Below are 72,089 nucleotides of genomic sequence, written 5' to 3' on the forward strand. Positions count from 1 at the left end.
CAGTCAGCTAGATCTTTCTTCGTCAAAGCAAAAAGATTTTATCTTTAAATACAAGAACTTTTGGTGGTTTTGTTGGTTTTCAGCAAATGAACAGATTTCAGCGAGCTGGAAGTTTTTTCCTTAATAGAGTAAGATTTTATCTTAAAATACAAGAACTTTTCGTGGTTCTTGTCAATTTTTGTTGGTTTTCATCTGATGAACTGATTTCAGTCAGCTGGATCTTTCTTCTTCAAAGCAAAAAGATTTTATCTTCAAATACAAGAACTTTTCGTGGTTTTGATGGTTTTCAGCAACTGAACATATTTCAGCGAGCTGGAAGTTTTTTCTTCAATAGCCTAAGATTTTATCTTAAAATACAAGAACTTTTCGTGGTTCTTGTCAATTTTTGTTGGTTTTCATCTAATGAACTTATTTCAGTCAGCTAGATCTTTCTTCTTCAAAGCAAAAAGATTTTATCTTCAAATACAAGAACTTTTCGTGGTTTTGATGGTTTTCAGCAAATGAACATATTACAGCGAGCTGGAAGTTTTTTCCTTAATAGAGTAAGATTTTATCTTAAAATACAAGAAGTTTTCGTGGTTCTTGTCAATTTTTGTTGGTTTTCATCGAATGAACTTATTTCAGTCAGCTGGATCTTTCTTCTTCAAAGCAAAAAGATTTTATCTTCAAATACAAGAACTTTTCGTGATTTTGTTGGTTTTCAGCAAATGAACATATTTCAGCGAGCCAGAAGTTTTTTCTTTAATAGCGTAAGATATTATCTTAAAATACAAGAAGTTTTCGTGGTTCTTGTCAATTTTTGTTGGTTTTCATCTAATGAACTTACTTCAGTCAGCTAGATCTTTCTTCTTCAAAGCAAAAAGATTTTGTCTTCAAATACAAGAACTTTTCGTGGTTTTGATGGTTTTCAGCAAATCAACATATTTCAGCGAGCTGGAAGTTTTTTCCTTAATAGAGTAAGATTTTATCTTAAAATACCAGAGATTTTCGTGGTTCTTGTCAATTTTTGTTGGTTTTCATCTAATGAACTTATTTCAGTCAGCTAGATCTTTCTTCTTCAAAGCAAAAAGATTTTATCTTCAAATACAAGAACTTTTCGTAGTTTTGTTGGTTTTCAGCAAATGAATATATTTCAGCGAGCTGGGAGTTTTTTCTTTAATAGCGTAAGATTTTATCTTAAAATACAAGAACTTTTCGTGGTTCTTGTCAATTTTTGTTGGTTTTCATCTCATGAACTTATTTCAGTCAGCGAGATCTTTCTTCTTCAAAGCAAAAAGATTTTATCTTCAAATACAAGAACTTTTCGTGGTTTTGATGGTTTTCAGCAAATGAACATATTTCAGCGAGATGGAAGTTTTTTCCTTAATAGAGTAAGATTTTATCTTAAAATACCAGAAATTTTCGTGGTTCTTGTCAATTTTTGTTGGTTTTCATCTAATGAACTTATTTCAGTCAGCTAGATCTTTCTTCTTCAAAGCAAAAAGATTTTATCTTCAAATACAAGAACTTTTCGTGGTTTTGATGGTTTTCAGCAAATGAACATATTTCAGCGAGCTGGAAGTTTTTTCCTTAATAGTGTAAGATTTTATCTTAAAATACAAGAACTTTTCGTGGTTCTTGTCAATTTTTGTTGGTTTTCATCTAATGAACTTATTTCAGTCAGCGAGATCTTTCTTCTTCAAAGCAAAAAGATTTTATCTTCAAACACAAGAACTTTTCGTGGTTTTGATGGTTTTCAGCAAATGAACATATTTCAGCGAGCTGGAAGTTTTTCTTCAATAGCCTAAGATTTTATCTTAAAATACAAGAACTTTTCGTGGTTCTTGTCAATTTTTGTTGGTTTTCATCTAATGAACTTATTTCAGTCAGCTAGATCTTTCTTCTTCAAAGCAAAAAGATTTTATCTTCAAATACAAGAACTTTTCGTGGTTTTGATGGTTTTCAGCAAATGAACATATTTCAGCGAGCTGGAAGTTTTTTCCTTAATAGAGTAAGATTTTATCTTAAAATACAAGAACTTTTCGTGGTTCTTGTCAATTTTTGTTGGTTTTCATCGAATGAACTTATTTCAGTCAGCTAGATCTTTCTTCTTCAAAGAAAAAAGATTTTATCTTCAAATACAAGAACTTTTCGTGGTTTTGTTGGTTTTGAGCAAATGAACATATTTCAGCAAGCTGGGAGTTTTTTCTTTAATAGCGTAAGATTTTATCTTAAAATACAAGAACTTTTCGTGGTTTTGATGGTTTTCAGCAAATGAACAGATTTCAGCGAGCTGGAAGTTTTTTCTTTAATAGCCTAAGATTTTATCTTAAAATACAAGAACTTTTCGTGGTTCTTGTCAATTTTTGTTGGTTTTCATCTAATGAACTTATTTCAGTCAGCTAGATCTTTCTTCGTCAAAGCAAAAAGATTTTATCTTTAAATACAAGAACTTTTGGTGGTTTTGTTGGTTTTCAGCAAATGAACAGATTTCAGCGAGCTGGAAGTTTTTTCCTTAATAGAGTAAGATTTTATCTTAAAATACAAGAACTTTTCGTGGTTCTTGTCAATTTTTGTTGGTTTTCATCTGATGAACTGATTTCAGTCAGCTGGATCTTTCTTCTTCAAAGCAAAAAGATTTTATCTTCAAATACAAGAACTTTTCGTGGTTTTGATGGTTTTCAGCAACTGAACATATTTCAGCGAGCTGGAAGTTTTTTCTTTAATAGCCTAAGATTTTATCTTAAAATACAAGAACTTTTCGTGGTTCTTGTCAATTTTTGTTGGTTTTCATCTAATGAACTTATTTCAGTCAGCTAGATCTTTCTTCTTCAAAGCAAAAAGATTTTATCTTCAAATACAAGAACTTTTCGTGGTTTTGATGGTTTTCAGCAAATGAACATATTACAGCGAGCTGGAAGTTTTTTCCTTAATAGAGTAAGATTTTATCTTAAAATACAAGAAGTTTTCGTGGTTCTTGTCAATTTTTGTTGGTTTTCATCGAATGAACTTATTTCAGTCAGCTGGATCTTTCTTCTTCAAAGCAAAAAGATTTTATCTTCAAATACAAGAACTTTTCGTGATTTTGTTGGTTTTCAGCAAATGAACATATTTCAGCGAGCCAGAAGTTTTTTCTTTAATAGCGTAAGATATTATCTTAAAATACAAGAAGTTTTCGTGGTTCTTGTCAATTTTTGTTGGTTTTCATCTAATGAACTTACTTCAGTCAGCTAGATCTTTCTTCTTCAAAGCAAAAAGATTTTGTCTTCAAATACAAGAACTTTTCGTGGTTTTGATGGTTTTCAGCAAATCAACATATTTCAGCGAGCTGGAAGTTTTTTCCTTAATAGAGTAAGATTTTATCTTAAAATACCAGAGATTTTCGTGGTTCTTGTCAATTTTTGTTGGTTTTCATCTAATGAACTTATTTCAGTCAGCTAGATCTTTCTTCTTCAAAGCAAAAAGATTTTATCTTCAAATACAAGAACTTTTCGTAGTTTTGTTGGTTTTCAGCAAATGAATATATTTCAGCGAGCTGGGAGTTTTTTCTTTAATAGCGTAAGATTTTATCTTAAAATACAAGAACTTTTCGTGGTTCTTGTCAATTTTTGTTGGTTTTCATCTCATGAACTTATTTCAGTCAGCGAGATCTTTCTTCTTCAAAGCAAAAAGATTTTATCTTCAAATACAAGAACTTTTCGTGGTTTTGATGGTTTTCAGCAAATGAACATATTTCAGCGAGATGGAAGTTTTTTCCTTAATAGAGTAAGATTTTATCTTAAAATACCAGAAATTTTCGTGGTTCTTGTCAATTTTTGTTGGTTTTCATCTAATGAACTTATTTCAGTCAGCTAGATCTTTCTTCTTCAAAGCAAAAAGATTTTATCTTCAAATACAAGAACTTTTCGTGGTTTTGATGGTTTTCAGCAAATGAACATATTTCAGCGAGCTGGAAGTTTTTTCCTTAATAGTGTAAGATTTTATCTTAAAATACAAGAACTTTTCGTGGTTCTTGTCAATTTTTGTTGGTTTTCATCTAATGAACTTATTTCAGTCAGCGAGATCTTTCTTCTTCAAAGCAAAAAGATTTTATCTTCAAATACAAGAACTTTTCGTGGTTTTGTTGGTTTTCAGCAAATGAACATATTTCAGCGAGCCAGAAGTTTTTTCTTTAATAGCGTAAGATTTTATCTTAAAATACAAGAACTTTTCGTGGTTCTTGTCAATTTTTGTTGGTTTTCATCAAATGAACTTATTTCAGTCAGCTGGATCTTTCTTCTTCAAAGCAAAAAGATTTTATCTTCAAATACAAGAACTTTTCGTGGTTTTGATGGTTTTCAGCAAATGAACATATTTCAGCGAGCTGGGAGTTTTTTCTTTAATAGCGTAAGATTTTATCTTAAAATACAAGAACTTTTCGTGGTTCTTGTCAATTTTTGTTGGTTTTCATCTCATGAACTTATTTCAGTCAGCGAGATCTTTCTTCTTCAAAGCAAAAAGATTTTATCTTCAAATGCAAGAACTTTTTGTGGTTTTGATGGTTTTCAGCAAATGAACATATTTCAGCGAGATGGAAGTTTTTTCCTTAATAGAGTAAGATTTTATCTTAAAATACCAGAAATTTTCGTGGTTCTTGTCAATTTTTGTTGGTTTTCATCTAATGAACTTATTTCAGTCAGCCAGATCTTTCTTCTTCAAAGAAAAAGGATTTTATCTTCAAATACAAGAACTTTTCGTGGTTTTGATGGTTTTCAGCAAATCAATATATTTCAGCGAGCTGGAAGTTTTTTCCTTAATAGAGTAAGATTTTATCTTAAAATACCAGAAATTTTCGTGGTTCTTGTCAATTTTTGTTGGTTTTCATCTAATGAACTTATTTCAGTCAGCTAGATCTTTCTTCTTCAAAGCAAAAAGATTTTATCTTCAAATACAAGAACTTTTCGTGGTTTTGTTGGTTATCAGCAAATGAACATATTTCAGCGACCTGGGAGTTTTTTCTTTAATAGCGTAAGATTTTATCTTAAAATACAAGAACTTTTCGTGGTTCTTGTCAATTTTTGTTGGTTTTCATCAAATGAACTTATTTCAGTCAGCTGGATCTTTCTTCTTCAAAGCAAAAAGAATTTATCTTCAAATACAAGAACTTTTCGTGGTTTTGATGGTTTTCAGCAAATGAACATATTACAGCGATCTGGAAGTTTTTTCCTTAATAGAGTAAGATTTTATCTTAAAATACAAGAACTTTTCGTGGTTCTTGTCAATTTTGGTTGGATTTCATCTAATGAACTTATTTCAGTCAGCTAGATCTTTCTTCTTCAAAGGAAAAAGATGTTATCTTCAAATACAAGAACTTTTCGTGGTTTTGTTGGTTATCAGCAAATGAACATATTTCAGCGAGCTGGGAGTTTTTTCTTTAATAGCGTAAGATTTTATCTGAAAATACAAGAACTTTTCGTGGTTCTTGTCAATTTTTGTTGGTTTTCATCTAATGAACTTATTTCAGTCAGCGAGATCTTTCTTCTTCAAAGCAAAAAGATTTTATCTTCAAATACAAGAACTTTTCGTGGTTTTGTTGGTTTTCAGCAAATGAACATATTTCAGCGAGCCAGAAGTTTTTTCTTTAATAGCGTAAGATTTTATCTTAAAATACAAGAACTTTTCGTGGTTCTTGTCAATTTTTGTTGGTTTTCATCAAATGAACTTATTTCAGTCAGCTGGATCTTTCTTCTTCAAAGCAAAAAGATTTTATCTTCAAAGACAAGAACTTTTCGTGGTTTTGATGGTTTTCAGCAAATGAACATATTTCAGCGCGCTGGAAGTTTTTTCCTTAATAGAGTAAGATTTTATCTTAAAATACAAGAACTTTTCGTGGTTCTTGTCAATTTTTGTTGGATTTCATCTAATGAACTTATTTCAGTCAGCTAGATCTTTCTTCTTATAAGCTAAAAGATTTTATCTTCAAACACAAGAACTTTTCGTGGTTTTGTTGGTTTTCAGCAAATGAACATATTTCAGCGAGCCAGAAGTTTTTTCTTTTATAGCGTAAGATATTATCTTAAAATACAAGAAGTTTTCGTGGTTCTTGTCAATTTTTGTTGGTTTTCATCTAATGAACTTACTTCAGTCAGCTAGATCTTTCTTCTTCAAAGCAAAAAGATTTTATCTTCAAATACAAGAACTTTTCGTGGTTTTGATGGTTTTCAGCAAATCAACATATTTCAGCGAGCTGGAAGTTTTTTCCTTAATAGAGTAAGATTTTATCTTAAAATACCAGAAATTTTCGTGGTTCTTGTCAATTTTTGTTGGTTTTCATCTAATGAACTTACTTCAGTCAGCTAGATCTTTCTTCTTCAAAGCAAAAAGATTTTATCTTCAAATACAAGAACTTTTCGTGGTTTTGATGGTTTTCAGCAAATGAACATATTTCAGCGAGATGGAAGTTTTTTCCTTAATAGAGTAAGATTTTATCTTAAAATACCAGAAATGTTCGTGGTTCTTGTCAATTTTGGTTGATTTTCATCTAATGAACTTATTTCAGTCAGCCAGATCTTTCTTCTTCAAAGAAAAAGGATTTTGTCTTCAAATACAAGAACTTTTCTTGGTTTTGATGGTTTTCAGCAAATCAACATATTTCAGCGAGCTGGAAGTTTTTTCCTTAATAGAGTAAGATTTTATCTTAAAATACCAGAAATTTTCGTGGTTCTTGTCAATTTTTGTTGGTTTTCATCTAATGAACTTACTTCAGTCAGCTAGATCTTTCTTCTTCAAAGCAAAAAGATTTTATCTTCAAATACAAGAACTTTTCGTAGTTTTGTTGGTTTTCAGCAAATGAACATATTTCAGCGAGCTGGGAGTTTTTTCTTTAATAGCGTAATATTTTATCTTAAAATACAAGAACTTTTCGTGGTTCTTGTCAATTTTTGTTGGTTTTCATCTCATGAACTTATTTCAGTCAGCGAGATCTTTCTTCTTCAAAGCAAAAAGATTTTATCTTCAAATACAAGAACTTTTCGTGGTTTTGATGGTTTTCAGCAAATGAACATATTTCAGCGAGATGGAAGTTTTTTCCTTAATAGAGTAAGATTTTATCTTAAAATACCAGAAATGTTCGTGGTTCTTGTCAATTTTGGTTGGTTTTCATCTAATGAACTTATTTCAGTCAGCGAGATCTTTCTTCTTCAAAGCAAAAAGATTTTATCTTCAAATACAAGAACTTTTCGTGGTTTTGTTGGTTATCAGCAAATGAACATATTTCAGCGAGCTGGGAGTTTTTTCTTTAATAGCGTAAGATTTTATCTTAAAATACAAGAACTTTTCGTGGTTCTTGTCAATTTTTGTTGGTTTTCATCTAATGAACTTATTTCAGTCAGCGAGATCTTTCTTCTTCAAAGCAAAAAGATTTTATCTTCAAATACAATAACTTTTCGTGGTTTTGTTGGTTTTCAGCAAATGAACATATTTCAGTGAGCCAGAAGTTTTTTCTTTAATAGCGTAAGATTTTATCTTAAAATACAAGAACTTTTCGTGGTTCTTGTCAATTTTTGTTGGTTTTCATCAAATGAACTTATTTCAGGCAGCTGGATCTTTCTTCTTCAAAGCAAAAAGATTTTATCTTCAAATACAAGAACTTTTCGTGGTTTTGATGGTTTTCAGCAAATGAACATATTTCAGCGAGCTGGGAGTTTTTTCTTTAATAGCGTAAGATTTTATCTTAAAATACAAGAACTTTTCGTGGTTCTTGTCAATTTTTGTTGGTTTTCATCTCATGAACTTATTTCAGTCAGCGAGATCTTTCTTCTTCAAAGCAAAAAGATTTTATCTTCAAATGCAAGAACTTTTTGTGGTTTTGATGGTTTTCAGCAAATGAACATATTTCAGCGAGATGGAAGTTTTTTCCTTAATAGAGTAAGATTTTATCTTAAAATACCAGAAATTTTCGTGGTTCTTGTCAATTTTTGTTGGTTTTCATCTAATGAACTTATTTCAGTCAGCCAGATCTTTCTTCTTCAAAGAAAAAGGATTTTATCTTCAAATACAAGAACTTTTCGTGGTTTTGATGGTTTTCAGCAAATCAATATATTTCAGCGAGCTGGAAGTTTTTTCCTTAATAGAGTAAGATTTTATCTTAAAATACCAGAAATTTTCGTGGTTCTTGTCAATTTTTGTTGGTTTTCATCTAATGAACTTATTTCAGTCAGCTAGATCTTTCTTCTTCAAAGCAAAAAGATTTTATCTTCAAATACAAGAACTTTTCGTGGTTTTGTTGGTTATCAGCAAATGAACATATTTCAGCGACCTGGGAGTTTTTTCTTTAATAGCGTAAGATTTTATCTTAAAATACAAGAACTTTTCGTGGTTCTTGTCAATTTTTGTTGGTTTTCATCAAATGAACTTATTTCAGTCAGCTGGATCTTTCTTCTTCAAAGCAAAAAGAATTTATCTTCAAATACAAGAACTTTTCGTGGTTTTGATGGTTTTCAGCAAATGAACATATTACAGCGATCTGGAAGTTTTTTCCTTAATAGAGTAAGATTTTATCTTAAAATACAAGAACTTTTCGTGGTTCTTGTCAATTTTGGTTGGATTTCATCTAATGAACTTATTTCAGTCAGCTAGATCTTTCTTCTTCAAAGGAAAAAGATGTTATCTTCAAATACAAGAACTTTTCGTGGTTTTGTTGGTTATCAGCAAATGAACATATTTCAGCGAGCTGGGAGTTTTTTCTTTAATAGCGTAAGATTTTATCTGAAAATACAAGAACTTTTCGTGGTTCTTGTCAATTTTTGTTGGTTTTCATCTAATGAACTTATTTCAGTCAGCGAGATCTTTCTTCTTCAAAGCAAAAAGATTTTATCTTCAAATACAAGAACTTTTCGTGGTTTTGTTGGTTTTCAGCAAATGAACATATTTCAGCGAGCCAGAAGTTTTTTCTTTAATAGCGTAAGATTTTATCTTAAAATACAAGAACTTTTCGTGGTTCTTGTCAATTTTTGTTGGTTTTCATCAAATGAACTTATTTCAGTCAGCTGGATCTTTCTTCTTCAAAGCAAAAAGATTTTATCTTCAAAGACAAGAACTTTTCGTGGTTTTGATGGTTTTCAGCAAATGAACATATTTCAGCGCGCTGGAAGTTTTTTCCTTAATAGAGTAAGATTTTATCTTAAAATACAAGAACTTTTCGTGGTTCTTGTCAATTTTTGTTGGATTTCATCTAATGAACTTATTTCAGTCAGCTAGATCTTTCTTCTTATAAGCTAAAAGATTTTATCTTCAAACACAAGAACTTTTCGTGGTTTTGTTGGTTTTCAGCAAATGAACATATTTCAGCGAGCCAGAAGTTTTTTCTTTTATAGCGTAAGATATTATCTTAAAATACAAGAAGTTTTCGTGGTTCTTGTCAATTTTTGTTGGTTTTCATCTAATGAACTTACTTCAGTCAGCTAGATCTTTCTTCTTCAAAGCAAAAAGATTTTATCTTCAAATACAAGAACTTTTCGTGGTTTTGATGGTTTTCAGCAAATCAACATATTTCAGCGAGCTGGAAGTTTTTTCCTTAATAGAGTAAGATTTTATCTTAAAATACCAGAAATTTTCGTGGTTCTTGTCAATTTTTGTTGGTTTTCATCTAATGAACTTACTTCAGTCAGCTAGATCTTTCTTCTTCAAAGCAAAAAGATTTTATCTTCAAATACAAGAACTTTTCGTGGTTTTGATGGTTTTCAGCAAATGAACATATTTCAGCGAGATGGAAGTTTTTTCCTTAATAGAGTAAGATTTTATCTTAAAATACCAGAAATGTTCGTGGTTCTTGTCAATTTTGGTTGATTTTCATCTAATGAACTTATTTCAGTCAGCCAGATCTTTCTTCTTCAAAGAAAAAGGATTTTGTCTTCAAATACAAGAACTTTTCTTGGTTTTGATGGTTTTCAGCAAATCAACATATTTCAGCGAGCTGGAAGTTTTTTCCTTAATAGAGTAAGATTTTATCTTAAAATACCAGAAATTTTCGTGGTTCTTGTCAATTTTTGTTGGTTTTCATCTAATGAACTTACTTCAGTCAGCTAGATCTTTCTTCTTCAAAGCAAAAAGATTTTATCTTCAAATACAAGAACTTTTCGTAGTTTTGTTGGTTTTCAGCAAATGAACATATTTCAGCGAGCTGGGAGTTTTTTCTTTAATAGCGTAATATTTTATCTTAAAATACAAGAACTTTTCGTGGTTCTTGTCAATTTTTGTTGGTTTTCATCTCATGAACTTATTTCAGTCAGCGAGATCTTTCTTCTTCAAAGCAAAAAGATTTTATCTTCAAATACAAGAACTTTTCGTGGTTTTGATGGTTTTCAGCAAATGAACATATTTCAGCGAGATGGAAGTTTTTTCCTTAATAGAGTAAGATTTTATCTTAAAATACCAGAAATGTTCGTGGTTCTTGTCAATTTTGGTTGGTTTTCATCTAATGAACTTATTTCAGTCAGCGAGATCTTTCTTCTTCAAAGCAAAAAGATTTTATCTTCAAATACAAGAACTTTTCGTGGTTTTGTTGGTTATCAGCAAATGAACATATTTCAGCGAGCTGGGAGTTTTTTCTTTAATAGCGTAAGATTTTATCTTAAAATACAAGAACTTTTCGTGGTTCTTGTCAATTTTTGTTGGTTTTCATCTAATGAACTTATTTCAGTCAGCGAGATCTTTCTTCTTCAAAGCAAAAAGATTTTATCTTCAAATACAATAACTTTTCGTGGTTTTGTTGGTTTTCAGCAAATGAACATATTTCAGTGAGCCAGAAGTTTTTTCTTTAATAGCGTAAGATTTTATCTTAAAATACAAGAACTTTTCGTGGTTCTTGTCAATTTTTGTTGGTTTTCATCAAATGAACTTATTTCAGGCAGCTGGATCTTTCTTCTTCAAAGCAAAAAGATTTTATCTTCAAATACAAGAACTTTTCGTGGTTTTGATGGTTTTCAGCAAATGAACATATTTCAGCGATCTGGAAGTTTTTTCCTTAATAGCGTAAGATTTTATCTTAAAATACAAGAACTTTTCGTGGTTCGTGTCAATTTTTGTTGGTTTTCATCAAATGAACTTATTTCAGTCAGCTGGATCTTTCTTCTTCAAAGCAAAAAGATTTTATCTTCAAATACAAGAACTTTTCGTGGTTTTGATGGTTTTCAGCAAATGAACATATTTCAGCGATCTGGAAGTTTTTTCCTTAATAGAGTAAGATTTTATCTTAAAATACAAGAACTTTTCGTGGTTCTTGTCAATTTTTGTTGGATTTCATCTCATGAACTTATTTCAGTCAGCTAGATCTTTCTTCTTCAAAGCAAAAAGATTTTCTCTTCAAATACAAGAACTTTTCGTGGTTTTGATGGTTTTCAGCAAATTAACATATTTCACAGAGATGGAAGTTTTTTCCTTAATAGAGAAAGATTTTATCTTAAAATACCAGAAATTTTCGTGGTTCTTGTCAATTTTTGTTGGTTTTCATCTAATGAACTTATTTCAGTCAGCCAGATCTTTCTTCTTCAAAGAAAAAGGATTTCATCTTCAAATACAAGAACTTTTCGTGGTTTTGATGGTTTTCAGCAAATCAACATATTTCAGCGAGCTGGAAGTTTTTTCCTTAATAGAGTAAGATTTTATCTTAAAATACCAGAAATTTTCGTGGTTCTTGTCAATTTTTGTTGGTTTTCATCTAATGAACTTATTTCAGTCAGCTAGATCTTTCTTCTTCAAAGCAAAAAGATTTTATCTTCAAATACAGGAACTTTTCGTGGTTTTGTTGGTTATCAGCAAATGAACATATTTCAGCGATCTGGAAGTTTTTTCCTTAATAGAGTAAGATTTTATCTTAAAATACAAGAACTTTTCGTGGTTCTTGTCAATTTTTGTTGGTTTTCATCAAATGAACTTATTTCAGTCAGCTGGATCTTTCTTCTTCAAAGCAAAAAGATTTTATCTTCAAATACAAGAACTTTTCGTGGTTTTGATGGTTTTCAGCAAATGAACATATTTCAGCGCGCTGGAAGTTTTTTCCTTAATAGAGTAAGATTTTATCTTAAAATACAAGAACTTTTCGTGGTTCTTGTCAATTTTTGTTGGATTTCATCTAATGAACTTATTTCAGTCAGCTAGATCTTTCTTCTTATAAGCTAAAAGATTTTATCTTCAAACACAAGAACTTTTCGTGGTTTTGTTGGTTTTCAGCAAATGAACATATTTCAGCGAGCCAGAAGTTTTTTCTTTTATAGCGTAAGATATTATCTTAAAATACAAGAAGTTTTCGTGGTTCTTGTCAATTTTTGTTGGTTTTCATCTAATGAACTTATTTCAGTCAGCCAGATCTTTCTTCTTCAAAGAAAAAGGATTTTGTCTTCAAATACAAGAACTTTTCGTGGTTTTGATGGTTTTCAGCAAATCAACATATTTCAGCGAGCTGGAAGTTTTTTCCTTAATAGAGTAAGATTTTATCTTAAAATACCAGAAATTTTCGTGGTTCTTGTCAATTTTTGTTGGTTTTCATCGAATGAACTTACTTCAGTCAGCTAGATCTTTCTTCTTCAAAGCAAAAAGATTTTATCTTCAAATACAAGAACTTTTCGTGGTTTTGATGGTTTTCAGCAAATGAACATATTTCAGCGAGATGGAAGTTTTTTCCTTAATAGAGTAAGATTTTATCTTAAAATACCAGAAATGTTCGTGGTTCTTGTCAATTTTGGTTGGTTTTCATCTAATGAACTTATTTCAGTCAGCCAGATCTTTCTTCTTCAAAGAAAAAGGATTTTGTCTTCAAATACAAGAACTTTTCTTGGTTTTGATGGTTTTCAGCAAATCAACATATTTCAGCGAGCTGGAAGTTTTTTCCTTAATAGAGTAAGATTTTATCTTAAAATAACAGAAATTTTCGTGGTTCTTGTCAATTTTTGTTGGTTTTCATCTAATGAACTTACTTCAGTCAGCTAGATCTTTCTTCTTCAAAGCAAAAAGATTTTATCTTCAAATACAAGAACTTTTCGTAGTTTTGTTGGTTTTCAGCAAATGAACATATTTCAGCGAGCTGGGAGTTTTTTCTTTAATAGCGTAATATTTTATCTTGAAATACAAGAACTTTTCGTGGTTCTTGTCAATTTTTGTTGGTTTTCATCTCATGAACTTATTTCAGTCAGCGAGATCTTTCTTCTTCAAAGCAAAAAGATTTTATCTTCAAATACAAGAACTTTTCGTGGTTTTGATGGTTTTCAGCAAATGAACATATTTCAGCGAGATGGAAGTTTTTTCCTTAATAGAGTAAGATTTTATCTTAAAATACCAGAAATGTTCGTGGTTGTTGTCAATTTTGATTGGTTTTCATCTAATGAACTTATTTCAGTCAGCGAGATCTTTCTTCTTCAAAGCAAAAAGATTTTATCTTCAAATACAAGAACTTTTCGTGGTTTTGTTGGTTATCAGCAAATGAACATATTTCAGCGAGCTGGGAGTTTTTTCTTTAATAGCGTAAGATTTTATCTTAAAATACAAGAACTTTTCGTGGTTCTTGTCAATTTTTGTTGGTTTTCATCTAATGAACTTATTTCAGTCAGCGAGATCTTTCTTTTTCAAAGCAAAAAGATTTTATCTTCAAATACAATGACTTTTCGTGGTTTTGTTGGTTTTCAGCAAATGAACATATTTCAGTGAGCCAGAAGTTTTTTCTTTAATAGCGTAAGATTTTATCTTAAAATGCAAGAACTTTTCGTGGTTCTTGTCAATTTTTGTTGGTTTTCATCAAATGAACTTATTTCAGGCAGCTGGATCTTTCTTCTTCAAAGCAAAAAGATTTTATCTTCAAATACAAGAACTTTTCGTGGTTTTGATGGTTTTCAGCAAATGAACATATTTCAGCGATCTGGAAGTTTTTTCCTTAATAGAGTAAGATTTTATCTTAAAATACAAGAACGTTTCGTGGTTCTTGTCAATTTTTGTTGGATTTCATCTCATGAACTTATTTCAGTCAGCTAGATCTTTCTTCTTCAAAGCAAAAAGATTTTATCTTCAAATACAAGAACTTTTCGTGGTTTTGATGGTTTTCAGCAAATGAACATATTTCAGCGATCTGGAAGTTTTTTCCTTAATAGAGTAAGATTTTATCTTAAAATACAAGAACTTTTCGTGGTTCTTGTCAATTTTGGTTGGTTTTCATCTAATGAACTTATTTCAGTCAGCTAGATCTTTCTTCTTCAAAGCAAAAAGATTTTATCTTCAAATACAGGAACTTTTCGTGGTTTTGTTGGTTATCAGCAAATGAACATATTTCAGCGAGCTGGGAGTTTTTTCTTTAATAGCGTAAGATTTTATCTTAAAATACAAGAACTTTTCGTGGTTCTTGTCAATTTTTGTTGGTTTTCATCTAATGAACTTATTTCAGTCAGCGAGATCTTTCTTCTTCAAAGCAAAAAGATTTTATCTTCAAATACAAGAACTTTTCGTGGTTTTGATGGTTTTCAGCAAATGAACATATTTCAGCGATCTGGAAGTTTTTTCCTTAATAGAGTAAGATTTTATCTTAAAATACAAGAACTTTTCGTGGTTCTTGTCAATTTTTGTTGGATTTCATCTAATGAACTTATTTCAGTCAGCTAGATCTTTCTTCTTATAAGCTAAAAGATTTTATCTTCAAACACAAGAACTTTTCGTGGTTTTGTTGGTTTTCAGCAAATGAACATATTTCAGCGAGCCAGAAGTTTTTTCTTTTATAGCGTAAGATATTATCTTAAAATACAAGAAGTTTTCGTGGTTCTTGTCAATTTTTGTTGGTTTTCATCTAATGAACTTATTTCAGTCAGCCAGATCTTTCTTCTTCAAAGAAAAAGGATTTTGTCTTCAAATACAAGAACTTTTCGTGGTTTTGATGGTTTTCAGCAAATCAACATATTTCAGCGATCTGGAAGTTTTTTCCTTAATAGAGTAAGATTTTATCTTAAAATACCAGAGATTTTCGTGGTTCTTGTCAATTTTTGTTGGTTTTCATCTAATGAACTTATTTCAGTCAGCTAGATCTTTCTTCTTCAAAGCAAAAAGATTTTATCTTCAAATACAAGAACTTTTCGTAGTTTTGTTGGTTTTCAGCAAATGAACATATTTCAGCGAGCTGGGAGTTTTTTCTTTAATAGCGTAAGATTTTATCTTAAAATACAAGAACTTTTCGTGGTTCTTGTCAATTTTTGTTGGTTTTCATCTCATGAACTTATTTCAGTCAGCGAGATCTTTCTTCTTCAAAGCAAAAAGATTTTATCTTCAAATACAAGAACTTTTCGTGGTTTTGATGGTTTTCAGCAAATGAACATATTTCAGCGAGATGGAAGTTTTTTCCTTAATAGAGTAAGATTTTATCTTAAAATACCAGAAATTTTCGTGGTTCTTGTCAGTTTTTGTTGGTTTTCATCTAATGAACTTATTTCAGTCAGCTGGATCTTTCTTCTTCAAAGCAAAAAGATTTTATCTTCAAATACAAGAACTTTTCGTGGTTTTGATGGTTTTCAGCAAATGAACATATTTCAGCGAGCTGGAAGTTTTTTCCTTAATAGTGTAAGATTTCATCTTAAAATACAAGAACTTTTCGTGGTTCTTGTCAATTTTTGTTGGTTTTCATCTCATGAACTTATTTCAGTCAGCGAGATCTTTCTTCTTCAAAGCAAAAAGATTTTATCTTCAAATACAAGAACTTTTCGTGGTTTTGATGGTTTTCAGCAAATGAACATATTTCAGCGATCTGGAAGTTTTTTCCTTAATAGAGTAAGATTTTATCTTAAAATACAAGAACTTTTCGTGGTTCTTGTCAATTTTTGTTGGATTTCATCTCATGAACTTATTTCAGTCAGCTAGATCTTTCTTCTTCAAAGCAAAAAGATTTTATCTTCAAATACAAGAACTTTTCGTGGTTTTGATGGTTTTCAGCAAATGAACATATTTCAGCGAGATGGAAGTTTTTTCCTTAATAGAGTTAGATTTTATCTTAAAATACCAGAAATTTTCGTGGTTCTTGTCAATTTTTGTTGGTTTTCATCTGATGAACTTATTTCAGTCAGCTAGATCTTTCTTCTTCAAAGCAAAAGGATTTTATCTTCAAATACAAGAACTTTTCGTGGTTTTGATGGTTTTCAGCAAATCAACATATTTCAGCGATCTGGAAGTTTTTTCCTTAATAGAGTAAGATTTTATCTTAAAATACCAGAAATTTTCGTGGTTCTTGTCAATTTTTGTTGGATTTCATCTAATGAACTTATTTCAGTCAGCTAGATCTTTCTTCTTATAAGCTAAAAGATTTTATCTTCAAACACAAGAACTTTTCGTGGTTTTGTTGGTTTTCAGCAAATGAACATATTTCAGCGAGCCAGAAGTTTTTTCTTTTATAGCGTAAGATATTATCTTAAAATACAAGAAGTTTTCGTGGTTCTTGTCAATTTTTGTTGGTTTTCATCTAATGAACTTATTTCAGTCAGCCAGATCTTTCTTCTTCAAAGAAAAAGGATTTTGTCTTCAAATACAAGAACTTTTCGTGGTTTTGATGGTTTTCAGCAAATCAACATATTTCAGCGAGCTGGAAGTTTTTTCCTTAATAGAGTAAGATTTTATCTTAAAATACCAGAGATTTTCGTGGTTCTTGTCAATTTTTGTTGGTTTTCATCTAATGAACTTATTTCAGTCAGCTAGATCTTTCTTCTTCAAAGCAAAAAGATTTTATCTTCAAATACAAGAACTTTTCGTAGTTTTGTTGGTTTTCAGCAAATGAACATATTTCAGCGAGCTGGGAGTTTTTTCTTTAATAGCGTAAGATTTTATCTTAAAATACAAGAACTTTTCGTGGTTCTTGTCAATTTTTGTTGGTTTTCATCTCATGAACTTATTTCAGTCAGCGAGATCTTTCTTCTTCAAAGCAAAAAGATTTTATCTTCAAATACAAGAACTTTTCGTGGTTTTGATGGTTTTCAGCAAATGAACATATTTCAGCGAGATGGAAGTTTTTTCCTTAATAGAGTAAGATTTTATCTTAAAATACCAGAAATTTTCGTGGTTCTTGTCAATTTTTGTTGGTTTTCATCTAATGAACTTATTTCAGTCAGCTAGATCTTTCTTCTTCAAAGCAAAAAGATTTTATCTTCAAATACAAGAACTTTTCGTGGTTTTGATGGTTTTCAGCAAATGAACATATTTCAGCGAGCTGGAAGTTTTTTCCTTAATAGTGTAAGATTTTATCTTAAAATACAAGAACTTTTCGTGGTTCTTGTCAATTTTTGTTGGTTTTCATCTCATGAACTTATTTCAGTCAGCGAGATCTTTCTTCTTCAAAGCAAAAAGATTTTATCTTCAAATACAAGAACTTTTCGTGGTTTTGATGGTTTTCAGCAAATGAACATATTTCAGCGAGATGGAAGTTTTTTCCTTAATAGAGTAAGATTTTATCTTAAAATACCAGAAATTTTCGTGGTTCTTGTCAATTTTTGTTGGTTTTCATCTAATGAACTTATTTCAGTCAGCCAGATCTTTCTTCTTCAAAGAAAAAGGATTTTATCTTCAAATACAAGAACTTTTCGTGGTTTTGATGGTTTTCAGCAAATCAACATATTTCAGCGAGCTGGAAGTTTTTTCCTTAATAGAGTAAGATTTTATCTTAAAATACCAGAAATTTTCGTGGTTCTTGTCAATTTTTGTTGGTTTTCATCAAATGAACTTATTTCAGTCAGCTGGATCTTTCTTCTTCAAAGCAAAAAGATTTTATCTTCAAATACAAGAACTTTTCGTGGTTTTGATGGTTTTCAGCAAATGAACATATTTCAGCGAGCTGGGAGTTTTTTCGTTAATAGCGTAAGATTTTATCTTAAAATACAAGAACTTTTCGTGGTTCTTGTCAATTTTTATTGGTTTTCATCAAATGAACTTATTTCAGTCAGCTGGATCTTTCTTCTTCAAAGCAAAAAGATTTTATCTTCAAATACAAGAACTTTTCGTGGTTTTGATGGTTTTCAGCAAATGAACATATTTCAGCGATCTGGAAGTTTTTTCCTTAATAGAGTAAGATTTTATCTTAAAATACAAGAACTTTTCGTGGTTCTTGTCAATTTTGGTTGGATTTCATCTAATGAACTTATTTCAGTCAGCTAGAGCTTTCTTCTTCAAAGCAAAAAGATGTTATCTTCAAATACAAGAACTTTTCGTGGTTTTGTTGGTTATCAGCAAATGAACATATTTCAGCGAGCTGGGAGTTTTTTCTTTAATAGCGTAAGATTTTATCTGAAAATACAAGAACTTTTCGTGGTTCTTGTCAATTTTTGTTGGTTTTCATCTAATGAACTTATTTCAGTCAGCGAGATCTTTCTTCTTCAAAGCAAAAAGATTTTATCTTCAAATACAAGAACTTTTCGTGGTTTTGTTGGTTTTCAGCAAATGAACATATTTCAGCGAGCCAGAAGTTTTTTCTTTAATAGCGTAAGATTTTATCTTAAAATACAAGAACTTTTCGTGGTTCTTGTCAATTTTTGTTGGTTTTCATCTAATGAACTTATTTCAGTCAGCGAGATCTTTCTTCTTCAAAGCAAAAAGATTTTATCTTCAAATACAAGAACTTTTCGTGGTTTTGATGGTTTTCAGCAAATGAACATATTTCAGCGATCTGGAAGTTTTTTCCTTAATAGAGTAAGATTTTATCTTAAAATACAAGAACTTTTCGTGGTTCTTGTCAATTTTTGTTGGATTTCATCTAATGAACTTATTTCAGTCAGCTAGATCTTTCTTCTTATAAGCTAAAAGATTTTATCTTCAAACACAAGAACTTTTCGTGGTTTTGTTGGTTTTCAGCAAATGAACATATTTCAGCGAGCCAGAAGTTTTTTCTTTTATAGCGTAAGATATTATCTTAAAATGCAAGAAGTTTTCGTGGTTCTTGTCAATTTTTGTTGGTTTTCATCTAATGAACTTATTTCAGTCAGCCAGATCTTTCTTCTTCAAAGAAAAAGGATTTTGTCTTCAAATACAAGAACTTTTCGTGGTTTTGATGGTTTTCAGCAAATCAACATATTTCAGCGAGCTGGAAGTTTTTTCCTTAATAGAGTAAGATTTTATCTTAAAATACCAGAGATTTTCGTGGTTCTTGTCAATTTTTGTTGGTTTTCATCTAATGAACTTATTTCAGTGAGCTAGATCTTTCTTCTTCAAAGCAAAAAGATTTTATCTTCAAATACAAGAACTTTTCGTAGTTTTGTTGGTTTTCAGCAAATGAACATATTTCAGCGAGCTGGGAGTTTTTTCTTTAATAGCGTAAGATTTTATCTTAAAATACAAGAACTTTTCGTGGTTCTTGTCAATTTTTGTTGGTTTTCATCTCATGAACTTATTTCAGTCAGCTCGATCTTTCTTCTTCAAAGCAAAAAGATTTTATCTTCAAATACAAGAACTTTTCGTGGTTTTGATGGTTTTCAGCAAATGAACATATTTCAGCGAGATGGAAGTTTTTTCCTTAATAGAGTAAGATTTTATCTTAAAATACCAGAAATTTTCGTGGTTCTTGTCAGTTTTTGTTGGTTTTCATCTAATGAACTTATTTCAGTCAGCTAGATCTTTCTTCTTCAAAGCAAAAAGATTTTATCTTCAAATACAAGAACTTTTCGTGGTTTTGATGGTTTTCAGCAAATGAACATATTTCAGCGAGCTGGAAGTTTTTTCCTTAATAGTGTAAGATTTTATCTTAAAATACAAGAACTTTTCGTGGTTCTTGTCAATTTTTGTTGGTTTTCATCTCATGAACTTATTTCAGTCAGCGAGATCTTTCTTCTTCAAAGCAAAAAGATTTTATCTTCAAATACAAGAACTTTTCGTGGTTTTGATGGTTTTCAGCAAATGAACATATTTCAGCGAGATGGAAGTTTTTTCCTTAATAGAGTAAGATTTTATCTTAAAATACCAGAAATTTTCGTGGTTCTTGTCAGTTTTTGTTGGTTTTCATCTAATGAACTTATTTCAGTCAGCTAGATCTTTCTTCTTCAAAGCAAAAAGATTTTATCTTCAAATACAAGAACTTTTCGTGGTTTTGATGGTTTTCAGCAAATGAACATATTTCAGCGAGCTGGAAGTTTTTTCCTTAATAGTGTAAGATTTTATCTTAAAATACAAGAACTTTTCGTGGTTCTTGTCAATTTTTGTTGGTTTTCATCTCATGAACTTATTTCAGTCAGCGAGATCTTTCTTCTTCAAAGCAAAAAGATTTTATCTTCAAATACAAGAACTTTTCGTGGTTTTGATGGTTTTCAGCAAATGAACATATTTCAGCGAGATGGAAGTTTTTTCCTTAATAGAGTTAGATTTTATCTTAAAATACCAGAAATATTCGTGGTTCTTGTCAATTTTTGTTGGTTTTCATCTGATGAACTTATTTCAGTCAGCTAGATCTTTCTTCTTCAAAGCAAAAGGATTTTATCTTCAAATACAAGAACTTTTCGTGGTTTTGATGGTTTTCAGCAAATCAACATATTTCAGCGATCTGGAAGTTTTTTCCTTAATAGAGTAAGATTTTATCTTAAAATACCAGAAATTTTCGTGGTTCTTGTCAATTTTTGTTGGTTTTCATCTAATGAACTTATTTCAGTCAGCTAGATCTTTCTTCTTCAAAGCAAAAAGATTTTATCTTCAAATACAAGAACTTTTCGTGGTTTTGTTGGTTATCAGCAAATGAACATCTTTCAGCGAGCTGGGAGTTTTTTCTTTAATAGCGTAAGATTTTATCTTAAAATACAAGAACTTTTCGTGGTTCTTGTCAATTTTTGTTGGTTTTCATCTAATGAACTTATTTCAGTCAGCGAGATCTTTCTTCTTCAAAGCAAAAAGATTTTATCTTCAAATACAAGAACTTTTCGTGGTTTTGATGGTTTTCAGCAAATGAACATATTTCAGCGATCTGGAAGTTTTTTCCTTAATAGAGTAAGATTTTATCTTAAAATACAAGAACTTTTCGTGGTTCTTGTCAATTTTTGTTGGATTTCATCTAATGAACTTATTTCAGTCAGCTAGATCTTTCTTCTTATAAGCTAAAAGATTTTATCTTCAAACACAAGAACAATTCGTGGTTTTGTTGGTTTTCAGCAAATGAACATATTTCAGCGAGCCAGAAGTTTTTTCTTTTATAGCGTAAGATATTATCTTAAAATACAAGAAGTTTTCGTGGTTCTTGTCAATTTTTGTTGGTTTTCATCTAATGAACTTATTTCAGTCAGCCAGATCTTTCTTCTTCAAAGAAAAAGGATTTTGTCTTCAAATACAAGAACTTTTCGTGGTTTTGATGGTTTTCAGCAAATCAACATATTTCAGCGAGCTGGAAGTTTTTTCCTTAATAGAGTAAGATTTTATCTTAAAATACCAGAGATTTTCGTGGTTCTTGTCAATTTTTGTTGGTTTTCATCTAATGAACTTATTTCAGTCAGCTAGATCTTTCTTCTTCAAAGCAAAAAGATTTTATCTTCAAATACAAGAACTTTTCGTAGTTTTGTTGGTTTTCAGCAAATGAACATATTTCAGCGAGCTGGGAGTTTTTTCTTTAATAGCGTAAGATTTTATCTTAAAATACAAGAACTTTTCGTGGTTCTTGTCAATTTTTGTTGGTTTTCATCTCATGAACTTATTTCAGTCAGCGAGATCTTTCTTCTTCAAAGCAAAAAGATTTTATCTTCAAATACAAGAACTTTTCGTGGTTTTGATGGTTTTCAGCAAATGAACATATTTCAGCGAGATGGAAGTTTTTTCCTTAATAGAGTAAGATTTTATCTTAAAATACCAGAAATTTTCGTGGTTCTTGTCAATTTTTGTTGGTTTTCATCTAATGAACTTATTTCAGTCAGCTAGATCTTTCTTCTTCAAAGCAAAAAGATTTTATCTTCAAATACAAGAACTTTTCGTGGTTTTGATGGTTTTCAGCAAATGAACATATTTCAGCGAGCTGGAAGTTTTTTCCTTAATAGTGTAAGATTTTATCTTAAAATACAAGAACTTTTCGTGGTTCTTGTCAATTTTTGTTGGTTTTCATCTCATGAACTTATTTCAGTCAGCGAGATCTTTCTTCTTCAAAGCAAAAAGATTTTATCTTCAAATACAAGAACTTTTCGTGGTTTTGATGGTTTTCAGCAAATGAACATATTTCAGCGAGATGGAAGTTTTTTCCTTAATAGAGTAAGATTTTATCTTAAAATACCAGAAATTTTCGTGGTTCTTGTCAATTTTTGTTGGTTTTCATCTAATGAACTTATTTCAGTCAGCCAGATCTTTCTTCTTCAAAGAAAAAGGATTTTATCTTCAAATACAAGAACTTTTCGTGGTTTTGATGGTTTTCAGCAAATCAACATATTTCAGCGAGCTGGAAGTTTTTTCCTTAATAGAGTAAGATTTTATCTTAAAATACCAGAAATTTTCGTGGTTCTTGTCAATTTTTGTTGGTTTTCATCTAATGAACTTATTTCAGTCAGCTAGATCTTTCTTCTTCAAAGCAAAAAGATTTTATCTTCAAATACAAGAACTTTTCGTGGTTTTGTTGGTTATCAGCAAATGAACATATTTCAGCGAGCTGGGAGTTTTTTCTTTAATAGCGTAAGATTTTATCTTAAAATACAAGAACTTTTCGTGGTTCTTGTCAATTTTTGTTGGTTTTCATCAAATGAACTTATTTCAGTCAGCTGGATCTTTCTTCTTCAAAGCAAAAAGATTTTATCTTCAAATACAAGAACTTTTCGTGGTTTTGATGGTTTTCAGCAAATGAACATATTTCAGCGAGCTGGGAGTTTTTTCGTTAATAGCGTAAGATTTTATCTTAAAATACAAGAACTTTTCGTGGTTCTTGTCAATTTTTGTTGGTTTTCATCAAATGAACTTATTTCAGTCAGCTGGATCTTTCTTCTTCAAAGCAAAAAGATTTTATCTTCAAATACAAGAACTTTTCGTGGTTTTGATGGTTTTCAGCAAATGAACATATTTCAGCGATCTGGAAGTTTTTTCCTTAATAGAGTAAGATTTTATCTTAAAATACAAGAACTTTTCGTGGTTCTTGTCAATTTTGGTTGGATTTCATCTAATGAACTTATTTCAGTCAGCTAGAGCTTTCTTCTTCAAAGCAAAAAGATGTTATCTTCAAATACAAGAACTTTTCGTGGTTTTGTTGGTTATCAGCAAATGAACATATTTCAGCGAGCTGGGAGTTTTTTCTTTAATAGCGTAAGATTTTATCTGAAAATACAAGAACTTTTCGTGGTTCTTGTCAATTTTTGTTGGTTTTCATCTAATGAACTTATTTCAGTCAGCGAGATCTTTCTTCTTCAAAGCAAAAAGATTTTATCTTCAAATACAAGAACTTTTCGTGGTTTTGTTGGTTTTCAGCAAATGAACATATTTCAGCGAGCCAGAAGTTTTTTCTTTAATAGCGTAAGATTTTATCTTAAAATACAAGAACTTTTCGTGGTTCTTGTCAATTTTTGTTGGTTTTCATCAAATGAACTTATTTCAGTCAGCTGGATCTTTCTTCTTCAAAGCAAAAAGATTTTATCTTCAAATACAAGAACTTTTCGTGGTTTTGATGGTTTTCAGCAAATGAACATATTTCAGCGCGCTGGAAGTTTTTTCCTTAATAGAGTAAGATTTTATCTTAAAATACAAGAACTTTTCGTGGTTCTTGTCAATTTTTGTTGGATTTCATCTAATGAACTTATTTCAGTCAGCCAGATCTTTCTTCTTCAAAGAAAAAGGATTTTGTCTTCAAATACAAGAACTTTTCGTGGTTTTGATGGTTTTCAGCAAATCAACATATTTCAGCGAGCTGGAAGTTTTTTCCTTAATAGAGTAAGATTTTATCTTAAAATACCAGAGATTTTCGTGGTTCTTGTCAATTTTTGTTGGTTTTCATCTAATGAACTTATTTCAGTCAGCTAGATCTTTCTTCTTCAAAGCAAAAAGATTTTATCTTCAAATACAAGAACTTTTCGTCGTTTTGTTGGTTTTCAGCAAATGAATATATTTCAGCGAGCTGGGAGTTTTTTCTTTAATAGCGTAAGATTTTATCTTAAAATACAAGAACTTTTCGTGGTTCTTGTCAATTTTTGTTGGTTTTCATCTCATGAACTTATTTCAGTCAGCGAGATCTTTCTTCTTCAAAGCAAAAAGATTTTATCTTCAAATACAAGAACTTTTCGTGGTTTTGATGGTTTTCAGCAAATGAACATATTTCAGCGAGATGGAAGTTTTTTCCTTAATAGAGTAAGATTTTATCTTAAAATACCAGAAATTTTCGTGGTTCTTGTCAATTTTTGTTGGTTTTCATCTAATGAACTTATTTCAGTCAGCTAGATCTTTCTTCTTCAAAGCAAAAAGATTTTATCTTCAAATACAAGAACTTTTCGTGGTTTTGATGGTTTTCAGCAAATGAACATATTTCAGCGAGCTGGTAGTTTTTTCCTTAATAGTGTAAGATTTTATCTTAAAATACAAGAACTTTTCGTGGTTCTTGTCAATTTTTGTTGGTTTTCATCTAATGAACTTATTTCAGTCAGCTAGATCTTTCTTCTTCAAAGCAAAAAGATTTGATCTTCAAATACAAGAACTTTTCGTGGTTTTGTTGGTTATCAGCAAATGAACATATTTCAGCGAGCTGGGAGTTTTTTCTTTAATAGCGTAAGATTTTATCTTAAAATACAAGAACTTTTCGTGGTTCTTGTCAATTTTTGTTGGTTTTCATCAAATGAACTTATTTCAGTCAGCTGGATCTTTCTTCTTCAAAGCAAAAAGATTTTATCTTCAAATACAAGAACTTTTCGTGGTTTTGATGGTTTTCAGCAAATGAACATATTTCAGCGAGCTGGGAGTTTTTTCGTTAATAGCGTAAGATTTTATCTTAAAATACAAGAACTTTTCGTGGTTCTTGTCAATTTTTGTTGGTTTTCATCAAATGAACTTATTTCAGTCAGCTGGATCTTTCTTCTTCAAAGCAAAAAGATTTTATCTTCAAATACAAGAACTTTTCGTGGTTTTGATGGTTTTCAGCAAATGAACATATTTCAGCGATCTGGAAGTTCTTTCCTGAATAGAGTAAGATTTTATCTTAAAATACAAGAACTTTTCGTGGTTCTTGTCAATTTTGGTTGGATTTCATCTCATGAACTTATTTCAGTCAGCTAGATCTTTCTTCTTCAAAGCAAAAAGATGTTATCTTCAAATACAAGAACTTTTCGTGGTTTTGTTGGTTATCAGCAAATGAACATATTTCAGCGAGCTGGGAGTTTTTTCTTTAATAGCGTAAGATTTTATCTGAAAATACAAGAACTTTTCGTGGTTCTTGTCAATTTTTGTTGGTTTTCATCAAATGAACTTATTTCAGTCAGCTGGATCTTTCTTCTTCAAAGCAAAAAGATTTTATCTTCAAATACAAGAACTTTTCGTGGTTTTGATGGTTTTCAGCAAATGAACATATTTCAGCGCGCTGGAAGTTTTTTCCTTAATAGAGTAAGATTTTATCTTAAAATACAAGAACTTTTCGTGGTTCTTGTCAATTTTTGTTGGATTTCATCTAATGAACTTATTTCAGTCAGCCAGATCTTTCTTCTTATAAGCTAAAAGATTTTATCTTCAAACACAAGAACTTTTCGTGGTTTTGTTGGTTTTCAGCAAATGAACATATTTCAGCGAGCCAGAAGTTTTTTCTTTTATAGCGTAAGATATTATCTTAAAATACAAGAAGTTTTCGTGGTTCTTGTCAATTTTTGTTGGTTTTCATCTAATGAACTTATTTCAGTCAGCCAGATCTTTCTTCTTCAAAGAAAAAGGATTTTGTCTTCAAATACAAGAACTTTTCGTGGTTTTGATGGTTTTCAGCAAATCAACATATTTCAGCGAGCTGGAAGTTTTTTCCTTAATAGAGTAAGATTTTATCTTAAAATACCAGAGATTTTCGTGGGTCTTGTCAATTTTTGTTGGTTTTCATCTAATGAACTTATTTCAGTCAGCTAGATCTTTCTTCTTCAAAGCAAAAAGATTTTATCTTCAAATACAAGAACTTTTCGTAGTTTTGTTGGTTTTCAGCAAATGAACATATTTCAGCGAGCTGGGAGTTTTTTCTTTAATAGCGTAAGATTTTATCTTAAAATACAAGAACTTTTCGTGGTTCTTGTCAATTTTTGTTGGTTTTCATCTCATGAACTTATTTCAGTCAGCGAGATCTTTCTTCTTCAAAGCAAAAAGATTTTATCTTCAAATACAAGAACTTTTCGTGGTTTTGATGGTTTTCAGCAAATGAACATATTTCAGCGAGATGGAAGTTTTTTCCTTAATAGAGTAAGATTTTATCTTAAAATACCAGAAATTTTCGTGGTTCTGGTCAATTTTTGTTGGTTTTCATCTAATGAACTTATTTCAGTCAGCTAGATCTTTCTTCTTCAAAGCAAAAAGATTTTATCTTCAAATACAAGAACTTTTCGTGGTTTTGATGGTTTTCAGCAAATGAACATATTTCAGCGAGCTGGAAGTTTTTTCCTTAATAGTGTAAGATTTTATCTTAAAATACAAGAACTTTTCGTGGTTCTTGTCAATTTTTGTTGGTTTTCATCTCATGAACTTATTTCAGTCAGCGAGATCTTTCTTCTTCAAAGCAAAAAGATTTTATCTTCAAATACAAGAACTTTTCGTGGTTTTGATGGTTTTCAGCAAATGAACATATTTCAGCGAGATGGAAGTTTTTTCCTTAATAGAGTAAGATTTTATCTTAAAATACCAGAAATTTGCGTGGTTCTTGTCAATTTTTGTTGGTTTTCATCTAATGAACTTATTTCAGTCAGCCAGATCTTTCTTCTTCAAAGAAAAAGGATTTTATCTTCAAATACAAGAACTTTTCGTGGTTTTGATGGTTTTCAGCAAATCAACATATTTCAGCGAGCTGGAAGTTTTTTCCTTAATAGAGTAAGATTTTATCTTAAAATACCAGAAATTTTCGTGGTTCTTGTCAATTTTTGTTGGTTTTCATCTAATGAACTTATTTCAGTCAGCCAGATCTTTCTTCTTCAAAGAAAAAGGATTTTATCTTCAAATACAAGAACTTTTCGTGGTTTTGATGGTTTTCAGCAAATCAACATATTTCAGCGAGCTGGAAGTTTTTTCCTTAATGGAGTAAGATTTTATCTTAAAATACCAGAAATTTTCGTGGTTCTTGTCAATTTTTGTTGGTTTTCATCTAATGAACTTATTTCAGTCAGCTAGATCTTTCTTCTTCAAAGCAAAAAGATTTTATCTTCAAATACAAGAACTTTTCGTGGTTTTGTTGGTTATCAGCAAATGAACATATTTCAGCGAGCTGGGAGTTTTTTCTTTAATAGCGTAAGATTTTATCTTAAAATACAAGAACTTTTCGTGGTTCTTGTCAATTTTTGTTGGTTTTCATCTCATGAACTTATTTCAGTCAGCGAGATCTTTCTTCTTCAAAGCAAAAAGATTTTATCTTCAAATACAAGAACTTTTCGTGGTTTTGATGGTTTTCAGCAAATGAACATATTTCAGCGAGATGGAAGTTTTTTCCTTAATAGAGTAAGATTTTATCTTAAAATACCAGAAATTTTCGTGGTTCTTGTCAATTTTTGTTGGTTTTCATCTAATGAACTTATTTCAGTCAGCCAGATCTTTCTTCTTCAAAGAAAAAGGATTTTATCTTCAAATACAAGAACTTTTCGTGGTTTTGATGGTTTTCAGCAAATCAACATATTTCAGCGAGCTGGAAGTTTTTTCCTTAATAGAGTAAGATTTTATCTTAAAAAACCAGAAATTTTCGTGGTTCTTGTCAATTTTTGTTGGTTTTCATCTAATGAACTTATTTCAGTCAGCTAGATCTTTCTTCTTCAAAGCAAAAAGATTTTATCTTCAAATACAAGAACTTTTCGTGGTTTTGTTGGTTATCAGCAAATGAACATATTTCAGCGAGCTGGGAGTTTTTTCTTTAATAGCGTAAGATTTTATCTTAAAATACAAGAACTTTTCGTGGTTCTTGTCAATTTTTGTTGGTTTTCATCAAATGAACTTATTTCAGTCAGCTGGATCTTTCTTCTTCAAAGCAAAAAGATTTTATCTTCAAATACAAGAACTTTTCGTGGTTTTGATGGTTTTCAGCAAATGAACATATTTCAGCGAGCTGGGAGTTTTTTCTTTAATAGCGTAAGATTTTATCTTAAAATACAAGAACTTTTCGTGGTTCTTGTCAATTTTTGTTGGTTTTCATCAAATGAACTTATTTCAGTCAGCTGGATCTTTCTTCTTCAAAGCAAAAAGATTTTATCTTCAAATACAAGAACTTTTCGTGGTTTTGATGGTTTTCAGCAAATGAACATATTTCAGCGATCTGGAAGTTTTTTCCTTAATAGAGTAAGATTTTATCTTAAAATACAAGAACTTTTCGTGGTTCTTGTCAATTTTGGTTGGATTTCATCTAATGAACTTATTTCAGTCAGCTGGATCTTTCTTCTTCAAAGCAAAAAGATGTTATCTTCAAATACAAGAACTTTTCGTGGTTTTGTTGGTTATCAGCAAATGAACATATTTCAGCGAGCTGGGAGTTTTTTCTTTAATAGCGTAAGATTTTATCTGAAAATACAAGAACTTTTCGTGGTTCTTGTCAATTTTTGTTGGTTTTCATCTAATGAACTTATTTCAGTCAGCGAGATCTTTCTTCTTCAAAGCAAAAAGATTTTATCTTCAAATACAAGAACTTTTCGTGGTTTTGTTGGTTTTCAGCAAATGAACATATTTCAGCGAGCCAGAAGTTTTTTCTTTAATAGCGTAAGATTTTATCTTAAAATACAAGAACTTTTCGTGGTTCTTGTCAATTTTTGTTGGTTTTCATCAAATGAACTTATTTCAGTCAGCTGGATCTTTCTTCTTCAAAGCAAAAAGATTTTATCTTCAAATACAAGAACTTTTCGTGGTTTTGATGGTTTTCAGCAAATGAACATATTTCAGCGCGCTGGAAGTTTTTTCCTTAATAGAGTAAGATTTTATCTTAAAATACAAGAACTTTTCGTGGTTCTTGTCAATTTTTGTTGGATTTCATCTGATGAACTTATTTCAGTCAGCTAGATCTTTCTTCTTATAAGCTAAAAGATTTTATCTTCAAACACAAGAACTTTTCGTGGTTTTGTTGGTTTTCAGCAAATGAACATATTTCAGCGAGCCAGAAGTTTTTTTCTTTTATAGCGTAAGATATTATCTTAAAATACATGAAGTTTTCGTGGTTCTTGTCAATTTTTGTTGGTTTTCATCTAATGAACTTATTTCAGTCAGCCAGATCTTTCTTCTTCAAAGAAAAAGGATTTTGTCTTCAAATACAAGAACTTTTCGTGGTTTTGATGGTTTTCAGCAAATCAACATATTTCAGCGAGCTGGAAGTTTTTTCCTTAATAGAGTAAGATTTTATCTTAAAATACCAGAAATTTTCGTGGTTCTTGTCAATTTTTGTTGGTTTTCATCTAATGAACTTACTTCAGTCAGCTAGATCTTTCTTCTTCAAAGCAAAAAGATTTTATCTTCAAATACAAGAACTTTTCGTGGTTTTGATGGTTTTCAGCAAATGAACATATTTCAGCGAGATGGAAGTTTTTTCCTTAATAGAGTAAGATTTTATCTTAAAATACCAGAAATGTTCGTGGTTCTTGTCAATTTTGGTTGGTTTTCATCTAATGAACTTATTTCAGTCAGCCAGATCTTTCTTCTTCAAAGAAAAAGGATTTTGTCTTCAAATACAAGAACTTTTCTTGGTTTTGATAGTTTTCAGCAAATCAACATATTTCAGCGAGCTGGAAGTTTTTTCCTTAATAGAGTAAGATTTTATCTTAAAATACCAGAAATTTTCGTGGTTCTTGTCAATTTTTGTTGGTTTTCATCTAATGAACTTACTTCAGTCAGCTAGATCTTTCTTCTTCAAAGCAAAAAGATTTTATCTTCAAATACAAGAACTTTTCGTAGTTTAGTTGGTTTTCAGCAAATGAACATATTTCAGCGAGCTGGGAGTTTTTTCTTTAATAGCGTAATATTTTATCTTAAAATACAAGAACTTTTCGTGGTTCTTGTCAATTTTTGTTGGTTTTCATCTCATGAACTTATTTCAGTCAGCGAGATCTTTCTTCTTCAAAGCAAAAAGATTTTATCTTCAAATACAAGAACTTTTCGTGGTTTTGATGGTTTTCAGCAAATGAACATATTTCAGCGAGATGGAAGTTTTTTCCTTAATAGAGTAAGATTTTATCTTAAAATACCAGAAATGTTCGTGGTTCTTGTCAATTTTGGTTGGTTTTCATCTAATGAACTTATTTCAGTCAGCCAGATCTTTCTTCTTCAAAGAAAAAGGATTTTATCTTCAAATACAAGAACTTTTCGTGGTTTTGATGGTTTTCAGCAAATCAACATATTTCAGCGAGCTGGAAGTTTTTTCCTTAATAGAGTAAGATTTTATCTTAAAATACCAGAAATTTTCGTGGTTCTTGTCAATTTTTGTTGGTTTTCATCTAATGAACTTATTTCAGTCAGCGAGATCTTTCTTCTTCAAAGCAAAAAGATTTTATCTTCAAATACAAGAACTTTTCGTGGTTTTGTTGGTTATCAGCAAATGAACATATTTCAGCGAGCTGGGAGTTTTTTCTTTAATAGCGTAAGATTTTATCTTAAAATACAAGAACTTTTCGTGGTTCTTGTCAATTTTTGTTGGTTTTCATCTAATGAACTTATTTCAGTCAGCGAGATCTTTCTTCTTCAAAGCAAAAAGATTTTATCTTCAAATACAAGATCTTTTCGTGGTTTTGTTGGTTTTCAGCAAATGAACATATTTCAGCGAGCCAGAAGTTTTTTCTTTAATAGCGTAAGATTTTATCTTAAAATACAAGAACTTTTCGTGGTTCTTGTCAATTTTTGTTGGTTTTCATCAAATGAACTTATTTCAGGCAGCTGGATCTTTCTTCTTCAAAGCAAAAAGATTTTATCTTCAAATACAAGAACTTTTCGTGGATTTGATGGTTTTCAGCAAATGAACATATTTCAGCGATCTGGAAGTTTTTTCCTTAATAGCGTAAGATTTTATCTTAAAATACAAGAACTTTTCGTGGTTCTTGTCAATTTTTGTTGGTTTTCATCAAATGAACTTATTTCAGTCAGCCAGATCTTTCTTCTTCAAAGAAAAAGGATTTTGTCTTCAAATACAAGAACTTTTCTTGGTTTTGATAGTTTTCAGCAAATCAACATATTTCAGCGAGCTGGAAGTTTTTTCCTTAATAGAGTAAGATTTTATCTTAAAATACCAGAAATTTTCGTGGTTCTTGTCAATTTTTGTTGGTTTTCATCTAATGAACTTACTTCAGTCAGCTAGATCTTTCTTCTTCAAAGCAAAAAGATTTTATCTTCAAATACAAGAACTTTTCGTAGTTTAGTTGGTTTTCAGCAAATGAACATATTTCAGCGAGCTGGGAGTTTTTTCTTTAATAGCGTAATATTTTATCTTAAAATACAAGAACTTTTCGTGGTTCTTGTCAATTTTTGTTGGTTTTCATCTCATGAACTTATTTCAGTCAGCGAGATCTTTCTTCTTCAAAGCAAAAAGATTTTATCTTCAAATACAAGAACTTTTCGTGGTTTTGATGGTTTTCAGCAAATGAACATATTTCAGCGAGATGGAAGTTTTTTCCTTAATAGAGTAAGATTTTATCTTAAAATACCAGAAATGTTCGTGGTTCTTGTCAATTTTGGTTGGTTTTCATCTAATGAACTTATTTCAGTCAGCCAGATCTTTCTTCTTCAAAGAAAAAGGATTTTATCTTCAAATACAAGAACTTTTCGTGGTTTTGATGGTTTTCAGCAAATCAACATATTTCAGCGAGCTGGAAGTTTTTTCCTTAATAGAGTAAGATTTTATCTTAAAATACCAGAAATTTTCGTGGTTCTTGTCAATTTTTGTTGGTTTTCATCTAATGAACTTATTTCAGTCAGCGAGATCTTTCTTCTTCAAAGCAAAAAGATTTTATCTTCAAATACAAGAACTTTTCGTGGTTTTGTTGGTTATCAGCAAATGAACATATTTCAGCGAGCTGGGAGTTTTTTCTTTAATAGCGTAAGATTTTATCTTAAAATACAAGAACTTTTCGTGGTTCTTGTCAATTTTTGTTGGTTTTCATCTAATGAACTTATTTCAGTCAGCGAGATCTTTCTTCTTCAAAGCAAAAAGATTTTATCTTCAAATACAAGATCTTTTCGTGGTTTTGTTGGTTTTCAGCAAATGAACATATTTCAGCGAGCCAGAAGTTTTTTCTTTAATAGCGTAAGATTTTATCTTAAAATACAAGAACTTTTCGTGGTTCTTGTCAATTTTTGTTGGTTTTCATCAAATGAACTTATTTCAGGCAGCTGGATCTTTCTTCTTCAAAGCAAAAAGATTTTATCTTCAAATACAAGAACTTTTCGTGGATTTGATGGTTTTCAGCAAATGAACATATTTCAGCGATCTGGAAGTTTTTTCCTTAATAGCGTAAGATTTTATCTTAAAATACAAGAACTTTTCGTGGTTCTTGTCAATTTTTGTTGGTTTTCATCAAATGAACTTATTTCAGTCAGCTGGATCTTTCTTCTTCAAAGCAAAAAGATTTTATCTTCAAATACAAGAACTTTTCGTGGTTTTGATGGTTTTCAGCAAATCAACATATTTCAGCGAGCTGGAAGTTTTTTCCTTAATAGAGTAAGATTTTATCTTAAAATACCAGAAATTTTCGTGGTTCTTGTCAATTTTTGTTGGTTTTCATCTAATGAACTTACTTCAGTCAGCTAGATCTTTCTTCTTCAAAGCAAAAAGATTTTATCTTCAAATACAAGAACTTTTCGTGGTTTTGATGGTTTTCAGCAAATGAACATATTTCAGCGAGATGGAAGTTTTTTCCTTAATAGAGTAAGATTTTATCTTAAAATACCAGAAATGTTCGTGGTTCTTGTCAATTTTGGTTGGTTTTCATCTAATGAACTTATTTCAGTCAGCCAGATCTTTCTTCTTCAAAGAAAAAGGATTTTGTCTTCAAATACAAGAACTTTTCTTGGTTTTGATAGTTTTCAGCAAATCAACATATTTCAGCGAGCTGGAAGTTTTTTCCTTAATAGAGTAAGATTTTATCTTAAAATACCAGAAATTTTCGTGGTTCTTGTCAATTTTTGTTGGTTTTCATCTAATGAACTTACTTCAGTCAGCTAGATCTTTCTTCTTCAAAGCAAAAAGATTTTATCTTCAAATACAAGAACTTTTCGTAGTTTAGTTGGTTTTCAGCAAATGAACATATTTCAGCGAGCTGGGAGTTTTTTCTTTAATAGCGTAATATTTTATCTTAAAATACAAGAACTTTTCGTGGTTCTTGTCAATTTTTGTTGGTTTTCATCTCATGAACTTATTTCAGTCAGCGAGATCTTTCTTCTTCAAAGCAAAAAGATTTTATCTTCAAATACAAGAACTTTTCGTGGTTTTGATGGTTTTCAGCAAATGAACATATTTCAGCGAGATGGAAGTTTTTTCCTTAATAGAGTAAGATTTTATCTTAAAATACCAGAAATGTTCGTGGTTCTTGTCAATTTTGGTTGGTTTTCATCTAATGAACTTATTTCAGTCAGCCAGATCTTTCTTCTTCAAAGAAAAAGGATTTTATCTTCAAATACAAGAACTTTTCGTGGTTTTGATGGTTTTCAGCAAATCAACATATTTCAGCGAGCTGGAAGTTTTTTCCTTAATAGAGTAAGATTTTATCTTAAAATACCAGAAATTTTCGTGGTTCTTGTCAATTTTTGTTGGTTTTCATCTAATGAACTTATTTCAGTCAGCGAGATCTTTCTTCTTCAAAGCAAAAAGATTTTATCTTCAAATACAAGAACTTTTCGTGGTTTTGTTGGTTATCAGCAAATGAACATATTTCAGCGAGCTGGGAGTTTTTTCTTTAATAGCGTAAGATTTTATCTTAAAATACAAGAACTTTTCGTGGTTCTTGTCAATTTTTGTTGGTTTTCATCTAATGAACTTATTTCAGTCAGCGAGATCTTTCTTCTTCAAAGCAAAAAGATTTTATCTTCAAATACAAGATCTTTTCGTGGTTTTGTTGGTTTTCAGCAAATGAACATATTTCAGCGAGCCAGAAGTTTTTTCTTTAATAGCGTAAGATTTTATCTTAAAATACAAGAACTTTTCGTGGTTCTTGTCAATTTTTGTTGGTTTTCATCAAATGAACTTATTTCAGGCAGCTGGATCTTTCTTCTTCAAAGCAAAAAGATTTTATCTTCAAATACAAGAACTTTTCGTGGATTTGATGGTTTTCAGCAAATGAACATATTTCAGCGATCTGGAAGTTTTTTCCTTAATAGCGTAAGATTTTATCTTAAAATACAAGAACTTTTCGTGGTTCTTGTCAATTTTTGTTGGTTTTCATCAAATGAACTTATTTCAGTCAGCCAGATCTTTCTTCTTCAAAGAAAAAGGATTTTGTCTTCAAATACAAGAACTTTTCTTGGTTTTGATAGTTTTCAGCAAATCAACATATTTCAGCGAGCTGGAAGTTTTTTCCTTAATAGAGTAAGATTTTATCTTAAAATACCAGAAATTTTCGTGGTTCTTGTCAATTTTTGTTGGTTTTCATCTAATGAACTTACTTCAGTCAGCTAGATCTTTCTTCTTCAAAGCAAAAAGATTTTATCTTCAAATACAAGAACTTTTCGTAGTTTAGTTGGTTTTCAGCAAATGAACATATTTCAGCGAGCTGGGAGTTTTTTCTTTAATAGCGTAATATTTTATCTTAAAATACAAGAACTTTTCGTGGTTCTTGTCAATTTTTGTTGGTTTTCATCTCATGAACTTATTTCAGTCAGCGAGATCTTTCTTCTTCAAAGCAAAAAGATTTTATCTTCAAATACAAGAACTTTTCGTGGTTTTGATGGTTTTCAGCAAATGAACATATTTCAGCGAGATGGAAGTTTTTTCCTTAATAGAGTAAGATTTTATCTTAAAATACCAGAAATGTTCGTGGTTCTTGTCAATTTTGGTTGGTTTTCATCTAATGAACTTATTTCAGTCAGCCAGATCTTTCTTCTTCAAAGAAAAAGGATTTTATCTTCAAATACAAGAACTTTTCGTGGTTTTGATGGTTTTCAGCAAATCAACATATTTCAGCGAGCTGGAAGTTTTTTCCTTAATAGAGTAAGATTTTATCTTAAAATACCAGAAATTTTCGTGGTTCTTGTCAATTTTTGTTGGTTTTCATCTAATGAACTTATTTCAGTCAGCGAGATCTTTCTTCTTCAAAGCAAAAAGATTTTATCTTCAAATACAAGAACTTTTCGTGGTTTTGTTGGTTATCAGCAAATGAACATATTTCAGCGAGCTGGGAGTTTTTTCTTTAATAGCGTAAGATTTTATCTTAAAATACAAGAACTTTTCGTGGTTCTTGTCAATTTTTGTTGGTTTTCATCTAATGAACTTATTTCAGTCAGCGAGATCTTTCTTCTTCAAAGCAAAAAGATTTTATCTTCAAATACAAGATCTTTTCGTGGTTTTGTTGGTTTTCAGCAAATGAACATATTTCAGCGAGCCAGAAGTTTTTTCTTTAATAGCGTAAGATTTTATCTTAAAATACAAGAACTTTTCGTGGTTCTTGTCAATTTTTGTTGGTTTTCATCAAATGAACTTATTTCAGGCAGCTGGATCTTTCTTCTTCAAAGCAAAAAGATTTTATCTTCAAATACAAGAACTTTTCGTGGATTTGATGGTTTTCAGCAAATGAACATATTTCAGCGATCTGGAAGTTTTTTCCTTAATAGCGTAAGATTTTATCTTAAAATACAAGAACTTTTCGTGGTTCTTGTCAATTTTTGTTGGTTTTCATCAAATGAACTTATTTCAGTCAGCTGGATCTTTCTTCTTCAAAGCAAAAAGATTTTATCTTCAAATACAAGAACTTTTCGTGGTTTTGATGGTTTTCAGCAAATCAACATATTTCAGCGAGCTGGAAGTTTTTTCCTTAATAGAGTAAGATTTTATCTTAAAATACCAGAAATTTTCGTGGTTCTTGTCAATTTTTGTTGGTTTTCATCTCATGAACTTACTTCAGTCAGCTAGATCTTTCTTCTTCAAAGCAAAAAGATTTTATCTTCAAATACAAGAACTTTTCGTAGTTTAGTTGGTTTTCAGCAAATGAACATATTTCAGCGAGCTGGGAGTTTTTTCTTTAATAGCGTAATATTTTATCTTAAAATACAAGAACTTTTCGTGGTTCTTGTCAATTTTTGTTGGTTTTCATCTAATGAACTTATTTCAGGCAGCTGGATCTTTCTTCTTCAAAGCAAAAAGATTTTATCTTCAAATACAAGAACTTTTCGTGGATTTGATGGTTTTCAGCAAATGAACATATTTCAGCGATCTGGAAGTTTTTTCCTTAATAGCGTAAGATTTTATCTTAAAATACAAGAACTTTTCGTGGTTCTTGTCAATTTTTGTTGGTTTTCATCAAATGAACTTATTTCAGTCAGCCAGATCTTTCTTCTTCAAAGAAAAAGGATTTTGTCTTCAAATACAAGAACTTTTCTTGGTTTTGATAGTTTTCAGCAAATCAACATATTTCAGCGAGCTGGAAGTTTTTTCCTTAATAGAGTAAGATTTTATCTTAAAATACCAGAAATTTTCGTGGTTCTTGTCAATTTTTGTTGGTTTTCATCTAATGAACTTACTTCAGTCAGCTAGATCTTTCTTCTTCAAAGCAAAAAGATTTTATCTTCAAATACAAGAACTTTTCGTAGTTTAGTTGGTTTTCAGCAAATGAACATATTTCAGCGAGCTGGGAGTTTTTTCTTTAATAGCGTAATATTTTATCTTAAAATACAAGAACTTTTCGTGGTTCTTGTCAATTTTTGTTGGTTTTCATCTCATGAACTTATTTCAGTCAGCGAGATCTTTCTTCTTCAAAGCAAAAAGATTTTATCTTCAAATACAAGAACTTTTCGTGGTTTTGATGGTTTTCAGCAAATGAACATATTTCAGCGAGATGGAAGTTTTTTCCTTAATAGAGTAAGATTTTATCTTAAAATACCAGAAATGTTCGTGGTTCTTGTCAATTTTGGTTGGTTTTCATCTAATGAACTTATTTCAGTCAGCCAGATCTTTCTTCTTCAAAGAAAAAGGATTTTATCTTCAAATACAAGAACTTTTCGTGGTTTTGATGGTTTTCAGCAAATCAACATATTTCAGCGAGCTGGAAGTTTTTTCCTTAATAGAGTAAGATTTTATCTTAAAATACCAGAAATTTTCGTGGTTCTTGTCAATTTTTGTTGGTTTTCATCTAATGAACTTATTTCAGTCAGCGAGATCTTTCTTCTTCAAAGCAAAAAGATTTTATCTTCAAATACAAGAACTTTTCGTGGTTTTGTTGGTTATCAGCAAATGAACATATTTCAGCGAGCTGGGAGTTTTTTCTTTAATAGCGTAAGATTTTATCTTAAAATACAAGAACTTTTCGTGGTTCTTGTCAATTTTTGTTGGTTTTCATCTAATGAACTTATTTCAGTCAGCGAGATCTTTCTTCTTCAAAGCAAAAAGATTTTATCTTCAAATACAAGATCTTTTCGTGGTTTTGTTGGTTTTCAGCAAATGAACATATTTCAGCGAGCCAGAAGTTTTTTCTTTAATAGCGTAAGATTTTATCTTAAAATACAAGAACTTTTCGTGGTTCTTGTCAATTTTTGTTGGTTTTCATCAAATGAACTTATTTCAGGCAGCTGGATCTTTCTTCTTCAAAGCAAAAAGATTTTATCTTCAAATACAAGAACTTTTCGTGGATTTGATGGTTTTCAGCAAATGAACATATTTCAGCGATCTGGAAGTTTTTTCCTTAATAGCGTAAGATTTTATCTTAAAATACAAGAACTTTTCGTGGTTCTTGTCAATTTTTGTTGGTTTTCATCAAATGAACTTATTTCAGTCAGCTGGATCTTTCTTCTTCAAAGCAAAAAGATTTTATCTTCAAATACAAGAACTTTTCGTGGTTTTGATGGTTTTCAGCAAATCAACATATTTCAGCGAGCTGGAAGTTTTTTCCTTAATAGAGTAAGATTTTATCTTAAAATACCAGAAATTTTCGTGGTTCTTGTCAATTTTTGTTGGTTTTCATCTCATGAACTTACTTCAGTCAGCTAGATCTTTCTTCTTCAAAGCAAAAAGATTTTATCTTCAAATACAAGAACTTTTCGTAGTTTAGTTGGTTTTCAGCAAATGAACATATTTCAGCGAGCTGGGAGTTTTTTCTTTAATAGCGTAATATTTTATCTTAAAATACAAGAACTTTTCGTGGTTCTTGTCAATTTTTGTTGGTTTTCATCTAATGAACTTATTTCAGTCAGCGAGATCTTTCTTCTTCAAAGCAAAAAGATTTTATCTTCAAATACAAGAACTTTTCGTGGTTTTGTTGGTTTTCAGCAAATGAACATATTTCAGCGAGCCAGAAGTTTTTTCTTTAATAGCGTAAGATTTTATCTTAAAATACAAGAACTTTTCGTGGTTCTTGTCAATTTTTGTTGGTTTTCATCAAATGAACTTATTTCAGTCAGCTGGATCTTTCTTCTTCAAAGCAAAAAGATTTTATCTTCAAATACAAGAACTTTTCGTGGTTTTGATGGTTTTCAGCAAATGAACATATTTCAGCGCGCTGGAAGTTTTTTCCTTAATAGAGTAAGATTTTATCTTAAAATACAAGAACTTTTCGTGGTTCTTGTCAATTTTTGTTGGATTTCATCTGATGAACTTATTTCAGTCAGCTAGATCTTTCTTCTTATAAGCTAAAAGATTTTATCTTCAAACACAAGAACTTTTCGTGGTTTTGTTGGTTTTCAGCAAATGAACATATTTCAGCGAGCCAGAAGTTTTTTTCTTTTATAGCGTAAGATATTATCTTAAAATACAAGAAGTTTTCGTGGTTCTTGTCAATTTTTGTTGGTTTTCATCTAATGAACTTATTTCAGTCAGCCAGATCTTTCTTCTTCAAAGAAAAAGGATTTTGTCTTCAAATACAAGAACTTTTCGTGGTTTTGATGGTTTTCAGCAAATCAACATATTTCAGCGAGCTGGAAGTTTTTTCCTTAATAGAGTAAGATTTTATCTTAAAATACCAGAAATTTTCGTGGTTCTTGTCAATTTTTGTTGGTTTTCATCTAATGAACTTACTTCAGTCAGCTAGATCTTTCTTCTTCAAAGCAAAAAGATTTTATCTTCAAATACAAGAACTTTTCGTGGTTTTGATGGTTTTCAGCAAATGAACATATTTCAGCGAGATGGAAGTTTTTTCCTTAATAGAGTAAGATTTTATCTTAAAATACCAGAAATGTTCGTGGTTCTTGTCAATTTTGGTTGGTTTTCATCTAATGAACTTATTTCAGTCAGCCAGATCTTTCTTCTTCAAAGAAAAAGGATTTTGTCTTCAAATACAAGAACTTTTCTTGGTTTTGATAGTTTTCAGCAAATCAACATATTTCAGCGAGCTGGAAGTTTTTTCCTTAATAGAGTAAGATTTTATCTTAAAATACCAGAAATTTTCGTGGTTCTTGTCAATTTTTGTTGGTTTTCATCTAATGAACTTACTTCAGTCAGCTAGATCTTTCTTCTTCAAAGCAAAAAGATTTTATCTTCAAATACAAGAACTTTTCGTAGTTTAGTTGGTTTTCAGCAAATGAACATATTTCAGCGAGCTGGGAGTTTTTTCTTTAATAGCGTAATATTTTATCTTAAAATACAAGAACTTTTCGTGGTTCTTGTCAATTTTTGTTGGTTTTCATCTCATGAACTTATTTCAGTCAGCGAGATCTTTCTTCTTCAAAGCAAAAAGATTTTATCTTCAAATACAAGAACTTTTCGTGGTTTTGATGGTTTTCAGCAAATGAACATATTTCAGCGAGATGGAAGTTTTTTCCTTAATAGAGTAAGATTTTATCTTAAAATACCAGAAATGTTCGTGGTTCTTGTCAATTTTGGTTGGTTTTCATCTAATGAACTTATTTCAGTCAGCCAGATCTTTCTTCTTCAAAGAAAAAGGATTTTATCTTCAAATACAAGAACTTTTCGTGGTTTTGATGGTTTTCAGCAAATCAACATATTTCAGCGAGCTGGAAGTTTTTTCCTTAATAGAGTAAGATTTTATCTTAAAATACCAGAAATTTTCGTGGTTCTTGTCAATTTTTGTTGGTTTTCATCTAATGAACTTATTTCAGTCAGCGAGATCTTTCTTCTTCAAAGCAAAAAGATTTTATCTTCAAATACAAGAACTTTTCGTGGTTTTGTTGGTTATCAGCAAATGAACATATTTCAGCGAGCTGGGAGTTTTTTCTTTAATAGCGTAAGATTTTATCTTAAAATACAAGAACTTTTCGTGGTTCTTGTCAATTTTTGTTGGTTTTCATCTAATGAACTTATTTCAGTCAGCGAGATCTTTCTTCTTCAAAGCAAAAAGATTTTATCTTCAAATACAAGATCTTTTCGTGGTTTTGTTGGTTTTCAGCAAATGAACATATTTCAGCGAGCCAGAAGTTTTTTCTTTAATAGCGTAAGATTTTATCTTAAAATACAAGAACTTTTCGTGGTTCTTGTCAATTTTTGTTGGTTTTCATCAAATGAACTTATTTCAGGCAGCTGGATCTTTCTTCTTCAAAGCAAAAAGATTTTATCTTCAAATACAAGAACTTTTCGTGGATTTGATGGTTTTCAGCAAATGAACATATTTCAGCGATCTGGAAGTTTTTTCCTTAATAGCGTAAGATTTTATCTTAAAATACAAGAACTTTTCGTGGTTCTTGTCAATTTTTGTTGGTTTTCATCAAATGAACTTATTTCAGTCAGCTGGATCTTTCTTCTTCAAAGCAAAAAGATTTTATCTTCAAATACAAGAACTTTTCGTGGTTTTGATGGTTTTCAGCAAATCAACATATTTCAGCGAGCTGGAAGTTTTTTCCTTAATAGAGTAAGATTTTATCTTAAAATACCAGAAATTTTCGTGGTTCTTGTCAATTTTTGTTGGTTTTCATCTCATGAACTTACTTCAGTCAGCTAGATCTTTCTTCTTCAAAGCAAAAAGATTTTATCTTCAAATACAAGAACTTTTCGTAGTTTAGTTGGTTTTCAGCAAATGAACATATTTCAGCGAGCTGGGAGTTTTTTCTTTAATAGCGTAATATTTTATCTTAAAATACAAGAACTTTTCGTGGTTCTTGTCAATTTTTGTTGGTTTTCATCTCATGAACTTATTTCAGTCAGCGAGATCTTTCTTCTTCAAAGCAAAAAGATTTTATCTTCAAATACAAGAACTTTTCGTGGTTTTGATGGTTTTCAGCAAATGAACATATTTCAGCGAGATGGAAGTTTTTTCCTTAATAGAGTAAGATTTTATCTTAAAATACCAGAAATTTTCGTGGTTCTTGTCAATTTTTGTTGGTTTTCATCTAATGAACTTATTTCAGTCAGCGAGATCTTTCTTCTTCAAAGCAAAAAGATTTTATCTTCAAATACAAGATCTTTTCGTGGTTTTGTTGGTTTTCAGCAAATGAACATATTTCAGCGAGCCAGAAGTTTTTTCTTTAATAGCGTAAGATTTTATCTTAACATACAAGAACTTTTCGTGGTTCTTGTCAATTTTTGTTGGTTTTCATCAAATGAACTTATTTCAGGCAGCTGGATCTTTCTTCTTCAAAGCAAAAAGATTTTATCTTCAAATACAAGAACTTTTCGTGGATTTGATGGTTTTCAGCAAATGAACATATTTCAGCGATCTGGAAGTTTTTTCCTTAATAGCGTAAGATTTTATCTTAAAATACAAGAACTTTTCGTGGTTCTTGTCAATTTTTGTTGGTTTTCATCAAATGAACTTATTTCAGTCAGCTGGATCTTTCTTCTTCAAAGCAAAAAGATTTTATCTTCAAATACAAGAACTTTTCGTGGTTTTGATGGTTTTCAGCAAATGAACATATTTCAGCGATCTGGAAGTTTTTTCCTTTATAGAGTAAGATTTTATCTTAAAATACAAGAACTTTTCGTGGTTCTTGTCAATTTTTGTTGGATTTCATCTCATGAACTTATTTCAGTCAGCTAGATCTTTCTTCTTCAAAGCAAAAAGATTTTATCTTCAAATACAAGAACTTTTCGTGGTTTTGATGGTTTTCAGCAAATGAACATATTTCAGCGAGATGGAAGTTTTTTCCTTAATAGAGTAAGATTTTATCTTAAAATACCAGAAATTTTCGTGGTTCTTGTCAATTTTTGTTGGTTTTCATCTAATGAACTTATTTCAGTCAGCCAGATCTTTCTTCTTCAAAGAAAAAGGATTTTATCTTCAAATACAAGAACTTTTCGTGGTTTTGATGGTTTTCAGCAAATCAACATATTTCAGCGAGCTGGAAGTTTTTTCCTTAATAGAGTAAGATTTTATCTTAAAATACCAGAAATTTTCGTGGTTCTTGTCAATTTTTGTTGGTTTTCATCTAATGAACTTATTTCAGTCAGCTAGATCTTTCTTCTTCAAAGCAAAAAGATTTTATCTTCAAATACAAGCACTTTTCGTGGTTTTGTTGGTTATCAGCAAATGAACATATTTCAGCGAGCTGGGAGTTTTTTCTTTAATAGCGTAAGATTTTATCTTAAAATACAAGAACTTTTCGTGGTTCTTGTCAATTTTTGTTGGTTTTCATCTAATGAACTTATTTCAGTCAGCGAGATCTTTCTTCTTCAAAGCAAAAAGATTTTATCTTCAAATACAAGAACTTTTCGTGGTTTTGATGGTTTTCAGCAAATCAACATATTTCAGCGAGCTGGAAGTTTTTTCCTTAATAGAGTAAGATTTTATCTTAAAATACCAGAAATTTTCGTGGTTCTTGTCAATTTTTGTTGGTTTTCATCTAATGAACTTATTTCAGTCAGCGAGATCTTTCTTCTTCAAAGCAAAAAGATTTTATCTTCAAATACAAGAACTTTTCGTGGTTTTGTTGGTTATCAGCAAATGAACATATTTCAGCGAGCTGGGAGTTTTTTCTTTAATAGCGTAAGATTTTATCTTAAAATACAAGAACTTTTCGTGGTTCTTGTCAATTTTTGTTGGTTTTCATCTAATGAACTTATTTCAGTCAGCGAGATCTTTCTTCTTCAAAGCAAAAAGATTTTATCTTCAAATACAAGATCTTTTCGTGGTTTTGTTGGTTTTCAGCAAATGAACATATTTCAGCGAGCCAGAAGTTTTTTCTTTAATAGCGTAAGATTTTATCTTAAAATACAAGAACTTTTCGTGGTTCTTGTCAATTTTTGTTGGTTTTCATCAAATGAACTTATTTCAGGCAGCTGGATCTTTCTTCTTCAAAGCAAAAAGATTTTATCTTCAAATACAAGAACTTTTCGTGGTTTTGATGGTTTTCAGCAAATGAACATATTTCAGCGATCTGGAAGTTTTTTCCTTAATAGCGTAAGATTTTATCTTAAAATACAAGAACTTTTCGTGGTTCTTGTCAATTTTTGTTGGTTTTCATCAAATGAACTTATTTCAGTCAGCTGGATCTTTCTTCTTCAAAGCAAAAAGATTTTATCTTCAAATACAAGAACTTTTCGTGGTTTTGATGGTTTTCAGCAAATGAACATATTTCAGCGATCTGGAAGTTTTTTCCTTTATAGAGTAAGATTTTATCTTAAAATACAAGAACTTTTCGTGGTTCTTGTCAATTTTTGTTGGATTTCATCTCATGAACTTATTTCAGTCAGCTAGATCTTTCTTCTTCAAAGCAAAAAGATTTTATCTTCAAATACAAGAACTTTTCGTGGTTTTGATGGTTTTCAGCAAATCAACATATTTCAGCGACCTGGAAGTTTTTTCCTTAATAGAGTAAGATTTTATCTTAAAATACCAGAAATTTTCGTGGTTCTTGTCAATTTTTGTTGGTTTTCATCTAATGAACTTATTTCAGTCAGCTAGATCTTTCTTCTTCAAAGCAAAAAGATTTTATCTTCAAATACAAGAACTTTTCGTGGTTTTGTTGGTTATCAGCAAATGAACATATTTCAGCGAGCTGGGAGTTTTTTCTTTCATAGCGTAAGATTTTATCTTAAAATACAAGAACTTTTCGTGGTTCTTGTCAATTTTTGTTGGTTTTCATCTAATGAACTTATTTCAGTCAGCGAGATCTTTCTTCTTCAAAGCAAAAAGATTTTATCTTCAAATACAAGAACTTTTCGTGGTTTTGATGGTTTTCAGCAAATGAACATATTTCAGCGATCTGGAAGTTTTTTCCTTAATAGAGTAAGATTTTATCTTAAAATACAAGAACTTTTCGTGGTTCTTGTCAATTTTTGTTGGATTTCATCTAATGAACTTATTTCAGTCAGCTAGATCTTTCTTCTTATAAGCTAAAAGATTTTATCTTCAAACACAAGAACTTTTCGTGGTTTTGTTGGTTTTCAGCAAATGAACATATTTCAGCGAGCCAGAAGTTTTTTCTTTTATAGCGTAAGATATTATCTTAAAATACAAGAAGTTTTCGTGGTTCTTGTCAATTTTTGTTGGTTTTCATCTAATGAACTTATTTCAGTCAGCCAGATCTTTCTTCTTCAAAGAAAAAGGATTTTGTCTTCAAATACAAGAACTTTTCGTGGTTTTGATGGTTTTCAGCAAATCAACATATTTCAGCGAGCTGGAAGTTTTTTCCTTAATAGAGTAAGATTTTATCTTAAAATACCAGAGATTTTCGTGGTTCTTGTCAATTTTTGTTGGTTTTCATCTAATGAACTTATTTCAGTCAGCTAGATCTTTCTTCTTCAAAGCAAAAAGATTTTATCTTCAAATACAAGAACTTTTCGTAGTTTTGTTGGTTTTCAGCAAATGAACATATTTCAGCGAGCTGGGAGTTTTTTCTTTAATAGCGTAAGATTTTATCTTAAAATACAAGAACTTTTCGTGGTTCTTGTCAATTTTTGTTGGTTGAACTTATTTCAGTCAGCGAGATCTTTCTTCTTCAAAGCAAAAAGATTTTATCTTCAAATACAAGAACTTTTCGTGGTTTTGATGGTTTTCAGCAAATGAACATATTTCAGCGAGATGGAAGTTTTTTCCTTAATAGAGTAAGATTTTATCTTAAAATACCAGAAATTTTCGTGGTTCTTGTCAATTTTTGTTGGTTTTCATCTAATGAACTTATTTCAGTCAGCTAGATCTTTCTTCTTCAAAGCAAAAAGATTTTATCTTCAAATACAAGAACTTTTCGTGGTTTTGATGGTTTTCAGCAAATGAACATATTTCAGCGAGCTGGAAGTTTTTTCCTTAATAGTGTAAGATTTTATCTTAAAATACAAGAACTTTTCGTGGTTCTTGTCAATTTTTGTTCGTTTTCATCTAATGAACTTATTTCAGTCAGCAAGATCTTTCTTCTTCAAAGCAAAAAGATTTTATCTTCAAATACAAGAACTTTTCGTGATTTTGATGGTTTTCACCAAATGAACATATTTCAGCGAGCTGGAAGTTTTTTCCTTAATAGAGTAAGATTTAGCTTAAAATACCAGAAATTTTCGTGGTTCTTGTCAATTTTTGTTGGTTTTCATCTAATGAATTTATTTCAGTCAGCTAGATCTTTCTTCTTCAAAGCAAAAAGATTTTATCTTCAAATACAAGAACTTTTCGTGGTTTTGTTGGTTTTCAGCAAATGAACATATTTCAGCGAGCTGGGAGTTTTTTCTTTAATAGCGTAAGATTTTATCTTAAAATACAAGAACTTTTCGTGGTTCTTGTCAATTTTTGTTGGTTTTCATCTCATGAACTTACTTCAGTCAGCTAGATCTTTCTTCTTCAAAGCAAAAAGATTTTATCTTCAAATACAAGAACTTTTCGTAGTTTAGTTGGTTTTCAGCAAATGAACATATTTCAGCGAGCTGGGAGTTTTTTCTTTAATAGCGTAATATTTTATCTTAAAATACAAGAACTTTTCGTGGTTCTTGTCAATTTTTGTTGGTTTTCATCTCATGAACTTATTTCAGTCAGCGAGATCTTTCTTCTTCAAAGCAAAAAGATTTTATCTTCAAATACAAGAACTTTTCGTGGTTTTGATGGTTTTCAGCAAATGAACATATTTCAGCGAGATGGAAGTTTTTTCCTTAATAGAGTAAGATTTTATCTTAAAATACCAGAAATTTTCGTGGTTCTTGTCAATTTTTGTTGGTTTTCATCAAATGAACTTATTTCAGTCAGCGAGATCTTTCTTCTTCAAAGCAAAAAGATTTTATCTTCAAATACAAGATCTTTTCGTGGTTTTGTTGGTTTTCAGCAAATGAACATATTTCAGCGAGCCAGAAGTTTTTTCTTTAATAGCGTAAGATTTTATCTTAACATACAAGAACTTTTCGTGGTTCTTGTCAATTTTTGTTGGTTTTCATCAAATGAACTTATTTCAGGCAGCTGGATCTTTCTTCTTCAAAGCAAAAAGATTTTATCTTCAAATACAAGAACTTTTCGTGGATTTGATGGTTTTCAGCAAATGAACATATTTCAGCGATCTGGAAGTTTTTTCCTTAATAGCGTAAGATTTTATCTTAAAATACAAGAACTTTTCGTGGTTCTTGTCAATTTTTGTTGGTTTTCATCAAATGAACTTATTTCAGTCAGCTGGATCTTTCTTCTTCAAAGCAAAAAGATTTTATCTTCAAATACAAGAACTTTTCGTGGTTTTGATGGTTTTCAGCAAATGAACATATTTCAGCGATCTGGAAGTTTTTTCCTTTATAGAGTAAGATTTTATCTTAAAATACAAGAACTTTTCGTGGTTCTTGTCAATTTTTGTTGGATTTCATCTCATGAACTTATTTCAGTCAGCTAGATCTTTCTTCTTCAAAGCAAAAAGATTTTATCTTCAAATACAAGAACTTTTCGTGGTTTTGATGGTTTTCAGCAAATGAACATATTTCAGCGAGATGGAAGTTTTTTCCTTAATAGAGTAAGATTTTATCTTAAAATACCAGAAATTTTCGTGGTTCTTGTCAATTTTTGTTGGTTTTCATCTAATGAACTTATTTCAGTCAGCCAGATCTTTCTTCTTCAAAGAAAAAGGATTTTATCTTCAAATACAAGAACTTTTCGTGGTTTTGATGGTTTTCAGCAAATCAACATATTTCAGCGAGCTGGAAGTTTTTTCCTTAATAGAGTAAGATTTTATCTTAAAATACCAGAAATTTTCGTGGTTCTTGTCAATTTTTGTTGGTTTTCATCTAATGAACTTATTTCAGTCAGCGAGATCTTTCTTCTTCAAAGCAAAAAGATTTTATCTTCAAATACAAGAACTTTTCGTGGTTTTGTTGGTTATCAGCAAATGAACATATTTCAGCGAGCTGGGAGTTTTTTCTTTAATAGCGTAAGATTTTATCTTAAAATACAAGAACTTTTCGTGGTTCTTGTCAATTTTTGTTGGTTTTCATCTAATGAACTTATTTCAGTCAGCGAGATCTTTCTTCTTCAAAGCAAAAAGATTTTATCTTCAAATACAAGATCTTTTCGTGGTTTTGTTGGTTTTCAGCAAATGAACATATTTCAGCGAGCCAGAAGTTTTTTCTTTAATAGCGTAAGATTTTATCTTAACATACAAGAACTTTTCGTGGTTCTTGTCAATTTTTGTTGGTTTTCATCAAATGAACTTATTTCAGGCAGCTGGATCTTTCTTCTTCAAAGCAAAAAGATTTTATCTTCAAATACAAGAACTTTTCGTGGATTTGATGGTTTTCAGCAAATGAACATATTTCAGCGATCTGGAAGTTTTTTCCTTAATAGCGTAAGATTTTATCTTAAAATACAAGAACTTTTCGTGGTTCTTGTCAATTTTTGTTGGTTTTCATCAAATGAACTTATTTCAGTCAGCTGGATCTTTCTTCTTCAAAGCAAAAAGATTTTATCTTCAAATACAAGAACTTTTCGTGGTTTTGATGGTTTTCAGCAAATGAACATATTTCAGCGATCTGGAAGTTTTTTCCTTTATAGAGTAAGATTTTATCTTAAAATACAAGAACTTTTCGTGGTTCTTGTCAATTTTTGTTGGATTTCATCTCATGAACTTATTTCAGTCAGCTAGATCTTTCTTCTTCAAAGCAAAAAGATTTTATCTTCAAATACAAGAACTTTTCGTGGTTTTGATGGTTTTCAGCAAATGAACATATTTCAGCGAGATGGAAGTTTTTTCCTTAATAGAGTAAGATTTTATCTTAAAATACCAGAAATTTTCGTGGTTCTTGTCAATTTTTGTTGGTTTTCATCTAATGAACTTATTTCAGTCAGCCAGATCTTTCTTCTTCAAAGAAAAAGGATTTTATCTTCAAATACAAGAACTTTTCGTGGTTTTGATGGTTTTCAGCAAATCAACATATTTCAGCGAGCTGGAAGTTTTTTCCTTAATAGAGTAAGATTTTATCTTAAAATACCAGAAATTTTCGTGGTTCTTGTCAATTTTTGTTGGTTTTCATCTAATGAACTTATTTCAGTCAGCTAGATCTTTCTTCTTCAAAGCAAAAAGATTTTATCTTCAAATACAAGAACTTTTCGTGGTTTTGTTGGTTATCAGCAAATGAACATATTTCAGCGAGCTGGGAGTTTTTTCTTTAATAGCGTAAGATTTTATCTTAAAATACAAGAACTTTTCGTGGTTCTTGTCAATTTTTGTTGGTTTTCATCTAATGAACTTATTTCAGTCAGCGAGATCTTTCTTCTTCAAAGCAAAAAGATTTTATCTTCAAATACAAGAACTTTTCGTGGTTTTGATGGTTTTCAGCAAATCAACATATTTCAGCGAGCTGGAAGTTTTTTCCTTAATAGAGTAAGATTTTATCTTAAAATACCAGAAATTTTCGTGGTTCTTGTCAATTTTTGTTGGTTTTCATCTAATGAACTTATTTCAGTCAGCGAGATCTTTCTTCTTCAAAGCAAAAAGATTTTATCTTCAAATACAAGATCTTTTCGTGGTTTTGTTGGTTTTCAGCAAATGAACATATTTCAGCGAGCCAGAAGTTTTTTCTTTAATAGCGTAAGATTTTATCTTAAAATACAAGAACTTTTCGTGGTTCTTGTCAATTTTTGTTGGTTTTCATCAAATGAACTTATTTCAGGCAGCTGGATCTTTCTTCTTCAAAGCAAAAAGATTTTATCTTCAAATACAAGAACTTTTCGTGGTTTTGATGGTTTTCAGCAAATGAACATATTTCAGCGATCTGGAAGTTTTTTCCTTAATAGCGTAAGATTTTATCTTAAAATACAAGAACTTTTCGTGGTTCTTGTCAATTTTTGTTGGTTTTCATCAAATGAACTTATTTCAGTCAGCTGGATCTTTCTTCTTCAAAGCAAAAAGATTTTATCTTCAAATACAAGAACTTTTCGTGGTTTTGATGGTTTTCAGCAAATGAACATATTTCAGCGATCTGGAAGTTTTTTCCTTTATAGAGTAAGATTTTATCTTAAAATACAAGAACTTTTCGTGGTTCTTGTCAATTTTTGTTGGATTTCATCTCATGAACTTATTTCAGTCAGCTAGATCTTTCTTCTTCAAAGCAAAAAGATTTTATCTTCAAATACAAGAACTTTTCGTGGTTTTGATGGTTTTCAGCAAATCAACATATTTCAGCGACCTGGAAGTTTTTTCCTTAATAGAGTAAGATTTTATCTTAAAATACCAGAAATTTTCGTGGTTCTTGTCAATTTTTGTTGGTTTTCATCTAATGAACTTATTTCAGTCAGCTAGATCTTTCTTCTTCAAAGCAAAAAGATTTTATCTTCAAATACAAGAACTTTTCGTGGTTTTGTTGGTTATCAGCAAATGAACATATTTCAGCGAGCTGGGAGTTTTTTCTTTCATAGCGTAAGATTTTATCTTAAAATACAAGAACTTTTCGTGGTTCTTGTCAATTTTTGTTGGTTTTCATCTAATGAACTTATTTCAGTCAGCGAGATCTTTCTTCTTCAAAGCAAAAAGATTTTATCTTCAAATACAAGAACTTTTCGTGGTTTTGATGGTTTTCAGCAAATGAACATATTTCAGCGATCTGGAAGTTTTTTCCTTAATAGAGTAAGATTTTATCTTAAAATACAAGAACTTTTCGTGGTTCTTGTCAATTTTTGTTGGATTTCATCTAATGAACTTATTTCAGTCAGCTGGATCTTTCTTCTTATAAGCTAAAAGATTTTATCTTCAAACACAAGAACTTTTCGTGGTTTTGTTGGTTTTCAGCAAATGAACATATTTCAGCGAGCCAGAAGTTTTTTCTTTTATAGCGTAAGATATTATCTTAAAATACAAGAAGTTTTCGTGGTTCTTGTCAATTTTTGTTGGTTTTCATCTAATGAACTTATTTCAGTCAGCCAGATCTTTCTTCTTCAAAGAAAAAGGATTTTGTCTTCAAATACAAGAACTTTTCGTGGTTTTGATGGTTTTCAGCAAATCAACATATTTCAGCGAGCTGGAAGTTTTTTCCTTAATAGAGTAAGATTTTATCTTAAAATACCAGAGATTTTCGTGGTTCTTGTCAATTTTTGTTGGTTTTCATCTAATGAACTTATTTCAGTCAGCTAGATCTTTCTTCTTCAAAGCAAAAAGATTTTATCTTCAAATACAAGAACTTTTCGTAGTTTTGTTGGTTTTCAGCAAATGAACATATTTCAGCGAGCTGGGAGTTTTTTCTTTAATAGCGTAAGATTTTATCTTAAAATACAAGAACTTTTCGTGGTTCTTGTCAATTTTTGTTGGTTGAACTTATTTCAGTCAGCGAGATCTTTCTTCTTCAAAGCAAAAAGATTTTATCTTCAAATACAAGAACTTTTCGTGGTTTTGATGGTTTTCAGCAAATGAACATATTTCAGCGAGATGGAAGTTTTTTCCTTAATAGAGTAAGATTTTATCTTAAAATACCAGAAATTTTCGTGGTTCTTGTCAATTTTTGTTGGTTTTCATCTAATGAACTTATTTCAGTCAGCTAGATCTTTCTTCTTCAAAGCAAAAAGATTTTATCTTCAAATACAAGAACTTTTCGTGGTTTTGATGGTTTTCAGCAAATGAACATATTTCAGCGAGCTGGAAGTTTTTTCCTTAATAGTGTAAGATTTTATCTTAAAATACAAGAACTTTTCGTGGTTCTTGTCAATTTTTGTTCGTTTTCATCTAATGAACTTATTTCAGTCAGCAAGATCTTTCTTCTTCAAAGCAAAAAGATTTTATCTTCAAATACAAGAACTTTTCGTGATTTTGATGGTTTTCACCAAATGAACATATTTCAGCGAGCTGGAAGTTTTTTCCTTAATAGAGTAAGATTTTAGCTTAAAATACCAGAAATTTTCGTGGTTCTTGTCAATTTTTGTTGGTTTTCATCTAATGAATTTATTTCAGTCAGCTAGATCTTTCTTCTTCAAAGCAAAAAGATTTTATCTTCAAATACAAGAACTTTTCGTGGTTTTGTTGGTTTTCAGCAAATGAACATATTTCAGCGAGCTGGGAGTTTTTTCTTTAATAGCGTAAGATTTTATCTTAAAATACAAGAACTTTTCGTGGTTCTTGTCAATTTTTGTTGGTTTTCATCTAATGAACTTATTTCAGTCAGCGAGATCTTTCTTCTACAAAGCAAAAAGATTTTATCTTGAAATACAAGAACTTTTCGTGGTTTTGATGGTTTTCAGCAAATGAACATATTTCAGCGATCTGGAAGTTTTTTCCTTAATAGAGTAAGATTTTATCTTAAAATACAAGAACTTTTCGTGGTTCTTGTCAATTTTTGTTGGTTGAACTTATTTCAGTCAGCGAGATCTTTCTTCTTCAAAGCAAAAAGATTTTATCTTCAAACACAAGAACTTTTCGTGGTTTTGTTGGTTTTCAGCAAATGAACATATTTCAGCGAGCCAGAAGTTTTTTCTTTTATAGCGTAAGATATTATCTTAAAATACAAGAAGTTTTCGTGGTTCTTGTCAATTTTTGTTGGTTTTCATCGAATGAACTTATTTCAGTCAGCCAGATCTTTCTTCTTCAAAGAAAAAGGATTTTGTCTTCAAATACAAGAACTTTTCGTGGTTTTGATGGTTTTCAGCAAATCAACATATTTCAGCGAGCTGGAAGTTTTTTCCTTAATAGAGTAAGATTTTATCTTAAAATACCAGAGATTTTCGTGGTTCTTGTCAATTTTTGTTGGTTTTCATCTAATGAACTTATTTCAGTCAGCTAGATCTTTCTTCTTCAAAGCAAAAAGATTTTATCTTCAAATACAAGAACTTTTCGTAGTTTTGTTGGTTTTCAGCAAATGAACATATTTCAGCGAGATGGAAGTTTTTTCCTTAATAGAGGAAGATTTTATCTTAAAATACCAGAAATTTTCGTGGTTCTTGTCAATTTTTGTTGGTTTTCATCTAATGAACTTATTTCAGTCAGCTAGATCTTTCTTCTTCAAAGCAAAAAGATTTTATCTTCAAATACAAGAACTTTTCGTGGTTTTGATGGTTTTCAGCAAATGAACATATTTCAGCGAGCTGGAAGTTTTTTCCTTAATAGTGTAAGATTTTATCTTAAAATACAAGAACTTTTCGTGGTTCTTGTCAATTTTTGTTCGTTTTCATCTGATGAACTTATTTCAGTCAGCAAGATCTTTCTTCTTCAAAGCAAAAAGATTTTATCTTCAAATACAAGAACTTTTCGTGATTTTGATGGTTTTCACCAAATGAACATATTTCAGCGAGCTGGAAGTTTTTTCCTTAATAGAGTAAGATTTTAGCTTAAAATACCAGAAATTTTCGTGGTTCTTGTCAATTTTTGTTGGTTTTCATCTAATGAATTTATTTCAGTCAGCTAGATCTTTCTTCTTCAAAGCAAAAAGATTTTATCTTCAAATACAATAACTTTTCGTGGTTTTGTTGGTTTTCAGCAAATGAACATATTTCAGCGAGCTGGGAGTTTTTTCTTTAATAGCGTAAGATTTTATCTTAAAATACAAGAACTTTTCGTGGTTCTTGTCAATTTTTGTTGGTTTTCATCTGATGAACTTATTTCAGTCAGCTAGATCTTTCTTCTTCAAAGCAAAAAGATTTTATCTTCAAATACAAGAACTTTTCGTGGTTTTGATGGTTTTCAGCAAAGGAACATATTTCAGCGAGCTGGAAGTTTTTTCCTTAATAGTGTAAGATTTTATCTTAAAATACAAGAACTTTTCGTGGTTCTTGTCAATTTTTGTTCGTTTTCATCTGATGAACTTATTTCAGTCAGCAAGATCTTTCTTCTTCAAAGCAAAAAGATTTTATCTTCAAATACAAGAACTTTTCGTGGTTTTGATGGTTTTCACCAAATGAACATATTTCAGCGAGCTGGAAGATTTTTCCTAAATAGCGTAAGATTTTATCTTAAAATACAAGAACTTTTCGTGGTTCTTGTCAATTTTTGTTGGTTTTCATCAAATGAACTTATTTCAGTCAGCTGGATCTTTCTTCTTCAAAGCAAAAAGATTTTATCTTCAAATACAAGAACTTTTCGTGGTTTTGATGGTTTTCAGCAAATGAACATATTTCAGCGATCTGGAAGTTTTTTCCTTAATAGAGTAAGATTTTATCTTAAAATACAAGAACTTTTCGTGGTTCTTGTCAATTTTTGTTGGATTTCATCTCATGAACTTATTTCAGTCAGCTAGATCTTTCTTCTTCAAAGCAAAAAGATTTTATCTTCAAATACAAGAACTTTTCGTGGTTTTGATGGTTTTCAGCAAATGAACATATTTCAGCGAGATGGAAGTTTTTTCCTTAATAGAGTAAGATTTTATCTTAAAATACCAGAAATTTTCGTGGTTCTTGTCAATTTTTGTTGGATTTCATCTAATGAACTTATTTCAGTCAGCTAGATCTTTCTTCTTATAAGCTAAAAGATTTTATCTTCAAACACAAGAACTTTTCGTGGTTTTGTTGGTTTTCAGCAAATGAACATATTTCAGCGAGCCAGAAGTTTTTTCTTTTATAGCGTAAGATATTATCTTAAAATACAAGAAGTTTTCGTGGTTCTTGTCAATTTTTGTTGGTTTTCATCTGATGAACTTATTTCAGTCAGCCAGATCTTTCTTCTTCAAAGAAAAAGGATTTTGTCTTCAAATACAAGAACTTTTCGTGGTTTTGATGGTTTTCAGCAAATCAACATATTTCAGCGAGCTGGAAGTTTTTTCCTTAATAGAGTAAGATTTTATCTTAAAATACCAGAGATTTTCGTGGTTCTTGTCAATTTTTGTTGGTTTTCATCTAATGAACTTATTTCAGTCAGCTAGATCTTTCTTCTTCAAAGCAAAAAGATTTTATCTTCAAATACAAGAACTTTTCGTAGTTTTGTTGGTTTTCAGCAAATGAACATATTTCAGCGAGCTGGGAGTTTTTTCTTTAATAGCGTAAGATTTTATCTTAAAATACAAGAACTTTTCGTGGTTCTTGTCAATTTTTGTTGGTTTTCATCTCATGAACTTATTTCAGTCAGCGAGATCTTTCTTCTTCAAAGCAAAAAGATTTTATCTTCAAATACAAGAACTTTTCGTGGTTTTGATGGTTTTCAGCAAATGAACATATTTCAGCGAGATGGAAGTTTTTTCCTTAATAGAGTAAGATTTTATCTTAAAATACCAGAAATTTTCGTGGTTCTTGTCAATTTTTGTTGGTTTTCATCTAATGAACTTATTTCAGTCAGCTAGATCTTTCTTCTTCAAAGCAAAAAGATTTTATCTTCAAATACAAGAACTTTTCGTGGTTTTGATGGTTTTCAGCAAATGAACATATTTCAGCGAGCTGGAAGTTTTTTCCTTAATAGAGTAAGATTTTATCTTAAAATACAAGAACTTTTCGTGGTTCTTGTCAATTTTTGTTCGTTTTCATCTAATGAACTTATTTCAGTCAGCAAGATCTTTCTTCTTCAAAGCAAAAAGATTTTATCTTCAAATACAAGAACTTTTCGTGATTTTGATGGTTTTCACCAAATGAACATATTTCAGCGAGCTGGAAGTTTTTTCCTTAATAGAGTAAGATTTTAGCTTAAAATACCAGAAATTTTCGTGGTTCTTGTCAATTTTTGTTGGTTTTCATCTAATGAATTTATTTCAGTCAGCTAGATCTTTCTTCTTCAAAGCAAAAAGATTTTATCTTCAAATACAAGAACTTTTCGTGGTTTTGTTGGTTTTCAGCAAATGAACATATTTCAGCGAGCTGGGAGTTTTTTCTTTAATAGCGTAAGATTTTATCTTAAAATACAAGAACTTTTCGTGGTTCTTGTCAATTTTTGTTGGTTTTCATCTAATGAACTTATTTCAGTCAGCGAGATCTTTCTTCTACAAAGCAAAAAGATTTTATCTTGAAATACAAGAACTTTTCGTGGTTTTGATGGTTTTCAGCAAATGAACATATTTCAGCGATCTGGAAGTTTTTTCCTTAATAGAGTAAGATTTTATCTTAAAATACAAGAACTTTTCGTGGTTCTTGTCAATTTTTGTTGGATTTCATCGAATTAACTTATTTCAGTCAGCTAGATCTTTCTTCTTATAAGCTAAAAGATTTTATCTTCAAACACAAGAACTTTTCGTGGTTTTGTTGGTTTTCAGCAAATGAACATATTTCAGCGAGCCAGAAGTTTTTTCTTTTATAGCGTAAGATATTATCTTAAAATACAAGAAGTTTTCGTGGTTCTTGTCAATTTTTGTTGGTTTTCATCGAATGAACTTATTTCAGTCAGCCAGATCTTTCTTCTTCAAAGAAAAAGGATTTTGTCTTCAAATACAAGAACTTTTCGTGGTTTTGATGGTTTTCAGCAAATCAACATATTTCAGCGAGCTGGAAGTTTTTTCCTTAATAGAGTAAGATTTTATCTTAAAATACCAGAGATTTTCGTGGTTCTTGTCAATTTTTGTTGGTTTTCATCTAATGAACTTATTTCAGTCAGCTAGATCTTTCTTCTTCAAAGCAAAAAGATTTTATCTTCAAATACAAGAACTTTTCGTAGTTTTGTTGGTTTTCAGCAAATGAACATATTTCAGCGAGATGGAAGTTTTTTCCTTAATAGAGTAAGATTTTATCTTAAAATGCCAGAAATTTTCGTGGTTCTTGTCAATTTTTGTTGGTTTTCATCTAATGAACTTATTTCAGTCAGCTAGATCTTTCTTCTTCAAAGCAAAAAGATTTTATCTTCAAATACAAGAACTTTTCGTGGTTTTGATGGTTTTCAGCAAATGAACATATTTCAGCGAGCTGGAAGTTTTTTCCTTAATAGTGTAAGATTTTATCTTAAAATACAAGAACTTTTCGTGGTTCTTGTCAATTTTTGTTCGTTTTCATCTGATGAACTTATTTCAGTCAGCAAGATCTTTCTTCTTCAAAGCAAAAAGATTTTATCTTCAAATACAAGAACTTTTCGTGATTTTGATGGTTTTCACCAAATGAACATATTTCAGCGAGCTGGAAGTTTTTTCCTTAATAGAGTAAGATTTTAGCTTAAAATACCAGAAATTTTCGTGGTTCTTGTCAATTTTTGTTGGTTTTCATCTAATGAATTTATTTCAGTCAGCTAGATCTTTCTTCTTCAAAGCAAAAAGATTTTATCTTCAAATACAAGAACTTTTCGTGGTTTTGTTGGTTTTCAGCAAATGAACATATTTCAGCGAGCTGGGAGTTTTTTCTTTAATAGCGTAAGATTTTATCTTAAAATACAAGAACTTTTCGTGGTTCTTGTCAATTTTTGTTGGTTTTCATCTGATGAACTTATTTCAGTCAGCTAGATCTTTCTTCTTCAAAGCAAAAAGATTTTATCTTCAAATACAAGAACTTTTCGTGGTTTTGATGGTTTTCAGCAAATGAACATATTTCAGCGAGCTGGAAGTTTTTTCCTTAATAGTGTAAGATTTTATCTTAAAATACAAGAACTTTTCGTGGTTCTTGTCAATTTTTGTTCGTTTTCATCTGATGAACTTATTTCAGTCAGCAAGATCTTTCTTCTTCAAAGCAAAAAGATTTTATCTTCAAATACAAGAACTTTTCGTGGTTTTGATGGTTTTCACCAAATGAACATATTTCAGCGAGCTGGAAGATTTTTCCTAAATAGCGTAAGATTTTATCTTAAAATACAAGAACTTTTCGTGGTTCTTGTCAATTTTTGTTGGTTTTCATCAAATGAACTTATTTCAGTCAGCTGGATCTTTCTTCTTCAAAGCAAAAAGATTTTATCTTCAAATACAAGAACTTTTCGTGGTTTTGATGGTTTTCAGCAAATGAACATATTTCAGCGATCTGGAAGTTTTTTCCTTAATAGAGTAAGATTTTATCTTAAAATACAAGAACTTTTCGTGGTTCTTGTCAATTTTTGTTGGATTTCATCTCATGAACTTATTTCAGTCAGCTAGATCTTTCTTCTTCAAAGCAAAAAGATTTTATCTTCAAATACAAGAACTTTTCGTGGTTTTGATGGTTTTCAGCAAATGAACATATTTCAGCGAGATGGAAGTTTTTTCCTTAATAGAGTAAGATTTTATCTTAAAATACCAGAAATTTTCGTGGTTCTTGTCAATTTTTGTTGGATTTCATCTAATGAACTTATTTCAGTCAGCTAGATCTTTCTTCTTATAAGCTAAAAGATTTTATCTTCAAACACAAGAACTTTTCGTGGTTTTGTTGGTTTTCAGCAAATGAACATATTTCAGCGAGCCAGAAGTTTTTTCTTTTATAGCGTAAGATATTATCTTAAAATACAAGAAGTTTTCGTGGTTCTTGTCAATTTTTGTTGGTTTTCATCTGATGAACTTATTTCAGTCAGCCAGATCTTTCTTCTTCAAAGAAAAAGGATTTTGTCTTCAAATACAAGAACTTTTCGTGGTTTTGATGGTTTTCAGCAAATCAACATATTTCAGCGAGCTGGAAGTTTTTTCCTCAATAGAGTAAGATTTTATCTTAAAATACCAGAGATTTTCGTGGTTCTTGTCAATTTTTGTTGGTTTTCATCTAATGAACTTATTTCAGTCAGCTAGATCTTTCTTCTTCAAAGCAAAAAGATTTTATCTTCAAATACAAGAACTTTTCGTAGTTTTGTTGGTTTTCAGCAAATGAACATATTTCAGCGAGCTGGGAGTTTTTTCTTTAATAGCGTAAGATTTTATCTTAAAATACAAGAACTTTTCGTGGTTCTTGTCAATTTTTGTTGGTTTTCATCTCATGAACTTATTTCAGTCAGCGAGATCTTTCTTCTTCAAAGCAAAAAGATTTTATCTTCAAATACAAGAACTTTTCGTGGTTTTCATGGTTTTCAGCAAATGAACATATTTCAGCGAGATGGAAGTTTTTTCCTTAATAGAGTAAGATTTTATCTTAAAATACCAGAAATTTTCGTGGTTCTTGTCAATTTTTGTTGGTTTTCATCCAATGAACTTATTTCAGTCAGCTAGATCTTTCTTCTTCAAAGCAAAAAGATTTTATCTTCAAATACAAGAACTTTTCGTGGTTTTGATGGTTTTCAGCAAATGAACATATTTCAGCGAGCTGGAAGTTTTTTCCTTAATAGTGTAAGATTTTATCTTAAAATACAAGAACTTTTCGTGGTTCTTGTCAATTTTTGTTCGTTTTCATCTGATGAACTTATTTCAGTCAGCAAGATCTTTCTTCTTCAAAGCAAAAAGATTTTATCTTCAAATACAAGAACTTTTCGTGGTTTTGATGGTTTTCACCAAATGAACATATTTCAGCGAGCTGGAAGATTTTTCCTAAATAGCGTAAGATTTTATCTTAAAATACAAGAACTTTTCGTGGTTCTTGTCAATTTTTGTTGGTTTTCATCAAATGAACTTATTTCAGTCAGCTGGATCTTTCTTCTTCAAAGCAAAAAGATTTTATCTTCAAATACAAGAACTTTTCGTGGTTTTGATGGTTTTCAGCAAATGAACATATTTCAGCGATCTGGAAGTTTTTTCCTTAATAGAGTAAGAATTTATCTTAAAATACAAGAACTTTTCGTGGTTCTTGTCAATTTTTGTTGGATTTCATCTCATGAACTTATTTCAGTCAGCTAGATCTTTCTTCTTCAAAGCAAAAAGATTTTATCTTCAAATACAAGAACTTTTCGTGGTTTTGATGGTTTTCAGCAAATGAACATATTTCAGCGAGATGGAAGTTTTTTCCTTAATAGAGTAAGATTTTATCTTAAAATACCAGAAATTTTCGTGGTTCTTGTCAATTTTTGTTGGATTTCATCTAATGAACTTATTTCAGTCAGCGAGATCTTTCTTCTTATAAGCTAAAAGATTTTATCTTCAAATACAAGAACTTTTCGTGGTTTTGTTGGTTTTCAGCAAATGAACATATTTCAGCGAGCCAGAAGTTTTTTCTTTTATAGCGTAAGATATTATCTTAAAATACAAGAAGTTTTCGTGGTTCTTGTCAATTTTTGTTGGTTTTCATCTGATGAACTTATTTCAGTCAGCCAGATCTTTCTTCTTCAAAGAAAAAGGATTTTGTCTTCAAATACAAGAACTTTTCGTGGTTTTGATGGTTTTCAGCAAATCAACATATTTCAGCGAGCTGGAAGTTTTTTCCTTAATAGAGTAAGATTTTATCTTAAAATACCAGAGATTTTCGTGGTTCTTGTCAATTTTTGTTGGTTTTCATCTAATGAACTTATTTCAGTCAGCTAGATCTTTCTTCTTCAAAGCAAAAAGTTTTTATCTTCAAATACAAGAACTTTTCGTAGTTTTGTTGGTTTTCAGCAAATGAACATATTTCAGCGAGCTGGGAGTTTTTTCTTTAATAGCGTAAGATTTTATCTTAAAATACAAGAACTTTTCGTGGTTCTTGTCAATTTTTGTTGGTTTTCATCTCATGAACTTATTTCAGTCAGCGAGATCTTTCTTCTTCAAAGCAAAAAGATTTTATCTTCAAATACAAGAACTTTTCGTGGTTTTCATGGTTTTCAGCAAATGAACATATTTCAGCGAGATGGAAGTTTTTTCCTTAATAGAGTAAGATTTTATCTTAAAATACCAGAAATTTTCGTGGTTCTTGTCAATTTTTGTTGGTTTTCATCCAATGAACTTATTTCAGTCAGCTAGATCTTTCTTCTTCAAAGCAAAAAGATTTTATCTTCAAATACAAGAACTTTTCGTGGCTTTGATGGTTTTCAGCAAATGAACATATTTCAGCGAGCTGGAAGTTTTTTCCTTAATAGTGTAAGATTTTATCTTAAAATACAAGAACTTTTCGTGGTTCTTGTCAATTTTTGTTCGTTTTCATCTAATGAACTTATTTCAGTCAGCAAGATCTTTCTTCTTCAAAGCAAAAAGATTTTATCTTCAAATACAAGAACTTTTCGTGATTTTGATGGTTTTCACCAAATGAACATATTTCAGCGAGCTGGAAGTTTTTTCCTTAATAGAGTAAGATTTTATCTTAAAATACCAGAAATTTTCGTGGTTCTTGTCAATTTTTGTTGGTTTTCATCTAATGAATTTATTTCAGTCAGCTAGATCTTTCTTCTTCAAAGCAAAAAGATTTTATCTTCAAATACAAGAACTTTTCGTGGTTTTGTTGGTTTTCAGCAAATGAACATATTTCAGCGAGCTGGAAGTTTTTTCCTTAATAGTGTAAGATTTTATCTTAAAATACAAGAACTTTTCGTGGTTCTTGTCAATTTTTGTTCGTTTTCATCTGATGAACTTATTTCAGTCAGCAAGATCTTTCTTCTTCAAAGCAAAAAGATTTTATCTTCAAATACAAGAACTTTTCGTGGTTTTGATGGTTTTCACCAAATGAACATATTTCAGCGAGCTGGGAGTTTTTTCTTTAATAGCGTAAGATTTTATCTTAAAATACAAGAACTTTTCGTGGTTCTTGTCAATTTTTGTTGGTTTTCATCTGATGAACTTATTTCAGTCAGCTAGATCTTTCTTCTTCAAAGCAAAAAGATTTTATCTTCAAATACAAGAACTTTTCGTGGTTTTGATGGTTTTCAGCAAATGAACATATTTCAGCGAGCTGGAAGTTTTTTCCTTCATAGTGTAAGATTTTATCTTAAAATACAAGAACTTTTCGTGGTTCTTGTCAATTTTTGTTCGTTTTCATCTGATGAACTTATTTCAGTCAGCAAGATCTTTCTTCTTCAAAGCAAAAAGATTTTATCTTCAAATACAAGATCTTTTCGTGGTTTTGATGGTTTTCACCAAATGAACATATTTCAGCGAGCTGGAAGATTTTTCCTTAATAGCGTAAGATTTTATCTTAAAATACAAGAACTTTTCGTGGTTCTTGTCAATTTTTGTTGGATTTCATCTCATGAACTTATTTCAGTCAGCTAGATCTTTCTTCTTATAAGCTAAAAGATTTTATCTTCAAATACAAGAACTTTTCGTGGTTTTGATGGTTTTCAGCAAATGAACATATTTCAGCGAGCTGGAAGTTTTTTCCTTAATAGTGTAAGATTTTATCTTAAAATACAAGAACTTTTCGTGGTTCTTGTCAATTTTTGTTGGTTTTCATCTAATGAACTTATTTCAGTCAGCAAGATCTTTCTTCTTCAAAGCAAAAAGATTTTATCTTCAAATACAAGAACTTTTCGTGATTTTGATGGTTTTCACCAAATGAACATATTTCAGCGAGCTGGAAGTTTTTTCCTTAATAGAGTAAGATTTTATCTTAAAATACCAGAAATTTTCGTGGTTCTTGTCAATTTTTGTTGGTTTTCATCTAATGAATTTATTTCAGTCAGCTAGATCTTTCTTCTTCAAAGCAAAAAGATTTTATCTTCAAATACAAGAACTTTTCGTGGTTTTGTTGGTTTTCAGCAAATGAACATATTTCAGCGAGCTGGGAGTTTTTTCTTCAATAGCGTAAGATTTTATCTTAAAATACAAGAACTTTTCGTGGTTCTTGTCAATTTTTGTTGGTTTTCATCTGATGAACTTATTTCAGTCAGCTAGATCTTTCTTCTTCAAAGCAAAAAGATTTTATCTTCAAATACAAGAACTTTTCGTGGTTTTGATGGTTTTCAGCAAATGAACATATTTCAGCGAGCTGGAAGTTTTTTCCTTAATAGTGTAAGATTTTATCTTAAAATACAAGAACTTTTCGTGGTTCTTGTCAATTTTTGTTCGTTTTCATCTGATGAACTTATTTCAGTCAGCAAGATCTTTCTTCTTCAAAGCAAAAAGATTTTATCTTCAAATACAAGAACTTTTCGTGGTTTTGATGGTTTTCACCAAATAAACATATTTCAGCGAGCTGGAAGATTTTTCCTAAATAGAGTAAGATTTTATCTTAAAATACAAGAACTTTTCGTGGTTCTTGTCAATTTTTGTTGGTTTTCATCTGATGAACTTATTTCAGTCAGCTAGATCTTTCTTCTTCAAAGCAAAAAGATTTTATCTTCAAATACAAGAACTTTTCGTGGTTTTGATGGTTTTCAGCAAATGAACATATTTCAGCGATCTGGAAGTTTTTTCCTTAATAGAGTAAGATTTTATCTTAAAATACAAGAACTTTTCGTGGTTCTTGTCAATTTTTGTTGGATTTCATCTCATGAACTTATTTCAGTCAGCTAGATCTTTCTTCTTATAAGCTAAAAGATTTTATCTTCAAATACAAGAACTTTTCGTGGTTTTGATGGTTTTCAGCAAATGAACATATTTCAGCGAGCTGGAAGTTTTTTCCTGAATAGTGTAAGATTTTATCTTAAAATACAAGAACTTTTCGTGGTTCTTGTCAATTTTTGTTCGTTTTCATCTAATGAACTTATTTCAGTCAGCAAGATCTTTCTTCTTCAAAGCAAAAAGATTTTATCTTCAAATACAAGAACTTTTCGTGGTTTTGTTGGTTTTCAGCAAATGAACATATTTCAGCGAGCTGGGAGTTTTTTCTTTCATAGCGTAAGATTTTATCTTAAAATACAAGAACTTTTCGTGGTTCTTGTCAATTTTTGTTGGTTTTCATCTGATGAACTTATTTCAGTCAGCTAGATCTTTCTTCTTCAAAGCAAAAACATTTTATCTTCAAATACAAGAACTTTTCGTGGTTTTGATGGTTTTCAGCAAATGAACATATTTCAGCGAGCTGGAAGTTTTTTCCTTAATAGTGTAAGATTTTATCTTAAAATACAAGAACTTTTCGTGGTTCTTGTCAATTTTTGTTCGTTTTCATCTAATGAACTTATTTCAGTCAGCAAGATCTTTCTTCTTCAAAGCAAAAAGATTTTATCTTCAAATACAAGAACTTTTCGTGATTTTGATGGTTTTCACCAAATGAACATATTTCAGCGAGCTGGAAGTTTTTTCCTTAATAGAGTAAGATTTTATCTTAAAATACCAGAAATTTTCGTGGTTCTTGTCAATTTTTGTTGGTTTTCATCTAATGAATTTATTTCAGTCAGCTAGATCTTTCTTCTTCAAAGCAAAAAGATTTTATCTTCAAATACAAGAACTTTTCGTGGTTTTGTTGGTTTTCAGCAAATGAACATATTTCAGCGAGCTGGAAGTTTTTTCCTTAATAGTGTAAGATTTTATCTTAAAATACAAGAACTTTTCGTGGTTCTTGTCAATTTTTGTTCGTTTTCATCTGATGAACTTATTTCAGTCAGCAAGATCTTTCTTCTTCAAAGCAAAAAGATTTTATCTTCAAATACAAGAACTTTTCGTGGTTTTGATGGTTTTCACCAAATGAACATATTTCAGCGAGCTGGAAGATTTTTCCTAAATAGAGTAAGATTTTATCTTAAAATACAAGAACTTTTCGTGGTTCTTGTCAATTTTTGTTGGTTTTCATCTGATGAACTTATTTCAGTCAGCTAGATCTTTCTTCTTCAAAGCAAAAAGATTTTATCTTCAAATACGAGAACTTTTCGTGGTTTTGATGGTTTTCAGCAAATGAACATATTTCAGCGATCTGGAAGTTTTTTCCTTAATGGAGTAAGATTTTATCTTAAAATACAAGAACTTTTCGTGGTTCTTGTCAATTTTTGTTGGATTTCATCTCATGAACTTATTTCAGTCAGCTAGATCTTTCTTCTTATAAGCTAAAAGATTTTATCTTCAAATACAAGAACTTTTCGTGGTTTTGATGGTTTTCAGCAAATGAACATATTTCAGCGAGCTGGAAGTTTTTTCTTTAATAGTGTAAGATTTTATCTTAAAATACAAGAACTTTTCGTGGTTCTTGTCAATTTTTGTTGGTTTTCATCTAATGAACTTATTTCAGTCAGCAAGATCTTTCTTCTTCAAAGCAAAAAGATTTTATCTTCAAATAGAAGAACTTTTCGTGATTTTGATGGTTTTCAGCAAATGAACATATTTCAGCGATCTGGAAGTTTTTTCCTTAATAGAGTAAGATTTTATCTTAAAATACAAGAACTTTTCGTGGTTCTTGTCAATTTTTGTTGGATTTCATCTCATGAACTTATTTCAGTCAGCTAGATCTTTCTTCTTATAAGCTAAAAGATTTTATCTTCAAATACAAGAACTTTTCGTGGTTTTGATGGTTTTCAGCAAATGAACATATTTCAGCGAGCTGGAAGTTTTTTCCTGAATAGTGTAAGATTTTATCTTAAAATACAAGAACTTTTCGTGGTTCTTGTCAATTTTTGTTCGTTTTCATCCAATGAACTTATTTCAGTCAGCAAGATCTTTCTTCTTCAAAGCAAAAAGATTTTATCTTCAAATACAAGAACTTTTCGTGATTTTGATGGTTTTCACCAAATGAACATATTTCAGCGAGCTGGGAGTTTTTTCTTTAATAGCGTAAGATTTTATCTTAAAATACAAGAACTTTTCGTGGTTCTTGTCAATTTTTGTTGGTTTTCATCTGATGAACTTATTTCAGTCAGCGAGATCTTTCTTCTTCAAAGCAAAAAGATTTTATCTTCAAATACAAGAACTTTTCGTGGTTTTGATGGTTTTCAGCAAATGAACATATTTCAGCGAGCTGGAAGTTTTTTCCTTAATAGTGTAAGATTTTATCTTAAAATACAAGAACTTTTCGTGGTTCTTGTCAATTTTTGTTCGTTTTCATCTAATGAACTTATTTCAGTCAGCAAGATCTTTCTTCTTCAAAGCAAAAAGATTTTATCTTCAAATACAAGAACTTTTCGTGGTTTTGTTGGTTTTCAGCAAATGAACATATTTCAGCGAGCTGGGAGTTTTTTCTTTAATAGCGTAAGATTTTATCTTAAAATACAAGAACTTTTCGTGGTTCTTGTCAATTTTTGTTCGTTTTCATCTGATGAACTTATTTCAGTCAGCAAGATCTTTCTTCTTCAAAGCAAAAAGATTTTATCTTCAAATACAAGAACTTTTCGTGATTTTGATGGTTTTCACCAAATGAACATATTTCAGCGAGCTGGAAGTTTTTTCCTTAATAGAGTAAGATTTTAGCTTAAAATACCAGAAATTTTCGTGGTTCTTGTCAATTTTTGTTGGTTTTCATCTAATGAATTTATTTCAGTCAGCTAGATCTTTCTTCTTCAAAGCAAAAAGATTTTATCTTCAAATACAAGAACTTTTCGTGGTTTTGTTGGTTTTCAGCAAATGAACATATTTCAGCGAGCTGGGAGTTTTTTCTTTAATAGCGTAAGATTTTATCTTAAAATACAAGAACTTTTCGTGGTTCTTGTCAATTTTTGTTGGTTTTCATCTGATGAACTTATTTCAGTCAGCTAGATCTTTCTTCTTCAAAGCAAAAAGATTTTATCTTCAAATACAAGAACTTTTCGTGGTTTTGATGGTTTTCAGCAAATGAACATATTTCAGCGAGCTGGAAGTTTTTTCCTTAATAGTGTAAGATTTTATCTTAAAATACAAGAACTTTTCGTGGTTCTTGTCAATTTTTGTTCGTTTTCATCTGATGAACTTATTTCAGTCAGCAAGATCTTTCTTCTTCAAAGCAAAAAGATTTTATCTTCAAATACAAGAACTTTTCGTGGTTTTGATGGTTTTCAGCAAATGAACATATTTCAGCGAGATGGAAGTTTTTTCCTCAATAGAGTAAGATTTTATCTTAAAATACCAGAAATTTTCGTGGTTCTTGTCAATTTTTGTTGGTTTTCATCTAATGAACTTATTTCAGTCAGCTAGATCTTTCTTCTTCAAAGCAAAAAGATTTTATCTTCAAATACAAGAACTTTTCGTGGTTTTGATGGTTTTCACCAAATGAACATATTTCAGCGAGCTGGAAGTTTTTTCCTTAATAGTGTAAGATTTTATCTTAAAATACAAGAACTTTTCGTGGTTCTTGTCAATTTTTGTTCGTTTTCATCTAATGAACTTATTTCAGTCAGCAAGATCTTTCTTCTTCAAAGCAAAAAGATTTTATCTTCAAATACAAGAACTTTTCGTGGTTTTGTTGGTTTTCAGCAAATGAACATATTTCAGCGAGCTGGGAGTTTTTTCTTTAATAGCGTAAGATTTTATCTTAAAATACAAGAACTTTTCGTGGTTCTTGTCAATTTTTGTTCGTTTTCATCTGATGAACTTATTTCAGTCAGCAAGATCTTTCTTCTTCAAAGCAAAAAGATTTTATCTTCAAATACAAGAACTTTTCGTGATTTTGATGGTTTTCACCAAATGAACATATTTCAGCGAGCTGGAAGTTTTTTCCTTAATAGAGTAAGATTTTAGCTTAAAATACCAGAAATTTTCGTGGTTCTTGTCAATTTTTGTTGGTTTTCATCTAATGAATTTATTTCAGTCAGCTAGATCTTTCTTCTTCAAAGCAAAAAGATTTTATCTTCAAATACAAGAACTTTTCGTGGTTTTGTTGGTTTTCAGCAAATGAACATATTTCAGCGAGCTGGGAGTTTTTTCTTTAATAGCGTAAGATTTTATCTTAAAATACAAGAACTTTTCGTGGTTCTTGTCAATTTTTGTTGGTTTTCATCTGATGAACTTATTTCAGTCAGCTAGATCTTTCTTCTTCAAAGCAAAAAGATTTTATCTTCAAATACAAGAACTTTTCGTGGTTTTGATGGTTTTCAGCAAATGAACATATTTCAGCGAGCTGGAAGTTTTTTCCTTAATAGTGTAAGATTTTATCTTAAAATACAAGAACTTTTCGTGGTTCTTGTCAATTTTTGTTCGTTTTCATCTGATGAACTTATTTCAGTCAGCAAGATCTTTCTTCTTCAAAGCAAAAAGATTTTATCTTCAAATACAAGAACTTTTCGTGGTTTTGATGGTTTTCACCAAATGAACATATTTCAGCGAGCTGGAAGATTTTTCCTAAATAGCGTAAGATTTTATCTTAAAATACAAGAACTTTTCGTGGTTCTTGTCAATTTTTGTTGGTTTTCATCAAATGAACTTATTTCAGTCAGCTGGATCTTTCTTCTTCAAAGCAAAAAGATTTTATCTTCAAATACAAGAACTTTTCGTGGTTTTGATGGTTTTCAGCAAATGAACATATTTCAGCGATCTGGAAGTTTTTTCCTTAATAGAGTAAGATTTTATCTTAAAATACAAGAACTTTTTGTGGTTCTTGTCAATTTTTGTTGGATTTCATCTCATGAACTTATTTCAGTCAGCTAGATCTTTCTTCTTCAAAGCAAAAAGATTTTATCTTCAAATACAAGAACTTTTCGTGGTTTTGATGGTTTTCAGCAAATGAACATATTTCAGCGAGATGGAAGTTTTTTCCTTAATAGAGTAAGATTTTATCTTAAAATACCAGAAATTTTCGTGGTTCTTGTCAATTTTTGTTGGATTTCATCTAATGAACTTATTTCAGTCAGCTAGATCTTTCTTCTTATAAGCTAAAAGATTTTATCTTCAAACACAAGAACTTTTCGTGGTTTTGTTGGTTTTCAGCAAATGAACATATTTCAGCGAGCCAGAAGTTTTTTCTTTTATAGCGTAAGATATTATCTGAAAATACAAGAAGTTTTCGTGGTTCTTGTCAATTTTTGTTGGTTTTCATCTGATGAACTTATTTCAGTCAGCCAGATCTTTCTTCTTCAAAGAAAAAGGATTTTGTCTTCAAATACAAGAACTTTTCGTGGTTTTGATGGTTTTCAGCAAATCAACATATTTCAGCGAGCTGGAAGTTTTTTCCTTAATAGAGTAAGATTTTATCTTAAAATACCAGAGATTTTCGTGGTTCTTGTCAATTTTTGTTGGTTTTCATCTAATGAACTTATTTCAGTCAGCTAGATCTTTCTTCTTCAAAGCAAAAAGATTTTATCTTCAAATACAAGAACTTTTCGTAGTTTTGTTGGTTTTCAGCAAATGAACATATTTCAGCGAGCTGGGAGTTTTTTCTTTAATAGCGTAAGATTTTATCTTAAAATACAAGAACTTTTCGTGGTTCTTGTCAATTTTTGTTGGTTTTCATCTCATGAACTTATTTCAGTCAGCGAGATCTTTCTTCTTCAAAGCAAAAAGATTTTATCTTCAAATACAAGAACTTTTCGTGGTTTTCATGGTTTTCAGCAAATGAACATATTTCAGCGAGATGGAAGTTTTTTCCTTAATAGAGTAAGATTTTATCTTAAAATACCAGAAATTTTCGTGGTTCTTGTCAATTTTTGTTGGTTTTCATCCAATGAACTTATTTCAGTCAGCTAGATCTTTCTTCTTCAAAGCAAAAAGATTTTATCTTCAAATACAAGAACTTTTCGTGGCTTTGATGGTTTTCAGCAAATGAACATATTTCAGCGAGCTGGAAGTTTTTTCCTTAATAGTGTAAGATTTTATCTTAAAATACAAGAACTTTTCGTGGTTCTTGTCAATTTTTGTTCGTTTTCATCTAATGAACTTATTTCAGTCAGCAAGATCTTTCTTCTTCAAAGCAAAAAGATTTTATCTTCAAATACAAGAACTTTTCGTGATTTTGATGGTTTTCACCAAATGAACATATTTCAGCGAGCTGGAAGTTTTTTCCTTAATAGAGTAAGATTTTATCTTAAAATACCAGAAATTTTCGTGGTTCTTGTCAATTTTTGTTGGTTTTCATCTAATGAATTTATTTCAGTCAGCTAGATCTTTCTTCTTCAAAGCAAAAAGATTTTATCTTCAAATACAAGAACTTTTCGTGGTTTTGTTGGTTTTCAGCAAATGAACATATTTCAGCGAGCTGGAAGTTTTTTCCTTAATAGTGTAAGATTTTATCTTAAAATACAAGAACTTTTCGTGGTTCTTGTCAATTTTTGTTGGTTTTCATCTGATGAACTTATTTCAGTCAGCTAGATCTTTCTTCTTCAAAGCAAAAAGATTTTATCTTCAAATACAAGAACTTTTCGTGGTTTTGATGGTTTTCAGCAAATGAACATATTTCAGCGAGCTGGAAGTTTTTTCCTTCATAGTGTAAGATTTTATCTTAAAATACAAGAACTTTTCGTGGTTCTTGTCAATTTTTGTTCGTTTTCATCTGATGAACTTATTTCAGTCAGCAAGATCTTTCTTCTTCAAAGCAAAAAGATTTTATCTTCAAATACAAGATCTTTTCGTGGTTTTGATGGTTTTCACCAAATGAACATATTTCAGCGAGCTGGAAGATTTTTCCTAAATAGAGTAAGATTTTATCTTAAAATACAAGAACTTTTCGTGGTTCTTGTCAATTTTTGTTGGATTTCATCTCATGAACTTATTTCAGTCAGCTAGATCTTTCTTCTTATAAGCTAAAAGATTTTATCTTCAAATACAAGAACTTTTCGTGGTTTTGATGGTTTTCAGCAAATGAACATATTTCAGCGAGCTGGAAGTTTTTTCCTTAATAGTGTAAGATTTTATCTTAAAATACAAGAACTTTTCGTGGTTCTTGTCAATTTTTGTTGGTTTTCATCTAATGAACTTATTTCAGTCAGCAAGATCTTTCTTCTTCAAAGCAAAAAGATTTTATCTTCAAATACAAGAACTTTTCGTGATTTTGATGGTTTTCACCAAATGAACATATTTCAGCGAGCTGGAAGTTTTTTCCTTAATAGAGTAAGATTTTATCTTAAAATACCAGAAATTTTCGTGGTTCTTGTCAATTTTTGTTGGTTTTCATCTAATGAATTTATTTCAGTCAGCTAGATCTTTCTTCTTCAAAGCAAAAAGATTTTATCTTCAAATACAAGAACTTTTCGTGGTTTTGTTGGTTTTCAGCAAATGAACATATTTCAGCGAGCTGGGAGTTTTTTCTTTAATAGCGTAAGATTTTATCTTAAAATACAAGAACTTTTCGTGGTTCTTGTCAATTTTTGTTGGTTTTCATCTGATGAACTTATTTCAGTCAGCTAGATCTTTCTTCTTCAAAGCAAAAAGATTTTATCTTCAAATACAAGAACTTTTCGTGGTTTTGATGGTTTTCAGCAAATGAACATATTTCAGCGAGCTGGAAGTTTTTTCCTTAATAGTGTAAGATTTTATCTTAAAATACAAGAACTTTTCGTGGTTCTTGTCAATTTTTGTTCGTTTTCATCTGATGAACTTATTTCAGTCAGCAAGATCTTTCTTCTTCAAAGCAAAAAGATTTTATCTTCAAATACAAGAACTTTTCGTGGTTTTGATGGTTTTCACCAAATGAACATATTTCAGCGAGCTGGAAGATTTTTCCTAAATAGAGTAAGATTTTATCTTAAAATACAAGAACTTTTCGTGGTTCTTGTCAATTTTTGTTGGTTTTCATCTGATGAACTTATTTCAGTCAGCTAGATCTTTCTTCTTCAAAGCAAAAAGATTTTATCTTCAAATACAAGAACTTTTCGTGGTTTTGATGGTTTTCAGCAAATGAACATATTTCAGCGATCTGGAAGTTTTTTCCTTAATAGAGTAAGATTTTATCTTAAAATACAAGAACTTTTTGTGGTTCTTGTCAATTTTTGTTGGATTTCATCTCATGAACTTATTTCAGTCAGCTAGATCTTTCTTCTTCAAAGCAAAAAGATTTTATCTTCAAATACAAGAACTTTTCGTGGTTTTGATGGTTTTCAGCAAATGAACATATTTCAGCGAGATGGAAGTTTTTTCCTTAATAGAGTAAGATTTTATCTTAAAATACCAGAAATTTTCGTGGTTCTTGTCAATTTTTGTTGGATTTCATCTAATGAACTTATTTCAGTCAGCTAGATCTTTCTTCTTATAAGCTAAAAGATTTTATCTTCAAACACAAGAACTTTTCGTGGTTTTGTTGGTTTTCAGCAAATGAACATATTTCAGCGAGCCAGAAGTTTTTTCTTTTATAGCGTAAGATATTATCTGAAAATACAAGAAGTTTTCGTGGTTCTTGTCAATTTTTGTTGGTTTTCATCTGATGAACTTATTTCAGTCAGCCAGATCTTTCTTCTTCAAAGAAAAAGGATTTTGTCTTCAAATACAAGAACTTTTCGTGGTTTTGATGGTTTTCAGCAAATCAACATATTTCAGCGAGCTGGAAGTTTTTTCCTTAATAGAGTAAGATTTTATCTTAAAATACCAGAGATTTTCGTGGTTCTTGTCAATTTTTGTTGGTTTTCATCTAATGAACTTATTTCAGTCAGCTAGATCTTTCTTCTTCAAAGCAAAAAGATTTTATCTTCAAATACAAGAACTTTTCGTAGTTTTGTTGGTTTTCAGCAAATGAACATATTTCAGCGAGCTGGGAGTTTTTTCTTTAATAGCGTAAGATTTTATCTTAAAATACAAGAACTTTTCGTGGTTCTTGTCAATTTTTGTTGGTTTTCATCTCATGAACTTATTTCAGTCAGCGAGATCTTTCTTCTTCAAAGCAAAAAGATTTTATCTTCAAATACAAGAACTTTTCGTGGTTTTCATGGTTTTCAGCAAATGAACATATTTCAGCGAGATGGAAGTTTTTTCCTTAATAGAGTAAGATTTTATCTTAAAATACCAGAAATTTTCGTGGTTCTTGTCAATTTTTGTTGGTTTTCATCCAATGAACTTATTTCAGTCAGCTAGATCTTTCTTCTTCAAAGCAAAAAGATTTTATCTTCAAATACAAGAACTTTTCGTGGCTTTGATGGTTTTCAGCAAATGAACATATTTCAGCGAGCTGGAAGTTTTTTCCTTAATAGTGTAAGATTTTATCTTAAAATACAAGAACTTTTCGTGGTTCTTGTCAATTTTTGTTCGTTTTCAT

Source organism: Heptranchias perlo, unplaced genomic scaffold (genome assembly GCF_035084215.1).
Source record: "Heptranchias perlo isolate sHepPer1 unplaced genomic scaffold, sHepPer1.hap1 HAP1_SCAFFOLD_82, whole genome shotgun sequence".
Classification (NCBI taxonomy): domain Eukaryota; kingdom Metazoa; phylum Chordata; class Chondrichthyes; order Hexanchiformes; family Hexanchidae; genus Heptranchias; species Heptranchias perlo.